General features: G+C 54.1%; 2 protein-coding genes across 24 annotated transcripts; both read left to right on the plus strand.

Annotated features, from left to right (window-relative positions):
- Window positions 1–2,090: 2,090 nt before the first annotated feature.
- Window positions 2,091–18,850, plus strand: MAP1S (microtubule associated protein 1S). Its single transcript, XM_032412384.1, has 7 exons — window positions 2,091–2,226; window positions 3,549–3,650; window positions 5,087–5,169; window positions 6,215–6,355; window positions 6,959–9,311; window positions 17,637–17,872; window positions 18,596–18,850. Exons 1-7 carry the CDS (start codon window positions 2,091–2,093, stop codon window positions 18,749–18,751), a joined length of 3,207 nt encoding a protein of 1,068 aa, XP_032268275.1. The 3' UTR covers window positions 18,752–18,850.
- Window positions 18,851–31,807: 12,957 nt separating this feature from the next.
- FCHO1 (FCH and mu domain containing endocytic adaptor 1) lies at window positions 31,808–59,163 on the plus strand. 23 transcript variants are annotated; one of them, XM_032412391.1, is made up of 32 exons: window positions 31,808–31,912; window positions 32,321–32,471; window positions 33,373–33,465; window positions 34,973–35,077; window positions 36,668–36,787; window positions 36,930–37,033; window positions 37,479–37,549; window positions 41,710–41,801; window positions 42,792–42,866; window positions 43,711–43,852; window positions 45,811–45,963; window positions 46,208–46,312; window positions 47,577–47,675; window positions 47,768–47,864; window positions 49,284–49,328; window positions 49,443–49,521; window positions 50,020–50,044; window positions 50,372–50,429; window positions 50,877–51,055; window positions 51,140–51,164; window positions 51,564–51,615; window positions 52,162–52,253; window positions 52,607–52,882; window positions 54,711–54,823; window positions 54,936–55,023; window positions 55,179–55,287; window positions 55,982–56,137; window positions 56,460–56,592; window positions 57,043–57,242; window positions 57,882–57,937; window positions 58,304–58,468; window positions 58,907–59,163. In XM_032412391.1, exons 7-32 carry the CDS (start codon window positions 37,523–37,525, stop codon window positions 58,927–58,929), a joined length of 2,664 nt encoding a protein of 887 aa, XP_032268282.1. In that variant the 5' UTR covers window positions 31,808–31,912; window positions 32,321–32,471; window positions 33,373–33,465; window positions 34,973–35,077; window positions 36,668–36,787; window positions 36,930–37,033; window positions 37,479–37,522; the 3' UTR covers window positions 58,930–59,163. The 23 variants fall into 23 exon arrangements, with proteins under 23 accessions (XP_032268282.1, XP_032268280.1, XP_032268287.1 ...); XM_032412389.1 differs by lacking the exon at window positions 33,373–33,465; XM_032412396.1 differs by lacking the exon at window positions 33,373–33,465 and having other exon boundaries at window positions 36,668–36,712; window positions 36,927–37,033.
- The last annotated feature ends 9,442 nt before the right edge of the window (window positions 59,164–68,605 follow it).

Genomic DNA, 68,605 nt, shown 5'->3' on the forward strand with positions numbered 1-68,605 from the left:
GGGCAGGAGGAAGAGCATAGATTTCAGTCAGAAGGTCCCAGATTCAAGTCCTAACTCAATCAATAAGTACACATGAAGGAATAAATGAATGGTGGACAAATGGGCTTTTCACCCCCATTCCACAAGCCTTTATCATGCATTTCCGGGATACTCAGCCTTGTCTTGCAAAAGGTCAGGGCTTCAGAGAGGTCTCTGCCTGGCCCAACCTCCAACCGAGCTCCCAGCCTGACAGGTGAGCTAGAGCCTGACATAGACACTCCCACTCCTATTATTGCTCATAGCACTAATGGAAGAAATCACCGGCAGCCAGGACACAGGGGAGGGAGCTAAGAAGGAGGGACTGGGATAGAGGAAGAATGCCAGGGCCAAAAAGAGAGAGGAAGTGGAGTACTAGAACGTTAGACAGCACGTGGCCAGCGACTGTTCTACCCTGACCAGGGAGGAAGTTGGGCTGAACAACCCTAGATAATGAAGGGCAGCAGGAGGCCGATCATGTTTCTCAGGGCTTTTCATTTCTGTCTTGTATACCTCCAGAGATGGAGACCTCACTCCCAAGAGGGACAGCCGAGCCCTTCCTGAGCACAGGCAATTGTCAAAAAGTTTGATGCAACTTAATTTTTAAAATAGTGGCCACCATAGTTTGAAGGATTGAATGAGGGACGCCTGGGTGGCTCAGTTGGTTAAGCAGCTGCCTTCGGCTCAGTTCATGATCCCAGGGTCCTGGGATGGAGCCCCGCTTGGAGGTAGGGGGAGTCCCTGCTCAGTGGGGAGTCTGCTTCTCCCTCTCCCTCTGCTCCTCCCTCTGCTGGTGCGCAAGCGCACGCGAGCTCTCTCTCAAATAAATAAATAAAATCTTTTTTCTTAAAGATTTTATTTATTGGGCGCCTGGGTGGCTCAGTTGGTTCAGCGACTATCTTCGGCTCAGGTCATGATCCTGGAGTCCCGGGATCGAGTCCCGCATCAGGATCCCTGCTCGGCCGGGAGTCTGCTTCTCCCTCTGACCCTCCCCCCTCTCATGTGCTCTCTCTCTCTCTCTCATTCTCAAATAAATAAATAAATAAAATCTTTAAAAAAAAGATTTTATTTATTTATTTGACAGAGAGAGACATAGCGAGAGAGGGGAACACAAGCAGAGGGAGTGGGAGAGGGAGAAGCAGGCTCCCCATGGAGCAGGGAGCCCGATGTGGGGCTCGAAGTGGGGCTCGATCCCAGGACCCTGGGATCATGACCTGAGCCGCAGGCAGACGCTTAACGACTGAGCCACCCAGGCGCCCCATAAATAAAATCGTTTTAAAAAAGGGTTGAATGAGATTGTTTGGGGAAGGAGGGGTACCCATGTGAGACAGGCAGTCAGTGCCTGCCACAGGCTGGATCTAGAATCAGACTCACTTGGGTTCAGCTCTGTTCTACCACTTAAGGAGCTGATGACTTCATTTCTCCAAGCCTCTGTTTCTTCCCCTCTGAAATGACCATAATAACATTACCTACCTCACAGATTTATTCAATGAGTTAATGGAGTAAAATGTCTGGCACATAGGTGCAAGCGTGTTACCCTGCTCCAGGACCCAGAGTGCTCCAGAATGTACTTTCCTACCTTTAAAACTTTACACGTGCTCTAACGTCTGCTTCATATGCTCTTGCCCCACCACTCATACCTGGCAAACTCCTACACATCCCTTAAAGCCCTAGGTCTAAGATACCTTTCTCTTCTCTGTTCAAGCCCTGACCCAGGGAGCTAGAAGCATGTGGACCTGGTTCTGACTGGGCCTACTGTGATGTGATGAGTTCCCGGAGAGCACGTGGTAGGCATGCAGCCAAAGCTTGTTGAATGAATGGATAGATGGATGGATGGATGGATGGACGGACGGACGAGGGAATGATCTTTTGGGAGGGGGTGGCCAAAGTGGAGAGCCAAGAATCTGCCAACGACTTCGGTGCTCCCGTCCCCACCTCCCAAGACCAGAAAGGGCCGAAGGGGCAAGACAAGGGGCGAGGGGGCTTCCGGGCGGGGTCTTCACTTCTTCCGGTTCGGCCCCTTTAAGGGGCGGGGCCAGCGGGGTGGGCGCTCGGACCGTCAGTGCGGCGCGAAGATGGCGGCGGCGGCGGCGGCGGCAGCGGCGGCGGGCCCCGGGGCGCCCCAGGCGCCGAGCTCGTTGCTGCTCGTGGTGGGCGGCGAGTGCGGGTGCTCGGGGCTGCTTGCCTATGTGTTGGAGGAGCTCGAACGAGGTCGGGCCGGCCTGGGGGCGCGGGGTGCGGGAGGCGGGCGCGGCCGCGCGTCTCGGCCCGAGGGCCGGGGGGTGGGGCGGCCGGGTTGGGGGCGGGGAGAGGGTGGGGGGCGGCGGGATCCTGGGGCCAGGAGGCTCGGTCTTCCTCATCGTTAGGCGCACGGCTCGGGCTGAAGCCTTGGGTGCCCGCGGAGGAGGCGGCGCCCGGGCCTGGGTTGGGCTGCCCCGCCCCGACCGGGGTGCAGCTCAGGGACGGGACACGAGCCTGGGCTTTGGGACCCGCGTGATTGGGCAACACAGACGACGGCTCCGCTTCCCGCCTGCCGGGGGGAGGGTGGGGTCGCCTCGAATTCCCCGGTCTTAGCAGCCTAGACGTCCTGGAAGAAGGAGCAGGGGTGGGGAGGCTGGGCCTGGAGCCCCGGGGCCCACTTTCCGTTGCTCCACAGGGAGCTTGCTAATTGGGGTGTGGGCGGGCGCGGCCTGCCCAGGGGATTTGGCATCTGGGGAGGTGCGTCATAGGTGCACCTGCAAGGTTCACCTGCAGCCACTTGGCACGGTGGCCCGGCGGGTGTGGTGCACCCCACACCGTGTTTGGAGGTCATTCATTCCCCCCCTCCCCCCCATCAGATGGGCAGGGCCTGCGGTCTGGCGCCTGTAAAAATGGGAAGGCAGCGCACACTTCTATTCTTGTGCTTGGGAATGTCGTCGTCTGTGCCTGGTTCTCCTGGCCCCCTCCCCGCTGCCCCACGCGCAGGGATAGTGTGGGGACCACAGGCAGGTTCAGCTCTGCTCTCACAGGGCCAACAGTCTGGTAGGGGGATGGACCCAAAGTGGGCGAGGAGATGGGACAAGTTTTAAACTCACCTGCTGTCAGAAGTGCTCAGAAGGATGCAAAGGGCTGAGGACCTGAGGTTAGAGAGTCAGAGGGAAGGGCATCCTGAGAATGGGAGCCTCTGGCGCAAAGGCCAAGAGGTGGGAGCGTGTTTGGCCCTGGCTGGGTGGAGGAGCTGTGAGACCACTGGTGGGGGTGGGGGAGACGATGGAGGGGTCGAGATGACTGTTTAGGAGGTGGGAGCTTTCTTGTTGGTGTTGAGTCTTCTCTGTGAAATGCCGAGTTACGCTTTGGGTTCCTTGACGCGGATGCAGAGAGATCCAAGGGCACTTTGGGTGGTTCTGAGTCTCCAGGCTGTTGCACTGGGGGCAGGTTGAGGGGAGGGGCTGGGATTGCTCCTACTGCCAGATGCTAGTTACTGAACTATTCTGGGAACAGAGGAGCCCAGCTGATTCCCTGCCTCACTCCTCCTGCCCCCCTTCCCCCCACAGGCATCCGGTCTTGGGACATTGACCCTGGCATTTGCAGCCTTGATGAGCAGCTCAAGGTTTTCGTGTCCCGGCACTCCGCCACCTTCTCCAGCATCGTGAAAGGTGAGACTGGAGACCCTGCATGCCTCAGCTGTTCCCCTTCCACTCATTCATTGGGCAAGTGTTCTCTGAGTGCCCGCTACATGCCAGGCATGGGGGGTCAGGTATCGCTGTAAACAGCAGTAATCATATAGCTGCGATCTACAGTGTGTGGAGCAGGGGCGGGCCCTGACCCGGTGCTAACTCCCTTGGTCATCAACTCTACACGAGACAGGAACTCGTGTTTTTGTTCCCATTTTGCAGATGAGGCAGCTGAGGGGTGGGGGACAGGGCGACCTCCAAGAGTGGGTTCTTTGGATGAGAGGCATCTGGGACTGGTGTGTCAAGTGGAGGGAAGGGCCCAGGCAAAGTGAGAAGATATTTGGAAAGTGAGGGGCTGCTGAGTGGGCCTGAAGGGTGGAGTGTGGGCCCTGTGTGGCAGGGACTGTGCCTGGCTCGTGGCTGTGAGCCCCGTACAGGGCTGGGTGCACAGTAGGTGCTCAGTAGATGGGGAGCTGGGAAAGGAGCAAGATCAAGGAAGGGTTCGGGATGCCTGGGTGACCCACCGCACAGAACAGCTGCTGGGCGGGTTCCAGGTGTCACCCGCAGCCCCTCTTGCCTCAGCCAGCCTGTTGAGTCAGCCCTGGGCTGCTGCAGGAGGGGAAGGAAGTGTCCTTTGCCTCATTGTCCTAGCCGTTCCTGGTGGCTTCCTGACCCCTCACAGGATTGAGGGGGCAGGGGCTGGAAATCCCGTCTGCTCTGTGTGACGGTAGCAGCTACTTCCTCTCTGTATGCCTTAGTTTCCCCACCGGAATGAGGCCATATCCGTACATGATAATAAGCATGTGATAAACTGATAAAAGGTTGATGAGTGCCAAAAGGTCCCCAGCCTCAGGCCTGGGGCTTCATTTTTGAAACATCTGGGCTCTGGGGGGCAGACCAGGGTTCAGATTCCAGAATCACCCCCACTCCCTTCTTTGTGGCCCAGGAGGCCTCCCTGCCCCCATGCTCCCCTCATTCTGGCCTCACCTACCCCTTCCTGATCCTCATACAGTCCTGCCTCAGAGTCCTTTCCCATGTCTGACCTCTTCTTGGTGTACCTTGTTGGTCCTCTCTGGGCTCAGGCTTCTTGCCTATAAAATGGGGGTGACAGTGGCATCCGCCGTAGGGCTGACTGCTGTGAATTGGGGCCTGTGAGCCGTGGAGGCCTGTTGTCACTGCTCTTTCCAGTGTGAGGCCTGCCAAGGCAGGTTTCCTGTTCTTGCCTCATCCTGACCTGCAGCTCCACCATGTGCCTGTTGATCCTCAGATAACCCCTGGCTGGGGTTCCCGGGAAGCAGAGTCCTGGAGGGGCTTGTGGCTGCCTGGAGTCACATAGGGAGGCAGGGTTCGACACTGGGACAGCCCGGCCCCATGCACATGGCCCAGCCCCAAACTCACTGCACCTGATTCCCCTACAGGCCAGCGGAGCCTTCACCACCGCGGAGACACCCTGGAGACCCTGGTCCTCCTGAACCCATCAGACAAGTCCCTATGTGACGAGGTAGGGAATAGTCCTCTCCTGGAGGGAGCAGGCTGCTGGGACCGGCGCCCTCCCAAGCCTTGCCTTCCTGCATCCCTGGCTTTGTGGTGTTTGAAATCCTCTTGACACTCACTAGCATCGCCCCCTCCTTCAGGAGGCCTCCCCAGATGGCCTTGGCTGCAGCTTATTCCCTCCTCAGGGGTGATGGTGGGAGCGGGTAAAGTCTGGAAAGACTGGAGTTTGGGAGGAAGGAATGGAGCAGGGAATGTCTGGAGGCAGGAAGGTGGGACTTGACTGGTGTTTGCGTCTTGTGCCTCCCTCCTGACTGGGCCCCAGGAGCTGTCTGAATTGACTTTTTTTTTTTTTTTTTAAGATTTTATTTATTCATTTGAGACACAGAGATACAGAGAGAGAGGGAGAGCATGAGCAGTGGGGGGAGACAGAGGGAGAGGGAGAAGCAGGCTCCCCGCTGAGCCAGGAGCCTGACGTGGGGCTTGATCCCAGGACCCTGGAATCATGACCTGAGCCTAAGGCAGACGCTTAACCATCTGAGCCACCCAGGCGCCCCTGAATTGACTTCTTAATACTTGTAGCTTGTGGACATCTGTGTTTTTCTCGCAGTTATCCATGGGAAAGATGAACAAGATAGGGTCCCAGGACACCCCTCTAGAGACCTTTGTACAGGTTGATTCCTCTGATCAAAACTGCTCCATTTTGTTTCCTCGGGGAGCTCTGAAGGTGATAGAGCCAGACACAGATACTCTCCTCCCCATGGCATTGAGGTTGGGCCAGAGAGACAAGTGGGCTGGAGGGAGTCCAGAAAAGTGAGCTTCTAGGAAGAGGAGGCACTGGAGCCTGGCTTTAGGTTGAGCAGCAGGAGTTTGTCTGGGGTGGGGTGCAGGGCTCAGGGCCCAGAGGGTATCTTTCCAGCCTCCTGTTGAGTAGTGGGCTGGGGACAGGGGTGGGGTGGTTATATGTAGATTTGGGGTTGGAGGCCATTCCAAGGGGGGGGTGCAGGCTTTGTCACTGCACAGAGTAGGGGCTTTAACCGTCTCCCCTTCCCCAGCTCCGGAATCTTCTGCTTGACCCTGCCCCTCACAAGCTGCTGGTGCTGGCTGGGCCCTGCTTGGAAGAGACAGGGGAGCTGCTACTCCAGACAGGGGGCTTCTCGCCCCGCCACTTCCTCCAGGTCCTAGGGGACAGAGAGGTAAGTCCCCTCCTCTTCATCCTGCTTCCCCTGGCTCTGAATCTTGGCTTGTCCGCATCAGGCTGTGTGGCCCTAGTGACCTGCCCCCCACCACGTCCCATCGCCTCTTCTGTGGAACGGTCCCTTTTGTTGTTGGGGCTCAGTTCCCTTGCCCACTGCAGTGTGTGGTTTGAGTCTAGGCCTGTAGATCAGCAGACCTCCCAGAGACTTCAAGTGGCACCCCAGGTTCTAGGTCCCAGCGGGGTAGGGTCCTTTCTAGAGTCCTTAGTCTGGGTGGGGCAAATGAGCAAAACTCTGGTAAACCACCTTTTCACATTTATGAGAGTGATGGAGTGATGGGTGAGACAAGAACCAGATGCAGAGGTAGGGGACGTGGAAGGTCTTCTCTGGAGGGAGCTGTGCTGTAGGAAGAGAACAGCAAGTGCAAAGGCCCTGGGGCAGGGAGAGTAAGAGAAAGGGTGGGGGAGGGAAGCAGGTGGTGAGGCAGGACCGTATGTCTCTGTGGACCATGGGGAGGGCTGGGTTTTGTCCTAAGGGTGCCGGGGCGTGGGCAAGGGATTCTCCCAGGCCCTGGAGGCTTCTAACCATTACCCCCTTCTGCAGATCCGGGATCTCCTGGCATCCACACCCCCACCTGCAGACCTGCCCAAGCTCACCATCACCTGCCCGACCTTCGGCGACTGGGCCCAGCTGGCGCCTGAAGTGCTCGGCCTCCACAGCGCGCTCCGGCTGCAGTGGAACCCGCCCGTGCAGCTGCCGGCGTCCGAGGGCCTGCGCGAGTTCCTGGAGTATGTGGCCGAGTCGCTGGAGCCGCCGTCTCCCTTTGAGCTGCTCGAGCCGCCGGCGTCCGTGGGCTTCCTCAGGCTCGCCCGGCCCTGCTGCTACATCTTCCCCGGCGGCCTCGGCGACGCCGCCTTCTTCGCCGTCAATGGTTTCACCGTGCTGGTCAATGGTGGTTCCAACCCCAAGTCGAGCTTTTGGAAGCTGGTGCGGCACCTGGACCGGGTGGACGCCGTGCTGGTGACCCACGCGGGCGCCGACAGCCTCCCGGGCCTCAACAGTCTACTGCGGCGCAAGCTGGCAGAGCGCGAGGAGGCGGCGGCCGGCGGGGGGTCTGGGGACGACCGGCTTCGCAGGCTCATCTCCCCCAACCTGGGGGTCGTGTTCCTCAATGCCCGTGTTGCCGCCTCGCGTCTGGTGAGCGGCGAGGACGAGGCGGAGCTGGCCCTGAGCCTCCTGGCCCGGCTGGGCATCACACCGCTGACTCTGAACCGCGGGCCACTCCCGGCCGAGCCCACCGTGCTCTTCCAGAAGATGGGCGTGGGCCGGCTGGACATGTATGTGCTGCACCCGCCCACGGCCGGGGCCGACCGCCCGCTGGCCTCCGTGTGCGCCCTGCTGGTGTGGCACCCCGCGGGCCCCACGGAGAAGGTGGTGCGCGTGCTCTTCCCTGGCTGCACCCCGCCCGCCCGCCTCCTGGACGGCCTGGTCCGCCTACAGCACTTGGGCTTCTTGCGGGAGCCCGTGGTGACCCCCCAGGACTTGGTGGGGCCTCGACGAGCCGAGAGCAAGGAAAGCGTGGGCTCCCGGGACAGCTTAAGAAGAGAAGGCCGGACAACAGCACCCAGCAGGCCGGCCCAGGAGCGCCCCGGGGTGGCCCGGAAGGACCCGCCTCGGGTTGAGGCCCCCCGCAGGGCTGAGAAAGAAGCCAGGGTCCCCCGGGAGGTGAAGAAGGACCCCAAGCCAAGCATCCCTCGGACCCAGCCCCGGGAGGTACGCCGGGCGGCGTCTGCTTCAGTGAGTGTGAAGAAAGCGGGTGCCCCGGCCGCCCCCAGGCCCCGCAGAGCACCCAATACCCCCCGGCCAGGGGTCCCGCCGGCGGAGAATGGGCCCCGCAGCCCCCCTACCTTCCGGTGTGGAGAGGCCAGCCCCTCAGCAGAGACCTGTAGTTCCCCAGCCCCCCAGCTGGTGGCCACACCCAGCCAGGAGAGCAGCCTGGAGCTGGGGCTGAGCCCGGCCGGTGAGGACAGCAGCGCCTTGGAGGAGAAGGCGCTGGAACTGCTTTTGGATGCCAGCACCCCTCGGCCACGCACACCCTCGCCTACTGGAGCCCAGCAGGGCCCGGCTGAGGACAGTGGGCGGCTGTCGCTGAGCCCGCTGCGCGGCGGGGAGGCTGGGCCAGATGCCTCCCCCACAGTGACCACGCCCTCGCTGCCCGCTGAGGTGGGCTCCCCGCACTCCACGGAGGTAGACGAGTCCCTGTCCGTCTCCTTCGAGCAGGTGCTGCCGCCGCCACCTGCCGCCACAGGCGAGGCGGGGCTGAGCCTCCCGCTTCGTGGCCCCCGGGTCCGGCGCTCGGCCTCCCCGCACGATGTGGACCTCTGCCTGGTGTCACCCTGCGAGTTCGAGCACCGAAAGGCTGTGCCCATGGCCCCGGCGCCTGCATCCCCCGGCAGCTCCGATAGCAGTGCTCGGTCCCAGGAGCGGGCCGGCGCTCCACGGGCTGAGGAGACGCCACCCACGTCCGTCAGCGAGTCCCTGCCCACCCTGTCTGACTCAGACCCCCTGCCTGCCGCCCCCGGCCCTGCGGACTCAGACGAGGACATGGAGGGCTTTGGGGTCCCTCGCCGCGACCCCCTGCCCGAGGCCCTCAAGTTCCCCCCACCGCTGCCCACCCCACCCAGCATCTGCATGGTGGACCCCGAGATGCTGCCCCCTGAGCAGGCCCGGCTGACAGAGGGCCTCAGCCGTACCCGGAGGTCCCTGGCTCGCCCAAACCCCAGCACAGCCGCCTCCAAAGCCACTCCGGCGACCACTGCCAAAACCAGGGGACTGGCTGGAGGAGACCGGGCCAGTCGGCCGCTCAGCACCCGGAGTGAGCCCGGTGACAAGGGAGGTCGGGTGCCCCTGTCCAGAAAGTCCTCAGTCCCCAAGACGACCGCTCGGGGCCCCTCTGGTAAGTACCCAGGAGCTGGAGTCCTGCGGTGGGTTACTGGCCCAAGTCTTTGTTCCCTACTTGCTGTGTGGCCTCAGCCACACCTGCCACCCTCTCTGGGCCTCAGTTTCTCATATAAAATGGAAGTTCTGGTTCACCATTCAGGCACTTGTAATTCCGAGGCATTCAAGCAGTGCTGTCGGGGGAAACGTAAAGTGAGCATATCTGTTCTCCTGAGCTTGCTGTGGTCACAGTGTGTAAGAAGAAACAGGTGAAATTAATTTTATTTTATTTATTTATTTTTAAAGATTTTATTTATTTATATGACAGAGAGAGACACAGTGAGAGAGGGAACACAAGCAGGGGGAGTGGGAGAGGGAGAAGCAGGCCTCCCACGGAGCAGGGAGCCCGATGCAGGGCTCGATCCCAGGACCCTGGGATCATGACCTGAGCCGAAGGCAGACGCTCAATGACTGAGCCACCCAGGCGCCACGGTGAAATTAATTTTAATAGTATATTTAACCCCTTTGTGCGGAGGTTTCCAAGCCCACCACCACCAGGTTGGATGCTGGGCTGGGAGGACTAGGTATACTGTCCTCCTTGTGGCTGAACTGTATTAGAGCAAAAACATGGAACAGAATCAGCGAGGGCAAGAGGCTTGGGGTGCGGGGGGGCGGGGCGGGGAGTCCCTAGAGGGAATCCAGGCACAGGCTTCTAGAGCTGCCTCCCAGCGTAGTCACACCATGTGCCTTAATGCCAGAGCGGCGAACCGCGATGACCCATGGGAGGTGGTGCCTCCCAGGGAGGCTCATTAGAGACTGGAGTGCCAGGGTTTCTAGTGGGGGCTGGGCACGTTGGCCCCCTCTGCCTGACATGCACCCAAATTCCGGGATTCTCAGAGAGGGGGAAGCAGGGCTTCAGCAGGAGCCGCAGCACTGCAGGACCTGGGGGGGGGGGGGCGGGGGGCAGCGAGCCACCCTTGCGCAGGCAGTGGGGACCTTTCTGAGATCTAAGTCCCCCAGACTCCAGCCAGGGGCCACCCTGTAAGCCGACTCTCAGGCTAGCAGTCTCGGGTATGCCGTGGTAACTTTTCTCCCGGTTTCCCTTAGTTGTGATGAAATGTACACGACATGACGTCACCGTAGCCGTTCCTAAGCACGCAGTTCAGCATTAAGCACACTCGTGTTGTGCAACCATCACCGCCGGATCCCTGTCCAGGGTTCCTTTTATCTTGCAAAACTGAAACTTTGTCCCCATTAAACACTAACTCCCATTCCTCCTCTCCCAGTCCCTAGCACCCACCATTCCACTCTCTGTTTCTAGGACCCTGATGATGCTAGGGCCCTGTGTAAGTAAAATCCTACTGTATTTGTGTTATTTCACTTAGTAGAATGTCTCCATGGTTCATCCATGCTGTAGCCCAGGTCATAATTTTCTCCCCCCCCACTTTTTTTTTAAGAATTTCCTTCCTTTTTAAGGTTGAATAATACTCCGTTATGTGGATGCACCGTATTTTGCTTATCCATTCACCCGTTGATGGACACTTGAGTTGTTTCCACCTTTTGACTACTGTTGAATCACGTTGCTGTGAACACGGTTTGACAAATATCTTTTGGAGATCTTGCTTTCAACTCTTTTGGGTATATTCCCAGAAGAAGGATTGCTGGATCAGATGGTAATTCTATTTTTGATTTTTTTTCGAGGAACTGCCATACTGTTCCACAGCGGCTGCACCCTGTCCTCCCACCAACAGTGCAAAAAGGTTCCAATTTCTCCACATCCTCGCCAACACTGTTATCTGATTTTTTTTTTTTGATAGTGGCCACGTGATGGGTGTGAGGTGGTATCTCATGGTGGTTTTGATTTGCATTTCCCTAATTAGTGAGCATCTTTTCATGTACTGTTGGCTATTTATATATCTTTTTTTTTTTTTTTTTAAGATTTTATTTGTGAGAGAATGAGAGACTGAGAGCATGAGAGGGAGGAGGGTCAGAGGGAGAAGCAGACTCCCCGCTGAGCAGGGAGCCCGATGTGGGACTCGATCCCGGGACTCCAGGATCATGACCCGAGCCGAAGGCAGTCGCTTAACCAACTGAGCCACCCAGGCGCCCCTGTTTATATATCTTTTTTGGAGAAATGTCTATTCAGGTCTTTGCCCCTTTTTGAATCCGGTTGTCTTTTTGTTGTTGGGTTATGAGAGTTCTGTATATATTCCAGATAGTAATCCTTTATCAGATACATGATTTGCGAATATTTTCTCTCATTCTGTGTGTTGCCTTTTTATTTTGTTGATAGTGTTCTTTGCACAAAAGTTTGTAATTTTCACAAAGTCCTGTTTGCCTTTTTTTTTTTTTTCCTGTGCTTTTGGTGTCCTATCCAAAAAATCATTGCCAGATCCAATGTCGTGAAGCTTTTGTTTTGTTCTAAGAGTTTTTGTTTTTTTGTTTTTTTTAGATTTTTATTTATTTATTTGAGAGAGAGAGAATGAGAGACAGAGAGCATGAGAGGGGGGAGGGTCAGAGGGAGAAGCAGACTCCCTGCTGAGCAGGGAGCCCGATGCGGGACTCGATCCCGGGACTCCAGGATCATGACCTGAGCTGAAGGCAGTCGCTTAACCAACTGAGCCACCCAGGTGCCCTGTTCTAAGAGTTTTATGGTTTTAGCTCTTATATTTTGCTCCTTGATGAATTGAGTTAATTTTTGCCTGTGGTGCTAAATAAGGGCTCAACTTCATTCTTTTGCATGTGGACATCCAGTTTTCCTAGCATCAGTCTTGGCATCCTTGCCAAACAACATTTTACCACATATGTGAGTGTTTTATTTCTGGGCTCTCTATTCCCTTGGCCTGTTACATATCTATCTTTATGTCAGTACCACTCTGTCCTGATTAGTATCCCTTTGTCGTGAGTTTACAAATCAGGAAGCGTGAGGCCTCCCAACTTTGTTCTTCAGTATTGTCTTGCCTTCCGGAATCCTTTGAGATTCCATATGAATTTTAGGATAGATTCTTCTCTTTCTGCAAAAAGCCATCCCTGGCACTTTGACCGTGACAGCATTGAATCTCTAGGTCGTTTCAGGTAGTGCCAACAGCTCAGTGGATATTTAGTCCTCCAGTCCACAAATATGGGATGTCTTTCTGTGAATTTCTGTGTCTTTTTTCATTTATTTAAGAAGTGTTTTGTAGTTCTCATGTGTTTTATTTTCTTGGTTAAGTTAATTTCTAAGTTATTTGTTTTGATGCTATTGTAAATGGAATTGTTTTCTAATTTCCTTTTCAAGTTGTTCACTATTAGCATACAGGAGCATAACTGATTTGTGTGTGTTTATTTTGTATCCAGCTACTTTGCTGGATTTGTTTATTCTAGCAGATGGTGTGTGTGTATGTGCACGTGCGTGTTACTTGAGTTTTCTACACTAAGAGCATATCCTCTGTGATCAGAGATAACTTTTAATTTTTTCTTTTCCAATCCAGTGCCTTTTCGTTTTCTTGCCTGATTGCCCTGGCTAGCACTTCCAGTACTGTGTTGACTAGAAGTGGCAAAAGCCAACATTTCTTGCCCTGTCCCTGCTCTTAGGAAAAAAGCTTATAGTCTTTCACCATCAAGTGCGATGTGAGCTGTGGGTTTCTCATGTATGGCTTGTATTACGTTGAGGCAGTTTCTTGCTACTCCTAATTTGTTGAGGGTTTTGGGGTTTTTTTGTAAGATTTTATTTATTATTTATTTGACAGAGAGAGAGAGAGAGCGAGAACAGGAACACAAGCAGGGGGAGTGGAAGAGGGAGAAGCAGGCCTCCCGCTGAGCAGGGAGCCCGATGTGGGGCTCAATCCCAAGACCCTGGGATCATGACCTGAGCCAAAGGCAGATGCTTAACCGACTGAGCTACACAGGCGCCCGGAGGGGTTTTTTTTTTTTTTTAATCTTTTTATTTAGAGGGTTTTTATCATGAAAGAGTGTTGAATTTTGTCTAATGCCTTTTCTGTAACAATTGAAATGATTATGTTTTTTTTATCCTTCATTCTGTTAATGTGTATTGTGTTGATTTTTCTCTTTTTTTAAGATTTTATTTTTAGGGACGCCTGGGTGGCTCAGTCGGTTAAGCGTCTGCCTTCGGCTCAGGTCGTGATCCCAGGGTCCTGGGATCGAGTCCCGCATCGGGCTCCCTGCTCCGCGGGGAGCCTGCTTCTCCCTCTGCCTCTGTCTCTCTCTCTCTCTCTGTCTCTCATGAATAAATAAATAAAATCTTTAAAAAAAAAAAAAAAAAAAAAAAGATTTTATTTTTAAGGGGTGCCTGGGTGGTTCAGTCAGTTAAGCATCTGCCTTTGGCTCAGGTCATGATCCCAGAGTCCTGGGATCAAGCCCTGCATTGGGCTCCCTGCTTAGCAAGGAGCCTGCTTCTCCCTCTCCCTCTACTGCTCCCCCACTGCTGTGCTCTCTCACTCTTACCCTCTCTCAAATAAATAAATAAGTAAAATCTTTAAAAAAAAAAAAAAAGATTTTATTTTTAAGTAATCTGTACACCCAATGTGGGCCTATATTGATTTTTTTTTTTTTTTTGTATGTTGAACCATACATCCCAGGGATAAATCCCACTTGATCATAGTGTCTGATCCTTTTCCTATGCTGCTGAATTTGGCTTGCTAATATTTGTTGAAGATTTTTGCATCAAGGTTCATAAGGGATATTGGTTTGTAGTTTTCTTCTTAGTGTCTTTGTCTGACCTTGGCATCAGGGCAACACTGGCCTCAGAATGAGTTAGGATGTGTTCCCTGCTCTTCAGTGTTTTTGGAAAAGTTTGAGAAGGATCAATGTTAGTTCTTCTTTAAATGTTTGGTGGAGGGGCGCCTGGGTGGCTCAGTCGTTAAGCGTCTGCCTTCGGCTCAGGTCATGATCCCGGGGTCCTGGGATCGAGCCCCGCGTCGGGCTCCCTGCTCAGCGGGAGGCCTGCTTCTCCCTCTCCCACTCCCCCTGCTTGTGTTCCCTCTCTCGCCGTGTTCCTCTGTCAGATAAATAAATAAAATCTTTAAAATAAATAAATAAAATAAATGTTTGGTGGAAACTTAGTGAAGCTGGGGAGGGTTTTAATTACTGATTCAGTCTCCTTACTAACAATGAATCTGTGCAGCTTTTCTGTTTCTTTGTGATTTGGTCTTGGTAGATTTTGTGTTTCTAGGAATCTGTGTATTTTTTCTAGGTCATCTAGTTTGTTGGTCGTACAGCTGTTCACAGTACTCTCATAGTGCTTTCTATGTCTGTAGAGTCGGTAGTAGTGTCCCCACTCTTACTTCTGAGCTTAGTAATTTGAGTCTTCTCTTTTTTTTCTCAGTCTAGCTAAAGGGCTGTCAAGTTTGTTAATCTCTTTGAAGAACCAACGTGAGGTTTTATTGATTATCTTTTGTGTTTTTCTAGTCTCAATTTTTAAAACCTCTGCTCTTTATTATTTCCTTTTTTCTGCTAGCTTTGGATTTCCTTTTGTTCTTTTTCTAGCTCCTTGGGTTGAAGGGTTGTCACGTTGAGATGTTCTTTTTTTAATATAAAATATTTATAGTTATAAACTTTCCCTTTATCTCTGCTTTCTCTCAAAGAGATTCTTTGTCTTTCAGCAGTCGGATTATAATGGGTCTCACTGTGGATCTCTTTGAGGTCATCCCACTTGGAATTTGTTGAGCTTTTTGGACGTTCATACTAACACCTTTCATCAAATATGGAAAGTTTGGGGCCATTGTTTCTTCAAATAGTCATTCTGCCCTTTTCTCTCCTGGGACTCCGTGTGTGTGTTGGTCCTTTTGTCCTACAAGTCCCTTAAGCCGCTGTTCACTTTCTTCAGTCATCTCTCCGTGTTCCTCAGACTTGATAATTGCCATCATCCTATCATCAGAAATCGCTGTTCAGATCATGAATTCCTCTGGTGAATTTTCATTTCAGTTATTGTACTTTTCAGGTGCAGAATTTCTTTTGGGTTTATTTCTATGTTTTCTACATCCTTAGTGACATTTCTGTTTTGTTCATGCAGCGTTCTCTTGCACGTCTGTCTTTCTGTGAGCATCTTTAAGACCGTTGTCTTACAGTTTTTGTCCAGTAAGCCCACCGTCAGGCCTTTCTGGTTTCTGTTGATTTTTTTTTTCTTTTTTTCCTTTGAATAAGCTGTACTTTTCCTGTTTCTTTGTATGCCTTGTGATTTTTGCTATTGTTGAAAATTGGACATTCGAATTTAATAATGTATTAACTCTGGAGATCCAAATCTCCCCCTTCCCCAGGGGAGGTTTGTGTGGCTTCTCTGGTTAATTGCTGCTTCTGTGCTGGGGGTCAGTCTGAGGTAGAAACTGAGGGTCGGGCGCCTGGGTGGCTCAGTTGGTTAAGCAACTGCCTTCGGCTCAGGTCATGATCCTGGGGTCCTGGGATCGAGCCCTGCGTTGGGCTCTCTGTTCAGCGGGGAGCCTGCTTCTCCCTCTGCCTCTGCCTGCTGCCCCCTCTATTCATGCTTGTGCTCTCGCTCTCTCTGAAATAAATATATAAATCTTTAAAAAAAAAAAAAGTCTTGGATGCCTCGCCTGTGTTTTGCAACCCCTGCTCGTCTCAGCTCGTACCTGCCACGTTGCAGTGGTTGGTGACACCGTGTAGGGCAGTGCAGGCCTACAAGTACCAGGGGGCTGGTGGGAGAGCATCGATGATGGTTAGCAGTGATCATAACTTGAGCTCGTTCCCTGAGTGCTTGCTCACTTGTTCTAGGCGCCTGGGTGGCCCTGACCGTGGCTCTGGCTTCTCTCGCCCATGGCCTGTCGTTGGTTCCTAGCCTCAGTGCCCACCTGAGCTGCCACTTCTTATCCTTCTTGGGCACATTCCAAGGGAGGCACCTGATGGGCCCCTGTGAGCTTTGGCAGGTGCTACCCAGGCCTGTGGGGCGGGGCTGGCACCCGGAGGCTGGGAGTCATCCGAGGCCCTTTCTGCCAGGGCATTTGGCCACTTGGGGTCTCCTTCTCCTACTGCCTCGGACAGACTGCCCCTCTGTGCTGGTGTCAGCAAACTCTGCCTCCGAAGAGCCAGAAGATAAACGTTTTCAGCTTTGCAGGCCCGATGGCCTCTGTCCCAAGGACTCAACTCTGCACTGTGGCGGAACAGCAGCTTAGCATGTAACCAAATGGGCATTCTGGCAAAAGTGCATTTACAAAAGCAGACCGGGCTGCCGGCCCCTGCTACCCCTGTCCTCCTGCCCTGAGGCTTCTGCCCACGCCCCCCTCATCTTCCCTTCGCTGTTCCGCCTCTGCGGCTCCTGTCTCCCTTGCGCCTTCCATAGCCACGGTGGCTTTCTCTTCCTGAGTCTTAAGATCCTCACCACCGCTGTTCCCAGCTATGAGTGAAGGATGCCACTTGCCAGGCACCTGGGTGGCTCAGTCGTTAGGCGTCTGCCTTCGGCTCAGGTCATGATCCTGGGGTTCTGGGATCGAGTCCCACGTCAGGCTCCCTGCTCGGCGGGGGGCCTGCTTCTCCCTCTCCCACTCCCCTTTCTTGTGTTCCTGCTCTCGCTATCTCTCTCTGTCAAATAAATAAAATCTTTAAAAAAAAAAATGCCACTTGCCCAAAGCTGGGGGATTCATTCATTCGGCAGCCCTCTGGACCCACACCCTGAGCTGGGCAATGTTTATGATCATAAGATGCCAAGCATCTGGCCGGGTTTCCTGGACCTGAGATCCAGGTATGTCTTCAATCAGTTGATTATGAGACACACCTGGGACTGGTGGCCTCATCCCCTTTGCATAGGCTCTGGATTCAAGGCCATGCATGAGGCTCTGAGAGCTGTGCCACATCCTGGGTCTCCCTCTTGCAATTCTGTCCCTACCACACCCACTCTGTCTCCCCATTGCCCTTGGCGGCAGGGATTTTTGTCTCTCTCGCTTACTGCTGTGTCCCCAGTGCCTAATGCCTAGGAGGGCTCGGTAAATGCCCCATGAGTAGTTGAACAGATGGATGCTGCAAAAGCAGCAGATTGTTCTAGGTACCGGTTGCTTTGGGAGCTGAAGCTCTAAAAACCTCCTCTTCCAGGAAGCCCTCCCTGATTGCCCCTTCCTACCTTCCTTACCTCTGGCCCTGGGTATGTCTGTGTCCAGGGACTAGCCAGGGAGGGTCCAGGCCACTGAAGATATGACTGGGGTATCTGTAGCATTCACTGAATAACTGCCCACACCAGGGAGAGCTTGTCAACTATAAGATAGTGAGATCAGGCCTTCTCCTGAGGAGGGAACCACTTGGAGGGGTGTAGTCAGAGCTGGGAACCCCTTCCCGGGCCCTGGGTCTCGGCCCCTTCCTGGTCCCAGGAGCTCAGGACTGACGCTGTCCTTCTTGCCCACAGGGTCAGCTGGCAGCCGACCGGGGGGGTCAGCAGCCCCTCCCGGCTCCCCTGTCTACCTCGACCTGGCCTACCTGCCCAGCGGGAGCAGCGCCCGGCTGGTGGACGAGGAGTTCTTCCGGCGGGTGCGTGCACTCTGCTATGTCATCAGTGGCCAGGACCAGCGCAAGGAGGAGGGCATGCGGGCCGTCCTGGATGCACTGCTGGCTGGCAAGCAGCAGTGGGACCGTGACCTCCAGGTGCGTGACCACCCCAGGGCCTCAGGCAGTCGTGGCACAAGGTGGGGCCCAAACTTCTTAATACCTTCCTGTTGAATGTCGTCTTACGTGCGACCCTCACCCACCCACAGAGGCAGTGGGGCTCAGAGAGGCTAAGCTGGGTCCCCAGGGCCATGGAAACAAAGGCAAGCACAGAGGTCCCAGCAGCTCTCGGGACTCTGTTCCTGTTGTGTCTACTTCGTCTATCTGCAGCAGCCTGGGTGCGGGTGCTGGGCAGGACTGGTGTGACGGGCCAGGAGGAAGAGGCGAGCTGTCAGTGCAGCTGACAAAGGGGAGAATTGAGCATGTGGGCTGGGGTTGTCCCCAGAGGAGGCCTGGAAGCAGAGCCTTGGAGCGTGAGGCAAGTTTGGGTAGAAGCAGCAGATTCCAGGTCCCTGGCCACCCGTGCCGCGTGTGGGCCGGCTGGCGGGAGAGCAAGCCTGGCGTGTGCAGGGGAGGAGCCAGAGGGAGGCCTGCTCTCCTGTGCTGTGAGAGGCTCCCTTCCCCTGGGTGCTGTGGGGAAGAGAAGGGGCTTCGGGGATGAGCTGGCCCCCAGCCACAGACGTTCAGGCGGGAGAGAAGGGAAGCCAAGCAGACGTGCTCAGGAGAAGGGCCTGAGATGCCGGGAGTGGAGTCGGGGGCGGGGCCGGGAGGGCAGAGGGGACCCCCTCCCCCTCACCGTCAGGCCGTCTGTCCCACCCGCAGGTGACCCTGATCCCCACCTTCGATTCCGTGGCGATGCACGAGTGGTACGAGGAGACGCACGCGCGGCACCAGGCGCTGGGCATCACCGTGCTGGGCAGCAACAGCACCGTGTCCATGCAGGACGAGGCCTTCCCCGCCTGCAAGGTGGAGTTCTAGCTCCAGGCCAGCCCCCCGCCCCCGCCCCCGCCCCCCCAAGCCCAGAGTCTGCCGCTGCCTGAGACTCCCCTGCATCAGAAATAAACCAGGTACCCCACTTGGCTGTGGCCTCCGTTCCTTCTGCTGACAGGAGACTTGGCAACGTCCGGGGCTGTTGTCATCACTGTGCCGGCCCCCAGTTCGGGGGGAGGCATGCTCTGGCCTCCGTGTGGCGGATGGGAACGCCCCGGCCCGGGGGAGGGTGTGCCCCTCTGGCAGGGACCACCGGCAGCTGTGGGTGCTGCTGACCTTGAGGGGCTGATTTTCCCTGTGGGGAAGCTGGTTCCCCTGGGCAGCCGCTGGACCCCCACCACACACCGGTCCGTGACCAAGGTGAGATTTGAAGCCCAGGCCCTGGCTCCAAAGCTGGAAAACAGGTTCCTCCCCGTTTCTAGAGACGATCGATGCTCCTGGCAGGAGAGTCCCATGCTACAGAGAGGTCTTAAAGAATCGGAAACCCAATGGTCACAAAACATTAATTCCTGAAGAACCCCCTTCCTGCTCTCTCCACGTGTGGAGATGCCTAGACATAACATTAGAGAACGTGCCACGTGCACTGGGTGGATGGCGACCCCGAAAGCGTACGTCTGTCCTGTCACCCAATGTCCGGGAATGTCACCGAGTAGAGAGATGGAATTAAGTGAGGGATCTTGGGATTATCTGGATGGGCCCTAAACCCAATGACAGGTGTCCTTAGACAGAAGAGGAGACATTGAGAAAGGAAGGCCGCGTGGGGATAGAGGCAGAGATTAGGGCGATGGGGCCACAAGCCGAGGAGCACTGGAGCCTCCAGAAGCTGGGAGGGGTGAAGAGTGGTCCTCCCCTAGAACTTTCTGAAGGAACCAACCGTGCTGGCACCTTGATTTCAGAGTTCAGCCTCCAGAAGTGCGTGAGAGTGAGCTGTTGTTTGGGGTACTTTGTGACGGTGGCCCCAGAGGAACTGGTCGGCACACGGCTCCCTTCCCTGGCTGCGGTGGCCCGAATCACCGCGTGTAGCTGCGGAGGGCCTCCTGCTGAGGACTCGGGAGTTTCTCGCAGCTCTGGAGGCTGGAAGTCAGGGTGCCGGCAGGGCCAGGGTCTGGTGAGGAGGCTTCCTGGCTTGCACATGGCTGCCTTCTGGCCGGGTGCTCACGTGGAGTGGGAGGGGCGTGGGGGCACATTCTGTGACCCCCCCTTCTTAGGAGAGCACTGACCCCATTGCGAGCCCCCCTTTCACTACCTGCTGATCTCCCAGAGCCCCCACGTCCACAGACACCGTCACGACACCGTCACGATGGGGAGTCGGGCTTAAACACAGGAATTGAGGCGGGGGGTCTGTATGGTTAGGGCTCAGCCTGTCAGTATCCAGCGTCTGGTTGGACTGGCCCCTGTGGTTGCACGCCCTTCAGCAACACCCATCAGGAAACGGAAAAAAGGAAAGGTTTCTTACCGACAAGACCTGGAGCTCCCACAGCACCCCCAGGGCGGGCCACACAGTGAGGGGGTGGGGGGGTTCCCTGGCTGGGCCTCTGCTTTTATTGGGGTCCAGGATGGGGACGTGGGGTTCCCAGGGCTCATTGCTTATGGTAAAACTAAAACATAGGAGCGGGAATTTAAAGCGCCAGAAAGGAAAAAACAAGTGACCCCAAGGGCCAGTTCTCAAAAGCAACCAAGAGCTCTCAAACAAGGGAGCCTGGGGGGCGGGGCGGGGGGGGGCGGCGGAGAGCTGGCTGTTTATCAAGCGGTGAGGCTGGCAAATAGGTTTATTCCAGATAGCTATCTTTGAAGTGGATGCCTGGGCAATCAAAGCTTAAGTCAGGCACTTCTATTACAAGAAGAAAAAGAAAACACCCAGGGAGGCACACAGTTCAGTCCAGAGCTGTCGGAGGCAGCAGGCAGGGAGATGGCTACAAAGGGTTGGCGTGGGGGACCTGACTGCTTCCTGTGGGAGCCACCGAACTGGTGTCCCGCTGTCTTCATGTGGGATGTTGGGGCTTGACGGGGCCAGGCCGTCGGGAAGTGCAGATGGACATCAGGAGAGCCCGCCTGGGAGCCACAGGGATGGGACCCACCGGGGCGCTGTGGGTGAGGCCGGGGCCCAGCTCAGCACACACCGGCCCTGGGAACGGGGGAGCGGCAGTCTGGGGGAGCTGCTCAGCACCTGGCACCTGGATCTGTGACCCTGCGCCCACTTGGTTGTCGCTGCACCCGCCTCCCACCGCTCACAGGGAAGGGGAGCACTGGTGTCACGCCGGGCAGGATGTGTGATGTGGGGACAGCCAGGCCCCCCACTTCTGCTGCCAGGCGTGCAGGCTGTGGCCCCTGGCCCGCTTTTTCCTGTTGCCAGGTAAGGGTGGGCTTCTCAGCCCCGGGTCTCAGGGTGGTTCACTGTGTACACGTGAGGCCACACGGCCCAAGGTTTCACTTTGGCCAAATGTCCAGTGACAGGTGCCGCCTCCCATTCTCATTTCATTTGTTTTATTACTAGGGAGGTTTTCTACAGTGTGTTTATCTGTAATGGGCTGCTTCGACTGTTCTATTACATGGGCATCTTTTTCTCATTTATACATCATAATTCTGCTTTTTAAGTACACTTTTTAGGGGACGCCTGGGTGGCTCAGTCGGTTAGGCGTCTACCTTCGGCTCAGGTCATGATCCCAGGGTCCTGGGATCGAGTCCCGCATCGGGCTCCCTGCCTCTCCCTCTGCCTGCAGCTCCCCCCGCTTGTGCGAGTGCCCGTGTGCTCTCTGTCTCTCTGACAAATAAAATCTTTAAAAAAAAAATACACTTTAAAAATTGTTTAACTGTGCTAAAAAACATACAACAAAATTTACCATCTTAACCATTAAGCTTTTTGTGGTAAGCTTTTTTACCAGATTGAGCTCTCAGTTTCACGATCCCTTTTTCTGTAAACATTATTATTTTTACGGTTTTCAAAGCACAGTTTTTAAACGTTTTTCTGTTGTGCTTTGAGAGGCCTTTCTTGCAGCCGACAGAAATTCTCCCATGGTTTTTTTTCCCCTCTGCTTATAATTTTAACTTTTATTTTTATCCATCCAGGCCTTATTTAGGGATGAAGAGAGACGGAGGGGTGGCCCGGCCCAAAGGGCCCGCTGATTCCCCCAGGCCGGGTGCAGATTTGATACGCTCCCTCCTCCCTGAATAAGACCCGTGTGTCGGCGTCTGTTCCTGCATCTGCTCTAATCCATGACCGGCTTTTCTGGTCCTCTGCTGGCTATTTTTTGGCGTAGTCCTGTGTGTCTTAATAGCTGCTCAGCAGGTTCTTTCTCCTTAATTTTATTTTTTCCCTTCATAAATTCCCAGCTGTTTTCACATGCTCATTCCTCTTGGAGTTCTAGAATCTTCACGGAGGGGGCCCAAACACATGCTGTAAGAAATGTGACAGGGGCGCCTGGCTGGCTCAGTCAGAGCATGCGGCTCTTGATCTCGGGGTCGTGAGTTTGAGCCCCATGTTGGGTGTGGAGACTAAAAATAAAATCTTAAAAAAAAAAAAAAGGTATAAACTTCTGCTTTTGACCAGATAGTAGACTAGATTCTCAAACTGATCCTCCAAGAAAAAGAGCGAAAATTACTAGGTAAAAATGAGTTAAATCTTGATTACCATGTCCGTGAGCAACCAGAGGATAAGGAGCAACCAGAGGCCAGAATGTCAGCCTAGGCAGAAGCCCCAGGAAGGAAGCAGCTTTTGTGTTAGACAAGGCGGGTTTGGTCTTGTTTTCACGGGCCTTCAATATGGTGGCTCTGTTAAGACCTCAAAGGGTGAAGTCAAAATCAAAATAAGATTTTCCCAGGAATGGAAAGGAAACTTGATTATCTCTAGCCTGGCTGTTGGGAGGAAGAGGGGGGAGAATCTAGTCTGGTGAATGGTGACCTTACTTGAGTCTACAACTCCAGTGTTACTTGGGTGGCCAGAGGCCTCCAGCGGACGAAATGGTTTAAAGCTGCCCAGGGTGGTGATGACCCTGGAGGTCTGCTGGATGAGCCTTCAACCCCAGCCTTGAAGAACTCCCCCAGTCCCATCCCAGGAACTGTGTATGAGTGGCATCAAAACTCACAACCTGTCCTCGTGGGTGGGAGCCAAGGGACACAAAAGCAGCAGAGACTTCCAGTGTTGGCATCATCAGACCCAGAATTGGTGTGTTTAATCCTGAAGTGTGAACAAAGAGCAAGACATTTGTAGAAGAGCCAAATAGAACTAAGAAATCAGCAAATGGTGGAGATTTCGAACACTGGACACAGCTAACAGTGGATTTCAGCTAGCCAGAGAGAAAACTGGTGAGCTAGAAGATGGAGTGCAGTGAATTTCCCGAACATGGGAAGAGAAGGGAGGTTAAGGGATGGAGAGAGAGCAGAGGCAAACTGAAGAGGATGAAGGTGGAGAACTTTACAGAACTGATGAGAAACACCAATTCACCAGGACTCAGAAAGCCAACCACATCCCAAGCAAGGTGTATAAAAAAACAGCTGATTCGGGGCTGAAAACTACAGTCAGCAAGGAAAGCAATAATGATGATGGAGAGCCAACTTCTCAGTCCCATGGCCTGGAACTCAGGACCCACAGGGGCACCACCTTCAAGGCTCTGAGAGAAAGCAGCAGCCCAGAGATGAGATGCTCACCCAACAGAAATATCTTTTGAGAAGGATAGAGAAGTGAAGGCCCTCACTGAACAAAATTCTAAGGGCTGTTTCAGGCAGAAAGAAAATGAACCAGGTAGGAGGGCTGACATGCAGGAGGAGACAGTGAGCAAAAAGGTGGGAAATGCAACTGAAAGAACATCACCTTCATTAGCAAGAATTGTAATGTTCAATGTGCAGGATTAAACTCTCAAATTTGACAATGGCAAAAAATAGTTGAATGGGTCAGGTTTTTAAATCTTGTATAGGCATGCCTCATTTTACTGCGTTTCTACAAAATGAAGGCAACTCTGCATTGAGCAAGTCTATCAGCACCATTTTTGCAACAGCATCTGCTCACTTTGTGTCTCTTTGTCACATTTTGGTAATTCTTGGCAATATTTCTAACTCTTACTATATTTGTTACGGTGATCTGTGATCAGTGGTTACAACTCTGAAAACTCAAATGATGTTTATCATTCTTTAGCAATAAAAAAGACAGTTTTAATTAAGGTATGTGCATTTTTTACGCTTAATAGACTACAGTATGGTGCAAATATAACTTTTACAGGCACTGTGAGACCACAAAGTTCATTTGATTGGCTTTATTGGAATATTTGCTTTATTGTGGTGATGGTCTGGAACTGAACCCACAGTATCTCTGAGGTATCGCTGTATTGTTTGAGGGGAGTGGGACATATTACTTGGTTGAGTGGTATAGAAAATATTAACTGTAAATACTGTAAATACTAGGAGAATAAAACTAGTCTATAAATTCCAAACTAGTAGGGGGCAAAAATTGGAATGAAAAAGAAATAATCCAAAATAATTCTTCCATAGCAAAGGAGGTTCAAGTAGCCCAAAATAAAATCATGGAAATACATATAATTTGCCAGCAATTACAATAAATGTAAATGGTCAAGTTAAAGGACAAAAGATAGACTGTTACCTTTTTTCAGTTCAAATGTTTAAGCTACCTACAAGAAATATCTACACGTTTATGCTTAGATGCTGAAAATTTTAAAGGATGAGAAAAAATAAACCCGACAAATACTAAAGAAAGAAAGCTGATATAATCACATTAATAAAGTTATATTTTTGTATATTTTTAGAAATAAGGAATATCAAATTAGAGTTTTTATTTTTTTTAAAGATTTTATTTGAGGGGGCACCTGGGTGGCTCAGTTGGTTAAGCGACTGCCTTCGGCTCAGGTCATGATCCTGGAGTCCCAGGATCGAGTCCCACATCAGGCTCCCTGATCAGCGGGGAGTCTGCTTCTCCCTCTGATCCTCCCCCCTCTCATGCTCTCTCTCTTTCATTCTCTCTCTCAAATAAATAAAATCTTAAAAAAAAAAAAAAGATTTTATTTGAGAGAGACAGCACAAGCAGGGGGGAGGGGAAGGGCAGAGGGAGAAGCAGACTCCCCACTGAGCATGGAGCCCCACATGGGGCTCAATCCCATGACCCTGAGATCATGACCAGAGCAGAAAGCAGCCACTTAACCGACTGAGCCACCCACGCACCCCTCAAATTAGAGCTTTTAATTCACCAAGAAGATAGAGTCTAAACTTCTTTACATCTAATAATGGAGACTCAAAATAAAGTTAAGAACTAATGGAGGATAAGTTCATCTTTTTTTTTTTTTTTTTTTACACTATTAGTAGGTTTTCTAACACTGATCTATACTTACATTCCTAGAAAGAATTCCACTTTGTATTTTTATTTTAATAAACTGGGCGGGGGGTGGGGGGGCAGTCTGGGCTTTTGCCCTTCATACTTGGTGGATCTTTCCCTGCCCTTCAGATTTCTGATGTTGCTGTGTTTTCCAACACCCTCACTCAGCTCAGCATTACAGGACTCCTACCACCTAGAACATCAGGTGGCGAGGTGGGAAGGGAACCTGGTGAATCAGGCATGGGTTCCTAAGGGCTTAACTACCAGGAAGTGACATCCCACTTCTCTTATTTCATTGACCAAAGCAGGTCACATGACTCTGCTTGATTCAGGATCTGAGAGGTACACTCCTCCATTGTACCTGGAGGGAGAAGAATCAGAAATAGTGGTGAAAATCAACTGATCACTGACAAGTGCCCCCAGCAAAGACAGTTTTGTCTTGGCCAGAGGTTGGCAAACATTTTCTGTAGAGCCAGATAGTAAATTTTTTCAGTGTTATGGGCCCTGTTCTCTCTGTTCAACAACTCAACTCTGCCGTTGGAGCTGAACACAAATGGACAAGACTGTATTCCAATAAGACTGCACAAACAGGCTGTAGGCTCAATTTGAACTCTGGGCCATTGGCTTGCCAGCTCCTGGTCTAGGGCATCTACAGCTGGAAGGACTTGGGGCCTGGTGTCTCCCCCGTCTCCTTCTCCCCTGCTTTCTCCTCTTTTCTCTCTCTCTCTCTGTGTCTACTTGCTCCCTCTCCCCCAATCCCTCCTGACAGCTGTGTGGCCCAGCCTCTGCCCGAGTGCACACTAAAAATATCCCGACAGCAGCCAAAGCACCTGGGGGCCCTGCCTCGAGCATGCGCCAGGAGCCGGATATGCGACCTTGGCCCGGGCACCCACTCTGCGCAGCCGGCTCATGGGCAGCCCCTCCCTGATACTCACCCTGAGCCTGAGCCATAGCTGCCCCCTGATTTTTCCATGTTCCTGCAACATCTATATCACACCTCCAGGCCTCTGCACCCAAGGTGTCCTCTCCCTGGGATGCCACCAGCCGGCCATGCATCAGCCAGCAAATACTGGATGCCACCCTCATGGGGCAAACTGGCAAAAAGTGGGGGGGAGGGGGTCAGACACGCAGGAGGATACAACAGGCCACGGTGCTGGGTGTGGAGGGGTAGGTAGACCCACATGCCGCTTGGGGGTGATAGAAGGCCCCATGAGGAAGCGGAGGATTAAGCCACATTGGGGGAAGAGGGAGAACACACCTGGCAGAGGGACCCAAAGAGGCCCAGGCTTGGTCTTTTAAAGGAACCAAGAGAAGACTGGTAATACTGAAGCCCCCCAAGGGGAGGCTGTGGGGTGGGGCTGGCCCTATAGCTGCCTGCCAGGACACTCCACTGAGCAGTTGGGACTTCCCCTTCAAGGGGGTGGGGGGCAGAGAGGGGGAGTGCTGGGACACTTTTCTGGGAAGATGTGGGCTTTTAGGAGGTAATGGTGGAGGAGGGAGGGGTTACCTCTCCCAGGAAGAGCAGAGCAATAAGCTCTCATCTTCCAAGCCCCACGTGCTAGGGCCCCTCCTCCAGGAAGCCCTCCCTGTTCTCCCTCTGGTTCTGGCCTACTCCCCCCCCCCAGCCCCTCCTCTGGCTCTCCCTGACTCGCTCCCATTAAAATGCCACCCTGTCCACCAGCAAGTCACTCTCCTCTGTTTCCTTCTAGTCTGTAGTCGGGGTTGCTGCCAGGACAGGACAAGGCAGGCACCCATCTACACACAGTATGTGCCTTAGCCCCGCCTGGCACATAGTATGTGCTCAGGAAATGGTGGCACTGCTGGTGACCTTGGAGATGTTACTTCACCTCTCTGTGGGCCCCTGACCCTCACCTCCCCTATCTCAGAAATAAGAAAATTGGCCTGAACCTCCAGGTGGCCTCAGGCTGTATTGGCAGTGGCTGGACCCCCAGGTTTCCTTCCCAACAGACAGTTCTGCGTCCTGTCCTCCCCACCCCCACAGCACTGTTTTAGGATCCAAGGTCAAGGCAGGTGAGCGCTTTGGCACCAGTGCACCTGATTAAGTTTTGTCTCTGACATGTCTTTGCTGTGTGACTTCGAAAGTAGCTTCTGGTCCCCAAGCCTCAGTCCCCTATCCTATAAAATAAGAATAACCGCTCCCAACCCCTTAACCCTGGCTGGGGCTTGGGGGAGGTGTGTATGGGGAGTGTAAATGCACTTGGCCCAGATGAGTGCTTCCAGGGCCCCCACGAAGCTTCCAGCCTGTTGGGGGAAGGGCTGAGCCCAACACAATGCCCTAACCCTGGGTGGGGGGGGTTGGTCAGCATTGGGCTGGAAGGAAGCCTGACCAGGGCTTCCGTGTAGGAACTAAGAGCTGAGTTACCAGTCAGATGTAGAACTGGGAGGAGAGCCCTGCAGGCAAGAGAACAGCAGGAGCAAAGGCCCTGAGGTGGGATTGATTTTGTCAGGACAGCTGTGAGCGGGCAGGGAGAGGCAAGGACAGGGTTGTAGACAGGGTCCTGCTGCACAGGCCTGGAGGACTGTGGGGAGGGCGTGGGGTCTTTACTGAGGGTGCTGAGCCCTAGAGGAGGGTTTAGAGCTGGAGAGGAAGGTGCCCTGTCCCTGTCTGAAACCCTCACTATGGGCACAGGTAAACATCCTGGAGCAGCCATACGTGTACGCTGGAATGGAACAATTAAGCAATGGGGGGGTGGAGGGTGGGAGCCAGGTTTCTCATTATTGGAGTGGGAGGTTATAGACAGGCAAGGGGAGACTAGAAGAATCCATTTGCTAATGGATGAGATGCGGAGACATCTGCATGAATTCATGTGTAACTTAATACAGACGCGGACAGTTACACATGGAGATAGTTAGAGGTCTGTGTCTATACACAGGTAATATACACATTTTGTGTCCTTGCTCTGTCAGCTGTGAGGGCCTAGAAGCAATGACCCCCCAGTAGGAAGCAGCACCCCTCGTGCCCAGATCTCTGTTTGTGTTAGTACAGCAGTGCCCCCATTATCTGTGGGGAAAACGTTCCAAGATCCCTGGTGGATGGGCGCCTGGGTGGCTCAGTCATTACGCGTCTGCCTTCGACTCAGGTTATGATCCCAGGGTCCCGGGATCAAGTCCCACATTGGGCTCCCTGCTGAGCAGGGAGTCTGCTTCTTCTTCTGACCCTCACCCGGCTTGTGCTCTCTCTCTCTCTCTCAAATAAATAATGAAATCTTAAAAAAAAAAAAAAGATCCCCAGTGGATGCCTGAAACCACAGATAGTACTGAACCCTGTATCTATACCATGATTTTTCCTATACATACATAGCTATGCTCAAGTACAACTTATAAATTAGGCACATTATGACAATATCATAGAAATTATGTGAATGTGGCCTATCTCTTACATTCTCGTCTTGTCCTGTACTCGCCCTTCTTGTGATGATGGGAGATGATAAAATGCCTACGTGAGGACATGAAGCAAGGTGAATGACGCAGGCTTTGTGACGTAGCGTGAGGCTGCTGTTGACCTTCTGGCCATATGTCAGATGGGCTATCATCTGCTTCTGGAGTGCGGTTGATCACAGACCACCACACTGTGCAAAAGGGGAGACTACTGTGTTCTCCAGCAAGAGGCACCCAGGGCAGCTCCTTGGAGAAAAGGTTGATTCTAGGACTGGGGCAGGAAATATAGGAGATGAGCATGAAGCATTTTGTAGGGACAAAGTAAGGAGGTGCTAAGAGGGGAAAACCATGGATGTGATGGGGGCGTGTCAAAGAGGCCCTGAGAACCAACCCAGTGAGCCTCCGATGGCCAAAGCTGAAACCGTTTGAGCAGAAAAATCAATGAAGTAGTATTGGATTTTAACCCAAAGTATAAAATAAATATCCATAAGTCCATACTGATGTGGATGATTGAATAGAGAAACAGGGAGAAGAGAGGAATTCAAAATAATTTGTGCAGGAAGGAAGCGTGACTCCCCACCCCGTAGGTGTGGGCTGCGCACGGCAACTTTTTTCTGCAGGGCACAGCACCAACGGTGGGGGGTGAAGAGTAACTTCGCAGTGGAGACACCCAACAAGGCCACCTCAGCCAGGTGATCCAGGTCAACATCACAGTGAAGAGTCACGCTGATGGCATGTCCTGTGGACTTGGTGTGATGAGCAGGGTGCTTCGCCTCTGTGATCCTCCCCAAAGTTGTCACTCCCAGGCCGACCTTGAAAAAACACCAGACAAATCACAACTGGGGGAATTTCCCACAACACACCTGACCAGTTCTCCTCTACACTGCCCAGGTCATCAAAACAAGAAAGTCCAAGAAATTGTCTTAGCCCAGAGGAGTCTCAGGAGGTGTGAGGACTATATGTAACATGGAGTCCCGAGACAGAGAAAGGATATTAGGGAAAACGGAGAAAATCTGAATAATGCATGGACTTTAGTTAATAATAATGTCCTGGGGGCGCCTGGGTGGCTCAGTGGGTTAAGCATCTGCCTTTGGCTCAGATCATGATCTCAGGGTCCTGGGATCGAGCCCCGCATCGGGCTCCCTGCTCCGCGGGAGTCTGCTTCTCCCTCTCTCTCTGCCCCTGCTCCTGTGCTCTCTCTCTCACTCTCTCAAATAAATAAATAAATAATTAAAAAAAAAATAATGTGGGGGGCGCCTGGGTGGCTCAGTCGTTAAGCGTCTGCCTTCGGCTCAGGTCATGATCCCCGGGTCCTGGGATCGAGCCCCGCATCAGGCTCCCTGCTCCGCGGGAAGCCTGCTTCTCCCTCCTCCCACTCCCCCTGCTTGTGTTCCCTCTCTCACTGTGTCTCTCTCTGTCAAATAAATAAATAAAATCTTTAAAATAATAATAATAATAATAATGTGGGACGCCTGGGCGCTCAGTCGGTTAAGCGTCTGCCTTCGGCTCAGATCATCATCCCAGGGCTCTGGAATCAAGTCCCAGAACAAGGTCCTTGCTCAGTGGGGAGCCTGCTTCTCCCTCTCCCTCTGCCTGCCACTCCCCCTGCTTGCGCTCTCTCTCTCTCTGCCAAATAAATAAATAAAAATCCTTTAAAAAATAAATAAAATAGGGACGCCTGGGCGGCTCAGTGGGTTAAACAGCTGCCTTCGGCTCAGGTCATGATCCCAGGGTCCTGGGATCGAGTCCCACGTCAGGCTCTCTGCTCAGCAGGGAGCCTGCTTCTCCCTCTGCCTGCCTCTCCTCCTGCTTGTGCTCTCTCTCTCTCTGACAAATAAATAAATAAAATCTTTAAAAAAATAACAAATAAATAAATAAATAGAATAAAAATAAAATAATGTCCCGGTATCGGTTCACTAATTGTGACAAATGTACCATATTAATGTAAGGTGTTAATAATAGGGGAAGTTAGGTGTAGGATACATAGGGACTCTACTGTCTTCATAATAATTCTGTAAATCAAAAACAGCTCTAAGGGGCGCCTGGGTGGCTCAGTTGGTTAAGCGACTGCCTTCGGCTCAGGTCATGATCCTGGAGTCCTGGGATCGAGTCCCACATCGGGCTCCCTGCTCAGCAGGGAGTCTGCTTCTCTTTCTGACCCTCCCCCCCTCATGTGCTCTCTCTCAAATAAATAAATAAAATCTTTTTTAAAAAATAAAAAAACAAAACAAAACCAGTAGCTGCCATGGGAGCAGGGACTGTTCTGGGCAGGGGTGGAAACCACAAGAGGCCCAAGTAGGGAGCCAAGGCAGCCTCCAGGCCTGGCCCCAGGCCACTGGGGGATACAGGAAAATGGACGAAGTGGGGTGTTTCAGAGACACGACGCCAGCAGGACGAACGTGGAGGACGGGAAGAGAAGACTGTGGGACTCCAGGGGCACTGGCCCGTGCTCCCGGGCTGCCCTTATTGAACAATGGACGCCGGTGGGGAAGCAGGCCTGGGGGCCGGAGAGGTCACCCCAGTGTTCCAATGGAGGGTTGAGTGGCAGGAGCATTGTATAAATCTCATTTTATGGGGGCCCAGGTGAGGGAGACAGAAGCCTTTCTGATTTGTGACAAGACAGCATTCTTGGGGATAGTCCTTCCCAGTCCTGGGGCCAGATCCCGAGACTGCCCTCAAGGATGCGGACTTGCGGGGCCCCTGGGTGGCTCAGTTGGTTGGGTGACTGCCTTCGGCTCAGGTCATGATCCCGGAGTCCTGGGATCGAGCCCCGCATCGGGCTCCCCCCTGCTCAGTGGGGAGCCTGCTTCTCCCTCTCCCTCTGCCTGCCGCTCCCCCTGCTTGTGCTCTCTCTCTCTGTCAAATAAATAAATAAATAATCTTTGAAAAAAAAAAAAAAAGGATGCGGACTTGCTGTGTGGCCTCCTGGCAAGTTCTTGTCTTCGCGGAGTCTGTTTCTCCAACTATAAAATGGGAATCAATAACGTCCCGCCCACAAGTTTGTGGGGGACAGCACATGAGCCCAGTTCAGTGCCTGGCACACGGTGGGACCTCAATAAACTGTGATCACCCCTGCCCCCACCCCTTGGGTCTCAGGTAGCGGGAGAGGAGCCTGTTGCTTTAACTTATGCAAATACACTGCGGGTGGTGGAAGGGGGGTAATAAAAAGGAGCCTCGTCTCTGGATCAGCCAATCAGCTCGCGGGACTGACGGAGCTGGCCGCCTAAATGGCCCAATGGCAGGCCGCGCGGACTCCAAACCCGCCCCTGACTCCGGGTGCCGTCTTGTGGGTGGGGACTCTCAACGCCACGCCCCGGGGGCGGAGCCAGGCGGCTGCCGCGCCGCAGCCGCGGAGGTAGGGGCGGGGCCGGCTCGGGTGTCAGAGACCGAGCCGCAGGTGGCGGCGGGCGCGGGGCTCGGCCGGAGCTCGGGAGGTGAGTGCTGTCCCCGGGACCCCCCGAATCCCCTGGCCCGCGCAGCCCCTCGTGCGCACCGCGCCCAGTAGCCCCGGAGGCCACTGGGGGCAAAGGCGCGGCCGGGCATGAGGGATGGCTAACTGGGGGTCGGGGGCTGCGCGGTGGGCCCCCCCCGCCTCTCCGTGGCCATCCTCGGGAGTCTGTGGAGGGAGATAGGGACCCCTCTCCAAGTCCCCCGTCTCCTGGCCTAGAACCGGAGCGTGCAGGAGGGTGGCTATGACGTGAGACCCCTCCCCAAATCCCTTTATTCTAAGCCTGGATCTGGGTGTAGGTTCCAGAGCTGCAAAGATGGGGGTGCCGCTCTCCCTCCAGCCTGGGACCCAGGACAACCGAAGTGGAGACCACTCTCAATTTCCCTCTTCCCAGCTCTGGTCTGCAGACCCCTGAGGACCGAGATGGAAGAAACCCCTTCCCTTTTTCTCCACTGTGAACCCTGATAGGCCTGGAGGAGGAAGCTGGGGGTCCCCGGGCCCCTGCTGTAGACTGCTCTATCCACGTCTCCTACCGCAAGGAAGAGGTGGGGGGCGTTTCACCGGCATCCTCTGCAGGGACCCCCAAAGTGGGAATTCTGGGGAGGGGGCGAGTGTGGGGCCCCTTGCCTAGCAGGGACTGGCCAGGCCAGGCCTGAAAGGGCCTGAAGCATGGACTTGGGGGTGGTCTCTGCCTCAGTGGGGGGTGGGCAGCAGCATCTGTTCTCGGGGATTAAAATAAATCGAGGTAAATTAGGATCTTGCCGGAGGCTGACTGCGAGTGGGGTGCGGAGGAGGGCTGTGGGGTGGGCGGCCCCTCCATCTGCCTCGAATCTGGGAGTTGCCTGCCCCAGCCGCAGTGGGGACCAGGAGGCAGCTTTGATGGACCTGCCTCCCTGGTGACCTTGGGCAGGTGACAGCACCTCTGTGAGCCTTGGTTTTCTCCTTCGAAAATGGGGATGAGGGCTTCAGAAGCCGAATTCTACAGATTCCAAAACCCACATGCCAAACGATAACTCCCCCCTTCGCTTAAGGTGTCAGTGGTTTGGGGGTGAGAGGGCAGTGGGTTTGGAGACCACCTGACATGACTTGCTGGCCTCCGAGCCTCAGTTTACTGCACTGCAAAATGGATTCGTGGTCACTCTGGCCTTGCTGGAAAGGCTATTCTCCCAGCCAGTAAAACACATACCAAGCTGCAATGGTTGCAATGGGGGCTCCACCACCCTGGTCTTACCGGTGGGACTGCCTGGGGCACACCCTGACCCATATATTGTCACCCACGCCAGGGGCGAGCCAGTTCCTGGGTGGGGTTGTGGGTAGGAGGAGGTAGAAGCCACCAGGCCAGCCTGTCCCCTGACTGCGGTGGGCACAGGGGTGAGCTCGGGGCTGGGAGTCGTCCAACACCCCCAGGTTCAAACTGATTCTCCCCGTGTGTGGCTTTGCCCCCAGGGCCTTGGTGTATTCTTCTATGGAATGGGCTGGATCCCCCTCGGAAGATCAGAGGAGACGTGGGAAGATGGGAGCCCTGTAAATACAGACATGGTCATTATAATACTAATTACAATATTAGTGATCATAAATGGGGTCACAGCTGACCAGGAGCAGGGAGGAGAGAGAGGAGTCGGCCAGGGTGTTGCCAGCTGGGTCTCTAGAGCCGGGCAGTTAGGTACACAGTAGGTGCTCAATAGGTGTTTGCCAGATAGATGACAAAGAGGGAGGAGACTAGAGGGGGAGGACCAAAAAATTCCTGAGCTTGACAGCCTGGTCGCTGTGTGACATGGGGCCCGTGCCTCAGTTTCCCCATTGGGGTGATGGCCAAGATGAGACACTGCCTCGAAGTGCCACTGTGAGAATCAAGCCAGATTGTGTAAAGGTCACTGGTGGCTGGGCCTAGAAGGGAGGAGGCTCATGACAGGACGGGTCATTGAAACAGCATGGCCAAGAGGCTGGCGAGTCACTGGGAAGGAGCAGAAAAATCTCAAACTGGCCCCACTGTGCACAAACCGGAGTCTGGGGGGAGCACAATGTCAGGGACTGTTCCCTAGGTCCCTGGAGGCACCGAGGTCAGGGTAGGCCCAAGGTCACAGCACGAGGTCAGGGGCTCTGGACAGGTGGCTTGGAGCCAGCCTTCTTTGCTGACTCCATCCTGTCGTGTTCTGTCTGCTCCTGGGCCTGCTCACGTGCTCCACCCAGTGCAGAGCTGTAGGTTTTTGGGATTTGGTGCCGGGGAAGCAGGATCTGCACGCAGCAGCGCCTGGGGCTGTTGTCAGGCACCCCGTGGAGGACTCTTCTCTGCTTTGGGCAGCCAGAGGATGGGGGGCATCCTGGCCAGCGGACAGCCTGCTGTGTGACCTTGGGCAAGTCCCTGTCCATCTTTGTGCTCTGCCCTGGTGCTCTGGAGGCCGAGAGTCCTGGGTTCGAGCAAAGCCATTTTCTCCATCAGATACAGAGACTCCTGCGTCTTGGACACAATACTTTCAGAGGCCCATGACGAGGTTTTAACTTCTTTCAAAATCAGAGGGGAAAAAGATGAGCTTTGGGGGTCAAGGAATACATTTTAATACATAATATTAATATCGTCATCTCTGTGCCAATGCAATTTGTAACATATAGTTTAAATTCTTCTTCTTTTTTTTTTTTATTAGAGGAAGGGGCCTGTGACAGTTTTCATGCGGCCTTGGGTTTGATTCTCAGCTGCACAGACAGGAGCCTGGACGCTCTCCTCTCTGAGCCTTGGTTCCACCTCTGTGAAGCGGGAATCATCGGTCCCCCCCCCCCCCCCCCCCGGGGTGGTGAGATGTGGAAAAGCTTAGCCCGGCACAGACGCAATGTGTGGCCTGCAATTATTTCACCATTGTGGTCATGATTATTATTTGCTGGGTAATAACAGCCCCAGGCTGGGAGCCCCAGGTTCAGGTGCCTCAGTTTACCCATCCATGGCTGGCCCCGTTCCAGGGAAGTCCCAGGGGTGCTGGCCTGGTGGGGGAGGTGAGGTGGCAGCTGGGCGGTAGGCGGGGCAGGGTGAGCTTCCTGTCCCCCACGCACACAGGCCTCCACTTGGTTGGTGCTGACGGAAGTGGCAGGAGCCGCGTGGCCATCTCCTGGTGCCCACCCTGTCTGTCAGGGGCCCCAGCCCCACTCGCTGCCCTGTCCGGTGAGTTCGAGCCCTGTCTGGAGGCCCCCGTTGCCCTTCCTCACCCCTCTCAGGAACAGAAGGGGGGGCCCCCCGCTCTGCCTGGCCTGGGGTTTCCGAGAGAAGAAGCAGGTGTCATTTCCTGGGCCGGGCAGGAACCTGCGGTGGGGGGGGGTGGGGGGGGGCTTCGCTCTGCCCCCCTGCCCTCCATTACAGTGGTGGGGCAGTAGAGGGGACCTGGAGACCCAGAACCACATGTGGTAGTGCGAAACAGGGGTTCTTTGGCAGACATGCCAGAGACAAAATCACAGTGACCCCGGGACAGTGAGTTACTTCTCTGTACCTCAGTTTCCTCATCTGTAAAGGTGGGACTGGGCCCCATGGTGTGGCTGTGAAGGTTGAATGAGCCGGTACCTGTTGGAGGGTTGGGTGCAGCGCGACACACATACTGGCCTTCAGTATATTGTGGGGGGAGGGGCCATCTAACCGGAGTTGTGAAAACAGTAGTGAGATCCTCGGTTTCTGGGGAACTTGGGCCCAGTGGCTCCTCAGATCCTCTAAGAAGCATCTTATAGCAGAACTTTCTCTACCTGTGCTGTCCAATATGGCAGCCACCAGCCCCATGTGGCTACTGAGCCCTGGGGCAAGGTTGGCCCAACTGAGGAGCTGGGGGGTTAATGGTATTTAATTTTACTTAGTTTAAAATTAAGTCACCACATGAGATTAGTGGTTCCCTTATCAGTCAGCACAGCTTTAAGGGATTTGGAGATTCTCAGGGCCTAAATCCTGGCCAGAAATGAAGACATGAGATGGGAATTGAGGGCTTTTCCCCCTTGGGATGTCAGCCCAGCATGCCCCCCCACACACACCAGACTGGGTTTCCTCAGGGACAGTGCCAGTGACAGTTTTCTTAGGGGCGCCAGCATTACCCAGTACAGGGTGGTCGTTGGGAATATTTGTGGCATCGAATAATTTTTTTGCCCGGTGAACTCCTATTCATGCTTCAACCCCCCAACTACCCTGCCCCCTCCTTCGGTCAAGGCTCCCACAGTCCCTTCTTCTATTTGGCCCAGCCCTGAGCCTGCAGGACTGGTGTGTCTACATCCAGCTCTATACCCCTAGACTGGGGGCTCCTCAGGGACCAGACTCAGGACTGAATAATCTCACAGTCCCTGGCATTGTCCTTGCTACGTGGGCACATGGTGGTTGCTGGGTAACTTACAGAAGTCAAGGAACCTGGGGCCAGAGGATAATGGTTCAAATTAAACTCACTTTCAAGATTAGGTAAACTGAGGCTCAGTGAAGGCAGCCTTGTCCGAGGTCCTTGCTTGGTCCTTTCCTTGTGAGGCCCGAGGAGCTTTCCCATTTGTGGTCACAAGCCCTGTCCCAGCTGCCCCTGTGCCTCTTGGGCTCCCAGCTGCTGCTGAGCTGCCCGAGGGGTCATGAATTATGGATGAGGTCTGCGGGCTCCTGTGACAAGACCAGCCTCGAGAACGTGCCAAGGACACCAAGTGTCCCTCCTTTGCCAGGCGGCTTGGCCCAGCCCCTTCTGCAGGGAGGCCTGGACTCCCCCAGTAAGACCCCTTCTAGGCATTCCTTCTTGTTTTTCAGATGGGGAAACTGAGGCACAGAGCTGGATAGTGACTCAAACACCAGGTGACCACTGGCTTCTGGGAGTCAGGGTTGGGACTCATGGGGACACCACTGCCAGCTGGGTCATCGTGGTGAGGGGTGAGCTCTCCATTCCAGGAGTGTGCATGGGGTGGGAACTGTTGTAGAGGGATTTGGGAGACCCCAAGGGATCCTTGGGGACACTTCAGGGACCCCGACCCCCATGTGGCCGATCACAGTCCCAGTGTCCATCTCTCAGCAGACCCTTTCCCACGGGAGCTGCCCAGTGTGGAGCTGAGTGCTCAGGTCTTGATTCAGCTGGCCCAGGGTGCAAATCTACTCTCATTTCCTGGCTCTGTGACCTTGGCAAGTGGCTTCCCCTCTATGGGGGTAGGGGGGAGCCTTGGTTTTCCCATCTGTGAAATGGCCCTGAGATTTTCTGCTTAGGCTGGAGCTCATCCAGTACTCTGCCCCCCCCAGTGAACTCTTATTTGTGCTTGAAAGCCCCAACTCCCATGCCCCTTCCTCTAGACTAGGCTCCCCAGCCCCTATCCCTCTATCCAGTCCAGCTCTGACCCCACAGGACTTGGGGCATCCATATCCAGATCTGGCCTCCTAGAACGGGGGCTACTTGGGGGCCAGGCCTGGGGATGAATCATCTCAGGGGCCCTGGCATGCTCCCAGCCTTGGGGCTTTTGGTTCCTCCATCCTCTCTCTTCCTCCTCCACGGGGAGGACAATTGGAATTTCCCCTCCTTAGGCCCAAGCTGGCCATGGCTTTACAGCTCAGATTTGCTTCTCTCTTTGGACAGGCACTAAACAGGAGCCTGCGGGGGTCTCCACAGAGGGCATCAGGATGTCGTATTTTGGGGAACATTTTTGGGTAAGACCCACTTTTATTTTGATGGGGGCTCCTGGAAGGGCTGTGGGGCCTTTTATGGAGATGGGGGGACTTGGCAGCTTATGGGCAGAGCCTTGGATAGGTGGAGGGTCTGCGACTCATAGAAGTTAAAGTGGGAGGAGTCAGGCTGGGTTTGAATCTACACCCTCCGACTTCATGGGCTTTGTGACCTTGGGCAAGTCACAGCTTGAACAACAGGGAGACTAAGGCCCAGAGTAGTATTCTTTTATCTCAAATTGCCTGGTGAGAAAATGCAGCGTCGGGCCTTGAACCCCGGGGCCAGACTGAACTTCCAGGATCCAGGGTCATTTCAGCCAGGGAATTTCCACATCTTTCCGATCCTGGAGAGTTGGGGGGTTTCTTGACTTGGCCCCTAGTGGCACCCTCACCCCTCTGCCTTCCGGGTTGGGGACCACCCTCACCCCTCTGCCTTCTGGGTTGGGGACCCAAGAGGGCTGAGACAAATTTGTTTTCATTCATTCATTCATTCATTCCCTCCCTCCCTCCCTCCCTGCCACCACCACTCCACACCCAACCAACTGTGGAAGGTGCTGAGGCCCCCAAGAGGCTTCATCCTGGTTCTGACCCCAAGGAGCTCGCAATCTGGGAGACATAGAGCCAGCCAGAAATCTTCAGCCCTTCAGGGTCAGGGCTGGGCCCAGCCTTGGGGGAAACCAGAGGAGAGGTCAGGACATGGAGCCATGTTTCCTGTGGGCTTTGAGGGCTGAGATTTTCTAAGATGTAAGAAGGGTATTCCAGGCAGGGGGAACAGCCTGAGCGAAAGCCCAGAAGTGTGACACGGGTGACCAGTTGAGGGCACAAGGATGCCTCTTACAGGCCCATGCTAATAGGGAGCCACAGAAGATGTATGAACAGAAGAGTCTAGGAAGGACCAGGGCTGAAAGCCCCTTCCCCAGTAGGGCCCTGAGCTTGCTGAGAGGAAGCCTGTTGCTAGGCAACTGGTTGCCCCTGGCAACAGGCCCGTTCCCTCCCTTTCTCCCTCCCCAGCTGGGGCTCCTCTTACTGCCACTTGTTTTCTTAAAGGGGCCTCACCCCCCTTGCCACCTGCAGGGAGGGGGTGTGGGGAGAGGGCAGAGGGGGGATGGGGCCTGACCTCCACCTTCTGCCCAAGGGTCAGATTCCCTGGATTTGTCTCTGAATGGCTATGTGACCCCAGCAAGGCGCTGCTCCTCTCTGAGCCCCTTTTGGTGCCTCGATATAAGGGGGTTAACTGTTTGATGATCAGTCGTTGCCCACGTTTTGGAACCCTGACAACAGCACCTACATTTATTTTAAAGTCTGTTTAATGGCATGAGGCACCTACATTTATTTTAAATTCTTTTTAATTGCATGAGGCACGCAAGCTTGCTGCAGAAAATTCAGATCAGCAGAGAAAATAGAAACCACCCCCGAGGCACTCCCCACCCAAAGATAGCCTGGTACAGAGTGGATAAGGGCTTTGAGTTCAGCATTTGATTTGGGCTCTGCTGGGAGCCCTTGGGCAAGTGATTTTGTGTCTGCAAGCCTCAGTTTTCCCATCTGGGAAAGGGGATGAAATTCCTGCCTCCCTAGGTCTCAGGGAGTACCCTGGGATGTCTGTCACTGGCAATGTTTCTTTTAATCAATTGTTTGTATCGGTGGCTCTTAGCTGGGTGGCACTGGTGCCCTGGCTGGCCTGAAGGAGGCTCCAGTTAGGGGAGAATAAGCCAGATAGGGATGCCCCAGTCCCGCTGGGCCAAGGCAGCCTGGAGGCATTGAGGGCACTGGGGAGCCATGGGCAAAGTATGAGCAGGAGAGGGATACGATCAAGCTGTGTTAGAAAGATCTCTCTGGGGTTGGCAGAGGGGCGAGACTGGAGTCCAGAGGTTCTGATAAGAGACACAGGCCCAAGACAGTCCCTCCTAGGACCCTCACTGCCAGCACAGCCTGGGAGAGGCAAATACCACTGGGGGCCTTGCCAGGTCTGGGAAGCGGGCCAGTGGTTGGCTCCAAGTCAGCCCCAGATGCTGGCCGGGGTGGCCGTGCCTGGTGCAGCCTTATCCGAGGATCCCCTGGGTGGGGCAGGCGGGGACTGCTGGGCCTGTTTGCTGAGCCCTCACCGCTGCGCAGGAAGCCCTGGGTTCAGCACCGTCCCAGCCTCATCTCACCAAGACCCTTGGGAGGTGGGTGCTGTCATTGTCCCCATTTGTCAGATGAGAAGACTGAGGCCCAGAGAGGTGAAGTCACGAGCTCAGAGTGACCCAGTGCATAAAAGGAGGCTCTGACGCATATTCCTGGGAAACTGGAGGGAGCAACGTTGAAAATTCAGGGAAGTGAGGGTCTGAGAAGGTTCCTGAAGGGGGTGGGCCTGGAAATGATCCTTGAGAGGTAGAAGGATTTGGATGGGTGGAAAGAGATGCAGCCTGCTGAGCCGGGTTGCAGGAACAGCCCAGGCAAAGGTGCGGTGGTAGGAAGGCAGAGCCTGTCTTTGCACTGCTAACCATTTTACTGGCGAGGCCAAGAAGACGCTGGGGGATAAGGTTGGAAAGACAATTTTGAGCTAAGGGCTTTGCATTTAAGCAGCTGGTGGGAAATAGGGAGCTATCAACAATTCTAGAATGAGGAGCGACCATTGGGAGATTTGAGCATCAGACTGTGTTGGGTCTGCCCGTCTTGGCCTCAGTTTCTCCATTTATGCAGCAAGAGGGGTTATCTGGTTGTGACTTCTGGCTTCAGCCTTCCGGTTTCCAGGTAAGTGGGAGGGTAAACTCGCCAGGCTGGAGGAGATTGAGGAAACCACTATTAACGCAGGACCTGCTTCCAAAGGGATCACTTCAGTGATTTGTGTTGGGAGTTAAATAATGCCAGATCGCTCCACAAGCTTCTTCTTTCGGCCCTACTCACAAGGCCCTGTTTGGTGCTAAAATGTCTCTAGTTCCTCAGACCCCAGCTGATTTCCCTTTTTGATGAGCAGCTCAGTGTTCGGACATGATGCCCTTCACATGTCACAGGATCTGGCTGGGATAAAAACAGTTATTGCCTTATTTTTTCCTATTCCTTTCATCATGGCATGGGGTCACAGGGCTCCCAGCTAGAATAATGGTAAAATTTGCCTCTTTAAGTCAATGTATTTGGAGAAAAAAACGGGCAAACTTAACGCAAAATGTTAACTAATACCACAAATTAGAAAAAACTAGGGTTGCCTTTGGGGATTTGGGGAACCCTGATGTGGATCACCTTGGTGTTTACTTCATCCTCATACGCAAGGTGGATGCTTCCCTGTCCCATCTTATCAAGGAGCCACTAAAAGTTCAGAGAGGGACAGTGCCTTGCCCAGATCACACAGCACAGCCCTGGCATCCCCCACCATGGTGACCCCAGAACTGGGAGGAAAGAGGCACCCGGGTAGAGGCACTGTTCCCACCAGCCCCAGATGACAGCAGAATAACTCATTTGTTCATTTATTCAACAAACTCAAATGCCCTTTTTGGCCCCACCCTGTACTGGACATTGCTGGGTCCTGAGAGAGGCATCAGACCCAGACTGTGCTCTGGGGTCTCAGAAAGGGTGTTTCCATGTTGAAGGGAACAGAAAACAGCGACTTACCCAACAGGGGTTATATTGGCTCACAAAGGTGAAACATTGTAGGGAAATGGGGCTTTCAGGCTTGGTTTGATCCAGTAACTCGACTCAACATACTTTTTATTCAGACTCCGTCAGGTTCAACTTCTTTCCAAATCTCAAGGTTTCCACTTGGCTTCCAATATTTCCTGTGCCCACATAATTACTCATTATGGAAAGGCACAGACAGAAAAACAGGGGAAGAGATTGATGAGACAGAAACAGAGGCAGAGAGACATAGAGAGACAGAGAAAGACGGAGACACAAAGAGACAGAGACAACAAGCGTTAAGAGAACATCTTCCCCTCAGCCATGGGACAAAACCTCCAGGCTGCTCTCTGATTGGGCCAACGTAAGGCCCATGAACCAATCGTTGTGACCTAGGGGATAGGCCACAGGCTGATTGGCTCAGGCCTGAAGCAATCACTGCTGCCAAGGGGTTGGGCTTCGGCTGGTTGGCTCCTCTGGCCACGCCCCCGTTGCTAGGCAACCGTGATGTCTCCTCCACCCCTTTACTCAGTCTCCGCCCCCATCCCCTGCAGGGTGAGAAGAACCATGGCTTCGAGGTTCTGTACCACGGCGTGAAGCAGGGGCCCATCTCCACCAAGGAGCTGGCCGACTTCATCCGGGAGAGGTGAGGTCCCCACGCCCCGCCCACCCCTGGCCACGCCCCACAGTCCACGCAGCCTCCTCTACCTCGTGGCCCCGCCCTGGCCCCTCCCCACCTCTCCCCTGCGCATCCCACTACGGCCACGCCACACTCAACCTGCTGGAATGTCCTCGAAACCAGCGGTTCTCAACACAGTCAGCCCCTATGCCCGCCTGTCAACCATTCCCAGGTTTCTGACGCCTCCTCCTGAAGAGATGATGATATGACCTACTTACAAGGGGAATTTTGAAAACTCAGTCTCATGCCCTGAGTATGATAAAACACATGCATGATGAAGTAACCTACGTTTCGGCGTGTAAATGCTCCGACATCCATATCCCAGAAGACATAAATTCAAATTGCAATACAGCCTTCTGCTCCCCAGCCGTTCACTAGCTGAACGCCCATTAAATCTGAGCGGAGTTCAAAAGATTATAACCAGGTTTTTCTCTCTGGCTGTATCGTGAGACCCGTCCAAGCTGCACAGGACAGGGGCGTTCTTTACTTTGAGGGCCTTCAGCTCCTGAATCCATCCGCGATTGCCTGTGGTGCCCTGTGGGTGCCACCCCCTCCGTGGGTAGCTGGTTGTAACTGGGCGCATTGCTGCCCCGAACAAAAATCGAAGTTCTGTCAATCTGGGCAAAAATGTGAGTGGATATTAAGTAGGCGTTTAACAGTGTCTGTCCAGAGGGAAAAAGGAAATAGGAGTTCGCCTCCTGCAATTAAACGAGACAAGGCGTATCAAGCATTTATAGAATGTGCTCCAATTGTTTTTGAGCCGGTGCTACTACGGCTGTTCCTACCAGTCTTGTTTTTAAAACGTATTACTTACCTGCGCCCGTCATTTTCCAAGATGCCTCTCCCGGGCTGGGGACTCTACCATCCTCCTTGAGATGGGGAGACTGAGGCCCAGGGGGATGGAGCGTCTCCCAAGGATGCCCAGAACCTTCTGCATCTTTCCTCTGTTCTACTCAGGGCCACCATCGAGGAGACCTACTCAAAGGCGATGGCGAAACTTTCCAAGCTGGCCAGCAATGGGACCCCCGTGGGGTGAGTGCGCTGGAGCAGAGGCGGGGGGTCCCCAAGGCGGAAGGGTCCTGGGGTATCAGGAGTCTACTCTTGGGTGGACATCTCTTCACACAAGTGATATGTCGACTAGGGAGTCAACCAGCCCCTCCCTTAAGGGGCTAATTGGACCGAGGAATGTAATTCATTCATTCACTTACTACCTCAATCATTCATTCAACACATATTTACTGAGTACCTGTTGTGTGCCGGGCACCATTCTAGGTACTCGAGACCCAGCAGCAATCAAGACGAAATAAAGCCCCCAGTCACCTTCATGCCATGGTCATGCCATGTTACCTGTGGGGTGTGTGGCAAAACAGATGTTAACAGCAAAGACGAACAAAAGTCCTTTCCTGGGGTGGAAGCCTCTAGGAAGGGGATGAAATAGAAGCGTGAGAGGTCAGGTGCTTCCTCTGGCATGGGTTCCATGAGCTGAGACCTTAATAATGAGATGGCGCCAGCTACAGGGGTATCTGGGTCGGAGACGCTGGGAGGCAGCTCAGCCAGTGCAAAGGCCCTGAGGCAACCATGGATTCGGTATGTTCAAGGAAGAGCAAAGAGACTGGCATGGCTGCAGGGCCTGGGTGCCCTTGAGTATCAGCTAGGGCCTGGGTTTACATTCCAGCTCTGATATTCATTTCCTAAGGGGCCTTGGGTGAACTCTGGAACCTCCTATGCCTCCGTTTCCCCATCTGTCCCAGGCCTGCCTTGTAGTTGTGGTGCAGGTGCTTAGCAGGGCCCAGCACACAGTAGGTGCCTGCTGTCTGAGGGGATCCCGGGGGAGGGGGGGTGGGCCTGCTGGACCCTGGGTGTGACCTGTTTCCAGGACCTTCGCCCCGCTCTGGGAGGTCTTCCGCGTCTCCTCAGACAAGCTGGCGCTCTGCCACCTGGAGCTAACGCGAAAGCTGCAGGACCTCATCAAGGACGTGCTCCGCTACGGTGAGGAGCAGCTCAAGATGCACAAGAAGGTGTGTGTTGGTGGGCACTACGCAGCCAGGGGGAGGGGGCACGGCAGTGGCTGGAAAGATCCCAGAACTTCTGGGGCCTTTGAACCCCCCGCTCCCGGTGTGTGCCTCTGAGAATCCTGTCAGTTCCACAACACCAAACCCAGGCTCCCACCCACCTGAGCACTGTCCAGTTTCGGACTCAGAACTCTGGACCAGGGCTCTGCACACTATGGGCTACGGACCAAATCCAGACTGGTGCTGTAGAGCCTGAGAGATAAGATGGTTTTTACATTTTTAAATGGTTGGGGGGGAGGGGATCAAAAGGAGAAGAAGATTTCATGACAGGTGAAAATTATGACCCTTGGATTTCAGTGCTAATAAATAAAGTTTGATTGGCCCCAGAGCCATACCCATTCCTGTTTGTTTTTTTTTTAAAGATTTATTTATTTATTTGAGAGAGCTAGAATGAGAGAGAGAGAGTACATGAGAGGGGGGAGGGTTAGAGGGAGAAGCAGGCTCCTTGCTGAGCAGGGAGCCCGATGCGGGACTCGATCCAGGGACTCCAGGATCATGACCTGAGCCGAAGGCATTCGCTTAACCGACTGAGCCACCCAGGCGCCCCCCCATTCCTGTTTAAAAAGGGAGTTGGGGGGCGCCTGGGTGGCTCAGTCGGTTAAGTGTCTGCCTTCGGCTCAGGTCATGATCCCAGAGTCCTGGGATCGAGTCCCGCATCGGGCTCCCTGCTCAGCGGGGAGTCTGCTTCTCCCTCTGCCCCTCCCCCTGCTCGTTCTCTTTCTCTCTCAAATAAAGAAAATCTTTAAAAAAATAAAAATAAAAAGGGAGTTGTTAGTAGTTAATACTGTACACTTAAAAATGGCTAAGATGGTAAGGGGGCCTGGGTGGCTCAGTCAGTTAAGCATCTGACTCTTGATCTCAGCTCAGGTCTTGATCTCAGGGTCAAGAGTTTGAGCCCCGTGTTGGGCTCCACACTGGGTGTGGAGCCTATTTAAAAAAAAACGGCTAAGATGGTAGATTTCCTGTTATGTGTGTTTTACCATGTTTTTTTTTTCTTAAACTGGGGGACAAAGGGGCACCTGGGTGGCTCAGTCAGTTATACGTCTGACTCTTGATCTCAGCTCAGGTCTTGATCTCAGGATCATGAGTTCGAGCCCCGCGCTGGGCTCCATGCTAGGCGTGGAGCCTATTAAAAAAAAAAAAAAAAATGGCTAAGATGGTAGATTTTCTGTTATGTGTGTTTTACCAAGAGTTTTTTTGTTTTTGTTTTTGTTTTTTGAAGAGAGGGAGAGGGGGTTGGAGGGGCAGAAGGAGAGAGAGAATTTTAAGCAGGCTCACACCCAGTGCAGAGCCCCACATGGGACTCGATCTTACAACCCTGAGATCATAACCTGAACCCAAATCAAGAGTCAGATGCTTAATTGACTGAGCCACCCAGGCGCCCCACCCTGATTTTTTTTAACTGGGGGACAAGGGGGGGTGCCCAATGTGAAGCCTACTAAAAAAAAACTGGGGGACAAGGAAGTTTTCTGTGGGTTGATACAGAATAATCTTGGGAATAGATTATTAAGCCAAAAAAGCTGTGAGTTAAACAGAGATTATGCCTATTTGTCATTTAAAAAAAATGGGCTAGAACAAACGCATTTGTTGGTCTATGTGCCGATTATTTCTGGAGACCTATCAACTCCGAGGCAGAGGCCTGGGAGGCTGGGGATCAGACAGTGGGAGGTTTTTTCCTGAGCTCCCCCCTTAAAACTTCCTGCAATAGGAATCCTGTGTAAATATTCCCTCTTTAAAAAGTTAAAATTTTTGAAATTAATAGAATACTCGTAAAAGGTACTCCATGGGACCGGGAACCCCACAGAGTGTTTGGGAAGCTGGGAATTTCACGTTGTGCCCCTGTGTCCTGCACCTGGGCGGGGGCTTCACATGCGACCCACACTCCCCCTTCCCCACCCCTGCAGTGCAAAGAGGAAGCCGTGGGCACCCTGGACGCTGTGCAGGTCCTCGCAGGCGTCAGCCAGCTCCTGCCCAAGTCCCGCGAGAACTACCTGAACCGCTGCATGGACCAGGAGCGGCTGCGGAGGGAGAGCACCAGCCAGAAGGAGATGGACAAGGTGGGCCCCCAGTCGTAGGGCCCCAGCTGCCGTGAGCCCTCGCAGGTCCAAGCAATGCACCGAGGGCCAGCAGGGCTGCCTGATGGGAGTATGAAAACATATCCCAGAGCACTGGTCATCAAACCTTCTGTGGTCATCACACCCTGGGCACCCCAAGAAGTTTACCTGCTGGAAGATGAGCCCCCAGGGGAAGAAATGCCCCGTGTGTCCCCTCCCGCCCCCATCCCCTCCCTGTGCCTCGTAGGCAGAGACGAAGACGAAGAAGGCAGCAGAGAACCTGCGGCGCTCGGTGGAGAAGTACAACTCGGCCCGCTCTGACTTTGAGCAGAAGATGCTGGACTCGGCTCTGGTAAGAACCAGGCATTGGGACCTGGGAGACCCACACAGTCCTTGGCCCAGGATCTACGGGCCTCGGAAGTCCAGAATCTCTGAAACCCTCGACTCCCCAGAGCCTTAGAATCACAGGTTTCAAGCCATGGGATTCTAGAGCCAGTTAGCTATTGGGATTGTTGTTGGCATTATTATTTCAAAAGCCAAAGCCTTTTTGTGCCTCAAAATGGGAACAGAGTTAGTACCTGCCTCGTAGAGTTTTTGTGGAGATTAAATGAGTCCCTACATGGGAAGTTTTCAGACTAGTACCAGGTGCATAGAAACCACTCTAGGTGGTATTATTATTTCTATTATTATTTAAAGATATATTTATTTATTTATTTATTTATTTATTTATTTATTTGAGGCGGGGAGGGACAAAGGGAGAAGGAGGGAGAGAATCTCAAGCCAACTCCACACTCAGCGAGGAGCCCGACGCAAGGCTCGATCTCACAACGCTGAGATCATGACCTGAGCCGAACTCAAGAATCTGCTGCTGAACTGACTGAGCGACCCAGGCGCCCCTATTTCTATTATTATTGACAAGGTTTTTGAACAGGGCAAGGCAGGGGCTAGAAGCCGGGAGTCTACTAGCAGCTCATGGTGGCTGAAAGACCTGGGTTCTGCTCCAACCTCCATTCTTCACCAGCTATGTAACCTCTTTATGAGACACTGTACTTCTCTGGGACTCTGTCTACCCAAATGTATAAAAAAGCAGATTGGAATCTCAGGATTCGGAATCAGATTTTTTTCCTGACTTTGCAAGTGATAGAAAGTTGCAAATGATAGAAACCTTCATTCAAACTGACAAGGAAGATTGATTTATAGGCTCAGGGAACTGACAAGTTTGAGGGGAGAGCTTCAGGCATGGCTGGATCCAGGTACTCAAATGTTGGCAGGAAGTTGTGCCTCTCTGCTTTTTGAGTCTGTTTTTCTCCCTGGGGGCTTCACTCTCAAGTAGAGATGCCCTCCTGGGTGTGTGTATGGGTGTGTGTGTGTGTGTGTGTACAGCAAATTTGGTCACCAGCAGCCCCATATGAATCCCACCAACTCACTGACTCAGGGTATAAAAGTGTCTCATTTCCCATAGTTTTAGCAAAAGTCCCAGGGAAGACACTCTTTGGGTCTTCCCCACACCAGTCACTGAGGCCAGGGGGCTAGAACACTCTGACTGGTCAGGCTGGATCACCTGGCCACTCCTTGTGACCTCCACCTTCCCATTTTCCTCTCCCTTCCCGGCTCAGCGCTTCCAAGCCATGGAGGAGACCCACCTGCGGCACATGAAGGCACTGTTAGGCTCCTATGCCCACTCGGTGGAGGACACCCATGTGCAGATTGGGCAGGTGAGTGGCGCCAGGGGTGGGAAGCAAAGCAAAGGGTTCCAGGCAAGGGGCCCTGGCTGTACCCACTTACACACTTCATTCACCTGGCCCAGGTGCATGAGGAGTTTAAGCAGAACATAGAGAACGTCAGCGTGGAGATGCTCCTGAGAAAGTTTGCAGAGAGCAAGGGCACAGGCCGGGAGAAGCCTGGTGAGTTGGGACATCAGTGGGGGTCAGACTCAGGGGCCTCAGCTGCGGGGAAAGAACAAGACTCAGGGCGCCTGGGTGGCTCAGATGGTTAAGCGTCTGCCTTCGGCTCAGGTCATGATCCTGGGGTCCTGGGATTGAGCCCCGTGGCAGTCTCCCTGCTCGGTGGGGAGCCTGCTTCTTCCTCTCCCTCTGCTGTTCCCCCTGCTTGTTTTCCCTCTCTCTCTCTCTCTCTGTGTCAAATAAATAAATTAAATCTTAGAAAGAAAAAAAAAAAAAGAACAATATTCAAGAGGCAGGGCACTGAACCTCCCTGCACCTTGGTGTCCTCATGAGAAAAATGGGCTGATGACAAATCTAATTCCGCAGCCCACACAGGAAAAGGATTTGATGTCCCACCTTTTTTTTTTTTTTAAGTAATCTCTACACCCAACGAGGGGCTCCAACTCATGACCCCAAGATCAAGAGTCATGTCCTCTTCCAACTCAGCCAGCCTGGGGTCCTTTGGTGCCCCATCTTAAATGTGAATCTCTTACAACCAGATACTAGAGAGGCCTTGAATGCCAGACCCAACTGTTCATACTTTACCCTGAGGGCCTAAGGGAGCCATTGAGGATTATTGAGCAAAGGACCAATTTGAAAAAAATGTCCAGATGAGGGGTCGGGGAAGGGTTGAGAACAAAACTTTTGGGGTCAGATCTGAGTCTGGGTCTTTTCTTCATTGCTGGCTATGTGACCTTGGATGTTTGTCTTGACTTCTGTGAGTCTCAGTTTCTTCATCTATAAAGTGGGGATGATGATAATCCCCACCTAATGAAGTTATGAACGTTCAGTAATTTGATGCAGGTAAAGGGCAAAGTGTGTGCCTAGCATACAGTAGGCATTCAATAAATGCTGGTATACAGTTTATGTCCCCAGGTCAACCACTAACAACTGTCCTTAATCCCTCCTGTCTCTATAACTCAGCCCTGGCTCAGGCCATATCTTCTGGTGTATGGCCCCAGTCTTGCTCTAAACTGGCCACAGATCTGTCCTACCCTGCTCCTGCTCATGTACCCTCCATGGTTCCCCATCACCTTTGAAGAGAGTCCCAGCTCCTCATCTTGGCACTTGAGGTTCAGCCCACCGCACAGACTCATGGTCCATCCCCTGACCCACTCAAGTACCTGTGAGAAATGCTGGAAGTAAAAAAAGTAACTCAGGCATCACCCCCTCTGGTCCATCCCAAGAGGGGACCAGAGCCCCTGGCCCATCCCCCTCATGAACATCTCTGGGGCTTGTTCAGCATCTCGGCTTGTGCACTGGACCCTGACTGGCCTTGAACTCAGACCCAGGGGCCATTGTGAGTCCAAGGGCGTGCTGCTCTCCTTCCCAGGCCCGGTCTCCCAGCCAGGCTGAGTTTCTCACTCTCTTCTATCTCAGGGCCTTTGGATTTTGAGGCGTACAGCGCGGCTGCCCTGCAGGAAGGCAAGTACGTCTGGGCCTGGATGCCCAGGCTGGACGGTGGGGATGAGTGAGGCAGATCTGAAGGGGAAGGGGGCACCCCCAGGGCTCAGCTGCACCCCCCCTATCTGTTCTCAGCAATGAAACGTTTGCGGGGAGCCAAGGCCTTTCGCCTCCCAGGACTGAGCCGGCGGGAGCGAGAGCCACCTGCAGCTGTGTGAGGAAACACCCCCTGCCCAGCCCTGGCCCAGGCTAGCCCGGGATCCCTTCCCCCTTTCCCAGGCTGTCCTATCCCAGAAGCTCGCTGCTGAGAATTCCTCTTCCAAGCTAGCCCAGGAGAACCTCTGTCCCAGGCTAGCTCAATATGCCCACTGCCCAACCTAGTCCAAAATTCTTCCTTTGCCATGGCTAGCCCTATCATTTCCCTGCTGAGGCTAGCCCCTACATTCCCTACCTTTTCAAGCCAGCCCTTCAGACTAGCTCCAGGGCTCCTTCCTCCCCTGCCAAGCTGTTTGAGAACACCCTGAGCTCAGCTAAGTCCAGACTCACGGCCCCCAGCCCCAGGCAAACCCCTGGGCCCCATCACCCGGGGGACTAGCTCAGGACAACATCGCAGCCCAGGGGCCGCCCCCAGGTGCCATGTCCAGCGTTGGGGGTTGGGGGCGTGCAGATGAGGTGGGAGAGCAGAAATGAGCATCTCTTTCTCCACCCCCAGAGATTCCCTGGAGCCCGATTCAGGGGTGAGTACCATGGGAGGGGCTGGGCCGGGCTGCAAGTGGGAGGGGTTCGATCCCACCTCGGCCCCCAAGCCTGGAAGCCAAGCCTGGAGCTCAAGGCGCTCAGTCTCATCTCAGCTGCAAACTCCTGTGGGCCACGTGGGAGGGACTGATGTCCCCACTTAGCCTCAATTTGCCCGTCAGTCTCACCACCTCAAGACAGGCAGTACTGTTATTGCCGTTGGGGCTGTTTTTAGGTCTGAGTCAGGGCCCAGAGGTGGGAGGGTGCGTGGCAGGGTGAGAGGGGGAGGTTCAGTAGCGGGGAGCCTGACTCACTGCTTGTCCCCCTAGACGTGTCCAGAGGTGGATGAAGAAGGTTTCACCGTCCGGCCTGATGCGACCCAGAACAATATCCTCCTGGTGCCCCCTGGGGGCAACTGTTGGCACAGCAAGGACAAAGCTCTGCCCGCAGTGATCCCTCCACTAATAGCGACCCTCTCTGTGTCCACCCTGCGGGGAGCTTGCGGTGTAGACGGAGCAGATTCAAATAAAGACACCTGCCCTGTGGGGTCACGGCTGAGCAAGAGGGAGCGAGGAGGAGCCCAGAGGGCTTCCTGGAGGAGGGCGCACCAGCGTTGGGGTTTAGCATCTGAATGAGAGTTTGGTAGTGAAGGCTGGGCATGCTCATGCAAAGACTTGGAGCAAAAACACGGTGGCAAGGCCGGGGGGTGGGGCAAGTGGGGAGAGATGGGCTCATGTAGGGCCTTGAAAGGTGTGAGCAGGAAGGGGCGGGTTTGAGGGCTGAGCCTAGGGAGACCCCCATGCTGGGATCTGCTTGGCCCCTTGACTGGCGCACCCACGGCGGAGCCCGCCCGCTTTTCCTCCAGTGACTCGGACTTCGATGATGAGGAACCCCGCAAGTTCTATGTGCATATCAAGCCTGCCCCTGCCCGTGCCCCGGCCTGCAGCCCCGAGGTGGCTGCTGCCCAGCTCAGGGCCACGGCCGGCAGCCTCATCCTTCCTCCTGCCCCAGGGGTGAGGCATAGGAGGGGTATTCTGGGGGGGGCCGGGGGGGCTGGCGGGACGCACCCGGCCTGATGCCACCCACTTTGTCCACAGGGCACCATGAAACGCCATTCTGCACGTGAGCAGCCTGTTAAGGGGTCTTCGGTTTGGGGAGGAGCACATGGAGGGGAGGCTGGGCCTGGAGTGTGAGTGTGGGTTTGAATCCCAGCTCTGCTGTGTGACTTGCGGCAGGCTGCTTAACCACTCTGACCCTCAGTCTCTTCTTCTATAAAATGGGGTCATTATGAGAATTAAATGAGAGCTGAAGGAAGGAGCCGAGCCGGGAAAGAAGCCAAAACCTGGAGACAGGTTGGCTCAGGCTCAAATCCCTCTCTGCCTGACTTGCTGGTCACCTTGGGCAGCTGGCTGGATAGCCCTAAGCCTTAGTCTCTTGTTCTGTGGCTGGGGGGGGGGGGGGGGGGAGAGGGGAACGGTAGGCAGGGTGACAGGAAGGCTCAAGGAGATGCATCTCTTGTAGGGGACGCTGCTGGGAAACCACAAAGGCCTCGATCTGCCCCAAGAGCCAGCAGGTAGGTCCTACAGCAGTGGGACATCCGGCCAACATTGAGTGGGGGGCCGGGGGCTGCCCCCAACTCCTCTTTCCTCCCCCGCTTCTGTCAGCCTGGCAGGGAGTTGAGGGCATGCTGTTTTTGAGGAACCATTTAGTCATTCATTCGATGAACATTTATTGAGCACCTGCTGTGTACTCGTGCTATTCTGAGTTCAGAGATGGATGACCAAGACAGGTCTTCCTTCTCAGATTTGCATTTCAGTGGCTCAGATTTTAGGAACAGCAAATAAGTTAGAGCATGTTCGATACTTCCAGGTGCTATGAAGAAACAAAGCAGGCAATGTGGGGGAAGATGCCAGTGGGCAGCTTCAGTTGAGAAGGTGGAGGCTGCTCTGGGCTGGGGGTGGGGGACTTTGAGTTGAGACTTGAAGAGAGCAGGATGTGGCCTCAGGGAGAGCCGGGGAAAACGAGAGCTCAGGACCAAGACCAGCCTGTGCAAAGGCCCTGAGGAGGGAGGAGGCATAGGAACGCTAGAAACCATCCCTCCTGTCCACCTCGTCCACAGCTGTGCAGAGAAGCTGCAGTCAGATGAGCAGTTTTCCAAGAACCTCTTTGGGCCGCCGCTAGAGTCGGCCTTTGACCACGAAGACTTCACAGGTGATGACGGTAGGGGGCTTCAGGGGCACAGGCTTGGCTGGCAGGAGGCTGGGTGGGGCCATTGCAAGGGTAGGTGGGAGGGTGGGCCAGGCTGGAGGGAGCATTTGGGGGGTCCTGTGTGGGTCACTGGTCAATGGGGTGGTGGGCGGGGCCACAGCGTGAGTGGGCGAGCCCTCTGTAGTAGTGTAGGTGACAGTGGGTGGGTGGGCGGAGCTTCCGCGGAAATGGAAGCGACCAGAGGGCGTGGCCTGATGGGTGGGCGAGGCTTTGAGTGGGCGTGGCCCGCAGGAGGAAGGACGGGGCCTCCATGTGGGCGGGGTCTGGAGCTGGCACCCCCCCCGCCCCCCCTCCAGGCTCCAGCAGCCTCGGCTTCACCTCCAGCCCCTCACCTTTCTCCTCCTCGTCGCCCGAGAATGTGGAGGACTCCGGCCTGGACTCGCCATCCCACGTGGCGCCTGGCCCCTCCCCGGATTCCTGGGTCCCCCGCCCGGGCACCCCACAGAGCCCACCTAGCTATAGGGCGCCGGCCTCCGAGTCGAGGGGGACACGGCCCCTGCCAGCGTCGGACTCGCCACAGCCCCTCGCCCCATCCCCGGGTCCCTGGGGGCTGGAGGCTGTGGCTGGAGGAGGTGAGTCCAGGAGTCAGAGTTATCAGAGCCCTGGGTGGGGACGACTGAGCACCTACTGTGGCCAGGGCCTGAATGGGGTGCTGGGGACACAGCCCAGAACCCTCACCCTTGCAGGGACAATAATGAAATGGATATTGAACAAGGTGGAGGTGGCAGGTGCCTGGTGAGGGCTCAGAAGGTTGGAACCTCCCTGAGGAGGTGACCTCTGCGCTAAGAGTTGATGGAGGTGAGGAAGGAGCCGTTTGGACACGGGGGGGCACGGTCTTTCCAGCCTAGAGCACATCCTGTACAAAGGCCCTGGGGTGGTAGCTGACAAGGCCCTCTGAGGAACCGCTCGGAGGCGGGTGAAGCTGAAACAGAGTGATGACAGGGAAAAGGAGGGAGAGGAGGGAGATGGGCCCGAGCAGGGCCTGGTAGTCTCTGGGAATGATGTGAGTTTTACCCTAGCAAGGCCTGAGCCACAGAAGGGGGGGGCTGTGAGCAGAGCAAGGGCGGCATGTGACTCAGATTATGGGCGCCCTCTGTCCACCTGGGGGTGGGAGCTGGAGACCGGGGAGGTGAGGTGAGTGAGTCTAGGGAAGAGGTGATGGGGTAACAGTGGGGAGAAGCGGGGCAGACACATTGGGTGAGAGCAGAGGGGTCGGGGTGGAGTGTAGGAGGGCAGCTGGGCATTCTTCCAGGGAGGGCCAGAAGGGGCAGGGAATATGGGGCGGAAGTAGCCGGAGTGGGGGCATGTTGAGACTGGGCCTTTAGATGTCAGGTGGCCAGTGGACCCTGAGTTTGGGGGGGAGGCCAGATTGGAGCACCCCATGGGCAGCTGTGTGAAGCAGGAGGGGAGGCCGCCCGGGAGAGGGGAGGGCCCAGGGTGAGCTGGGACAGGGCTGCAGGTCGGGAGGAAGAGGCCAGTGGGGGGGAGGGGGGCCTGAATCAGAGGGCTGTGACCCCATGAGGTCCCCAGCAGTGGCGACAGGGCTGCTTGGCACCATCCTTGATTAGAGAAAGAGCCGGTTTGGAGTTGGATCATGGAAGTTGCCAGGGATGTGAGTGTGGAGCATGTGAGGAGACTAGTCAAGTGCGGGTGTCTGAGCTTCCCTATAGAACTGGGGTTCTCCACCAGGCCGGTTCTGCCGCCTAGGGGACACTTGGCAATGTCACCACTGATCTTAGCTTGCCACTACTAGAGGGATGGGTGCTACGGACACCTGGCTGGTGGAGGCCAGGGATGCTGGTCGGCACCCCACAGTGCACAGGACGACCCCCCCAGAGATTGCTCGGGCCCCCGGTGTCAGCAGTGCTGTTGAGAAGCCCTGGGCTAGAGGGGAGCACACCTGGGGTGTGGGCGGGGGGCGAGCAGGCAGCCGTGGATGGAGCCGACGGGGCACCTGAGTGTTAGGCAGTGATCAGTGACCTTCGCGGGTGAGACTCAGACGCGGGCCAGAGTCGGAGGCTACGTCGTACTCATACTCGGAGAGGATGAAGGTCACAGAATCACTGATGTTGGATAAAAATCCTCTGCCAGTCCCCCCACGCCCCGCCCCTGGAGCCGTGCCTGCCTCCCGAGCATCCGGAGCATCCAGCGCTTGCTCACGTATCCCCAGTAACCCCTTCCTGGGCCATCAGTCCAGTGTCGGGGGGCTCAGGGCTGTGGATAGCCTCTGCAGGCCTGTCCGGCACTTTCTCTGCAGCCCCGAGACTTCAGCCCCAGGGGGTCTCCCCCGAATAAGCCCGACTCCCAGTTTTGGGGAGAAGTTCCTTCTCCGGGCAGGCCCGAGAGGCCCACGGCAGCATCTCGGCTGTAAAAGCTGTCTGTCTGTCACTCCCTCCCCAGACCCGATACCCGGGCCCGCTGACCCTGCAGCCAGAGACGGCCTGGCGGCGCCCCCCCGGAGAGCCCGCACCAGGAAGGTGTCCTGCCCCCTCACGCGCAGCAACGGCGACCTGGTAGGGGGAGGGCGCGCGGCAGGAGCGGGGCTGGGGGCGCCTCTGGTGGGGGGCGGGCAGCATCAGGGTGCTGCTCCCGGGCCGTCATAGCCTGGCCTGTCTCCCTCCCCAGTCCCGGTCTCTGAGCCCCTCCCCGCGGGGCTCCTCCACTGCCAGCACGCTTTCGGACCGGCCCGGCTTCCCGTCACAGACGGCACATGGTATGGTGGGGAGGCCCCGGGCCCCTCTCTGGGCCTCGCTCTCACCCTCTCTGGTGCTGGGTGGGTGGCTAAGTGAGGCGTTGGCAGAAAGTGGGTTCTGGAGTCTGGGACCTGTGCTCACTCTGTCTGTCCCCATTCCCTCCCGCCCCCACCAGGAATCTCCCGGGGACCCAGCCCTGTGGTCTTGGGCTCCCAGGATGCCCTGCCTGTGGCTACCGCCTTCACCGAATACGTCCATGCCTACTTTCGAGGCCACAGCCCCAGGTACGCAGTGATGGGGGGACAGTGCCAACGAGGACGGGGACAAACACGACTCTCTGGGGCCTCTGGGTCTAGGTTCCGGGAGAGACAGCCTTCAGGTGTGTTCCTTGATCTGCTTTACTGTGGAAGGGCCTCGATCTCTGAGCCAAGCAACCAGGCCCCTGTCCTGAGGGCAGTGGGAACAACGGAGGGTGTTAGAGCAAGGGCGAGGCCTCGTTGTGACCACAGGTTAGCAGCTCTTCTGAGGCTGCTCTGGGCCTCACACTGAAGGGAGCAGGACCAGAGGCCAGGCCCTTGGAAGACTGGGTTAAGGAGGAGTTGAGGGGCCAGGAATAATCTGGGGGCAGCGCCCAGCAGGGAAGACCTTAAGATCAAACCACAAATGGGAGACTATTAGGCCTGAAACCCAAGGTGAGGACAGTTCTATAACTGAATGTTTTGCTTTGAGCTTCCCGGTGGCCTAGGGGTAAAGAGAGCTAGGGAGGGGGACGTTCCTGCCTCCCTCAGCCCAGTGTGGTTTCTTCCTGGTGCCTGGATTGCTGTCCAGGCAAGGACGCAAGGAGCTGACGTTGGGAGTGAGGACGCTGGGCACGGTCAGGGCCTCGCTTCTTCTGAGGGGCTTGGGGAGCCACAAGCTGCAGTGGGGCCGGGAGAGCCCCGAGCCAACACCCAGTCTCCTCACCGCCCCCAACCCCAGCTGCCTGGCTCGAGTAACTGGGGAGCTGACCATGACCTTCCCAGCTGGCATCGTGCGTGTGTTCAGTGGGACCCCGCCCCCACCTGTCCTCAGCTTCCGCCTCGTGCACACGTCCGCCATTGAGCACTTCCAGCCCAATGCCGACCTGCTCTTCAGGTACTGGAGGACGAGTCGGGGGTCAGAGGCAGGGGTCCCAGAGGCTGGTGGGGTCCAGGATCTCCCCGCCTGTGAGTTCGGGCTCTGCCTCCTGGGATGTGCTGTGCGGCCCTGGGCAAATCACTCTCCCTTCCGGACCTCATTGTTCTTTTCTTCTCCGTGTCCCCCCACACACCCCCCACCTCCTGGGGCCCATGCTTGACTGGGCCCAAGGGGAGCCAGGGAATCCGCCTCTGCAGGAAGCCCTTGGGGTAGGTTGGACGCTGAGAGCCTTGGGAAGGTGTCACCCAAGGGTTGGGGTGATTATTCCTGGTCTCTGTAGCGACCCCTCCCAGAGCGACCCTGAGACCAAAGACTTCTGGCTCAACATGGCGGCTCTGACCGAGGCCCTGCAGCGCCAGGCCGAGCAGAATCCGGCCGCCTCCTACTACAATCTAGTGCTGCTGCGGTACCAGGTGGGCCGCGGGGAGACAGGGCAGAGGGCGCAGGGAAGGGCTTGGGGCTGGGCAGGGTGAGCGGGCCGCGGACGCGGAGGCCAGGGGTAGAGAGAGCAGAGTGAGCTGGGGGGGTAGGCAGTGGGGGGGGCAGGCCCCCATCAGTGCAGGTGGCACCATTGTATAAATTAGGAGAGGCCCCATCCCAGGAGCCTGCGCCGGCACCCTGGCCGCAACTCTGTCAGAATGAGGCGCTCTCTTGCCCTCTGCTGGAAACGTGGTGTCACACAGACTCTGATGGAAAGCATCTCTGAGGCAGAAGGAAGAGGCTCCGGCGGGGTGGTATAGGCAGTGCTGAGTCGGGTCTGAGAGACTGCGAGGCAGGGTCCGGGGGTGGGGTTGAATAGTGTGTGGCGCGGCAGGACAGGACGGCCTAAGCTGTGTCCCCTCTCCTGTTCTCGCTCCTCCTAGTTCTCCCGCCCGGGTCCGCAGTCTGTGCCCTTACAGCTGAGCGCCCACTGGCAGTGCGGGGCAACCCTCACTCAGGTCTCGGTGGAGTACAGCTACCGGCCCGGCGCCACGGCCGTGCCCACACCACTCACCAACGTCCAGATCCTGCTGCCCGTGGGGGAGCCTGTGACCAACATCCGCCTACAGCCAGCCGCCACCTGGTGAGGGCGTGCGGGAGGCCAAAGGAGGCTCGGCGGTGACCCTAGAGCCCTCCCAGACCTCTCCTTGATGCAGCAGCTAAAGGGTCCACCATAGGTCCGACCATTCAGCATGAGCATCCCTTGCTTAGACCTAAGGGTGACATTATTAGCAATAATAATATCGGACACCAAGAGCTTCCTGTGTGTCGGGCGTGGTCCACGTGCTCTATATACATGGACTGGCTCAGGGCTTCTAGCAATCCCTTGAGGTGTGGACCGCCATCATTCCCCTTTGTGGAGGGGGGACGGAGGCAGAGGGAGGCTAAGTCACTTAATCGGCCGTCACACCAGGATTTGAACCCAGCTGCCCACTCTCTGCCCTGGGCTCTTAGTCACCCCACAATGTTGCCTTTGTTTTGTACAAAAGGTAGAAACTGCCACGAAGAAGCCAGACTTGAAGGACTAAAAATGCTGCAAGGCTGTGGGGTCCTCGGGGGCCAGCTGCTCCATACCCCACGTCCATTTTGCAGATGGGGAAACTGAGGCAAGGGAGAGGACCTGGCTTGCTGGGGTCATGGAGCTGAGAGGTGACCGAGCTGGGACCCTCGGCTCCCAATGTCCTCTCTGGGAGAGACCTGACCAAGCTTTTCTTGATGCCAGGAATCTGGAGGAGAAGCGACTTCTTTGGAAGCTGCCAGATGTGTCTGAAGCAGGGGGTGAGTTATGGTTGTGCGTGAGATCGCAGGGGGTTCGGGTGGGAGGGGCTTGTTTAAAATGAGAATTGGGGATGTGCTGGGGAGAAGTGTAGACAGGGAGGAAAGCTTAAAAGGGCTTTGACAAAGCTGTGGGAGAGGACGAGGTGGGGGGGGGCAGCCATAGCAAGTACAAAGGCCCTGGGGCAGGACTCCTTTGCAATTTACACATAGCCCTGAGGGGCCAAAGGAAAAGGGGGCAGGGGCAGGGGCACAAGAGGAGGTCAGAAGAGATGGACAGAGGCCACAGATCTAAGGGTTTGGGAAGAGCCCGGGTCCCAACAGGATGGGGGCTGAGGCTGGGGCACGGCTGACCTCAGGCCTCCCCAGGCTCTGGCCACCTATCTGCCAGCTGGGAGCCATGCTCAGGCTCCAGCACACCCAGCCCTGTGGCCGCTCAGTTCACCAGCGAGGGGACCACTCTGTCGGGCGTGGACCTGGAATTGGTGGGCAGTGGCTACCGCATGTCGCTTATAAAGAGGAGGTTTGCCACAGGTACTCTCCCCCCCACCCTGCCGCTGCCCACCCCTGAGGCCAGGACCATGCCAGGCCCTGAGCTCCACCCCCTGCTTCTGCCAAGGTGCCGGGGGAGGGGGGTGGCGGGGGCATCTGGGGTGTGTTTGGGAAGCTTGGTGGGGGTTGGACCCTGGAGGCCCAGGATGGTGGGCGCGAGTGGGGAGGGTCAGTCAGGGCCGCAGTGGGAGGTCGAAGGGCCCCTGTAGGGTGTCCTTGCGAGGACCCAAGGCAGGGGGCCAGAAGCCGCACGGCCACACTGCCCCCAGCCCATTCTCCTGCCCCCGCAAGGGGCTGCTGGGGCCCATGGGGCAGTGGGAACAGTGAGTTACAGGGGTGTTTGGAGGAGGATCGGGAGATCCCAGGGTCGGGCAAGGGACGGCCCTCCCTTCCTCCCCGCTCACGGCGCCACCCCCACAGGGATGTACCTGGTGAGCTGCTGAGCCTGCAGAGGCCCCCAGCTCTGCACTGTGTCCTGGTGCTCGCTGACTGATCCCTGCCTTCCTGCCGGACCCTGGGATCCCACCCTGGCCTCCCTCGGGGCCCTGACTCCGTGGAGAGGAGCCCCACACCCAGCCTGGCTGAGCCGGAGATTCCCTCCTGCTCAAGCCAATTCCCATGCAGGTCCTTGGACTTTTAATGTTCTTTGAATAAACTTTATTTTCTAATAAAATAAATAAGCCTTTTCCTGCTCCAGGAAATTTCCTTCACGGCGCCAGAGAGGAGAGGAAGGGAAGATGGATGGGTGGGGAAGATGTAATATCCTTAATGTTCCCCGTCGTCCCCACCCTCCCCCCACCCAGCCTGTGCAAGGTGGCACCAGGGGGGAGAAAAAGCCAGCATGGACACCCCAAGCTCCATGGACATCTGAGCTCTGTGAGGAGCTGGTGGAAGGGGCAAGGACTAGAGCAACCCAGAGGGGGATTCAGACTCTTCCTAAGGAGAGGGCTTTATGCATGGGGCTCTGAAGTATGAATAAGAGTTTGCAAGATGGGGTTGGGCATCCCAAGCAAAGGAATGGGGAGTTGTGAGTTCTGAGAGGAATCCATTAGTCAATCCACAAACATTGATTGACTACCTACTGGACGCCAGGCAGCTGGGACATGGCTGTGAGCAGGACAGGGCTCTTGGAAGCCATGAAGCTATGAAGCCAAAAGGCCTGGGTGTAGAGCCCACTTGGCCACCAGGGGCTGTGTGTGACTTTGAGCAAGTGACTTAACCTCCCTGGCCTCAGCTTCCTCTTAGCTTCTGCAACCCACCTCACTTGGGGGGCTGTCGGGAGGTTGCGCCCTTTGGAGAGAACCTAATATAGAAGGAGCACCCAGCAGTGGGAAGCCAGGGTGGGGGGATGGTGCGCGTGGGCAAGGGGTGGCCTGAGTGGAGCCCAGGACAGGTGAGGTAACCAGCACACTCTGGTGGGAAGCAGGTCTGAGCTCAGTGGACAGCCCTAGATCCCGATGGACACATGAGGACCCTGAGCCCACGCAGATCCCGAGGACCAAGCCGGTGCCGGATGGAGCCGGGGAAGCAGGAAGCAGGACTTGACCTTCACTCTAATCCTCCTACTCTCCTCCAAAGACAAAAGGGCATGGGGGGGTCAGGGGAGGGGCCTGGCTGTGCCTCAGTTTCCTCATCTGCGAAATGGGGGGAAATCCTCTAGCTGGAAGACGCCTGGGGAGCATCCGCAGGCCACCCCCAGTTGGTGAATGGCATCCTCAGGTTTTCTTTTTTTAACTGAGAGGAAATTCAGTTAAAATAACAAGAAATGAACCATTGAAAGTGAACAATTCAGTGGCAGATAGCACATTCACCATGTTGCGCAGCCGCCGCCTCTATCTAGTTCCAGAACATTCCCATCACCCCAAAAGGAGACCCCTTCCCCATTAGCTGTTACTCCCCTTTTCCTCTCCCCCAGCCCCTGGCAACCACCAATCTGCTTCCTATCTCTATAGACTCACCTGTCCTGGACATTTCATATAAATGGAATCGTGCACCACGTGACCTTTTGTGTCTGGCTTCTCGTACTCACCGTGTTTTTGAGGTTCATCCATGGTGTAGCGTGTCAGTGCTTTATTCCTTGTTATGGCCCAGCAATATTCCATCGTAGGTGTCGTTAACCTTAAAATTAAACAGCCAGTTATTTTACCAGCAAAATGGATTTATTCGTGAATAGCAAAGGAACCACAATTTGGGACATGCAGGCTGCGGCCAAATCATAGGCATGTCCAATAAACAAAGGAGAGGTACATTATTTTATGGGAAGGAGGAAGTTGGGAGGGCTTATTTTGAACTAAAGTCCATTGGGGAGAAGCAGGAGTTCAGGGTGATGATGGTTTCTCATTGGCTAGGTTGCTGGGATAGTCAGTTTCTTGTAGGAGATGCCATGTCCACTGTTTCCTGTTGGGGTGTCTAGTTGATGATTCTTTCTTGTTGAGGATTCTTCTGTTGGGGCTGTAATTGACACTTATTGTAATTGACTTTGAGAGGTAGGGCTCCCCCACTCTACTTTTTGTGAGGTTTCTCTATTAATTTTCACATTTCCCCATTTGGATCAAGCTCTTTCTGCAAAGGCATCGCTGATCAAGAGTTGGGTTTTCTTGGGGCGCCTGGGCGGTTGGTTAAGCATCCAACTCTTGATTTCAGCTCAGGTCATGATCTCGGGGTCATGAGATTGAGCCCTGCATCAGGCTGTGTGCTCAGAGGGGGATCTGCTTCTCTCTCTCCTTCTGCCCTTCTCCCAACTCACCACACTCTCTCTCTCTCTCTCTCAAATAAATAAATCTGAAAACAAAAGTCAGATTTTCTTAATCCATTGACTTTGTGTCTCTTGATGTCAGGAAGTCTCTTTCCTTGGATGTCATGCCCCATAACTGCTCAAACGGCAATTCAACAGAATGGAAACCTACTGAGGTCATATTGGAGCAGCAAGGGTGGGTCTGGGGAGAACACTCAGGCACTTCCCATAGGTAGCCCATATTTATCAAGATCGTAAGCACTGGAGATCATCTCCTTATTGGGTACGTCACTTTTACAAAGGCAGCAATTACAGAAATCGAAAGTAACATAACAGGGCGCCTGGGTGGCTCAGTTGGTTAAGCGACTGCCTTCGGCTCAGGTCATGATCCTGGAGTCCCGGGATCGAGTCCCGCATCGGGCTCCCTGCTCGGCGGGGAGTCTGCTTCTCCCTCTCCCACTCCCTCCTCTTGTGCTCACTCTCTCTCTCAAATAAAAAAAAAAAAAAAAAAAAAAGAAAGTAACATAACAACTCCAAACTGTGTGACGGTTCTAAACCGGGACCCTAGATCTGAAAATCTCCAACTAAAAATATTTCTTGGCACTAATTCAGACAGGGGAGAAAAGTTCTCCCTATGGAGGCAAACCCAGAGTCACGTCTGCCTCCTGGAAGTCCCTGCTTAAAGGGGCCATGACAGCAGAATTGTAAATACTGCAGGAGTGCCCTGAAGGAATTATTTGGGGAAAATTGGGGGTATGCATTTGGGAAGATATGATGCAGGCATAAACAAGAGGCAGTAGCTAATGAACTTTTGGCAAAACAGCAACACTTCAGTTACCTCCAAAGAACTGTTTGGAAACAAATGCTCTCGAATAATACAGCCGGCAAGTTTGCAAGTTCTGACACCGTGAAGTCAGTTAAGAGTTCACATGAAAGAAAAGATTTTGGTGAATTCTGAACCTTCTAACCCCTCAGAAAAAGCAATTGAGGGGTGCCTGGGTGGCTCAGGTCATGATCCCGGAGTCCTGGGATCGAGTCCCGCATGGGGCTCCCTGCTCAGGGGGGAGTCTGCTTTTCCCTCTCACTCTCCCTCTGTGCTCTCTCTCTCGCTCTCTCTCAAATGAATAAATAAAATCTAAACAAAGAAAAAAAAAAAAGAAAAAGCAAGTGAAAACTTAATTTGTCACTGGATCAGAACGAAACCATTTCTGAAGGTCCATATTCAAAAGAAGAGGTATCCCCCCTTTCGCAAGGGCTTCAGAAATGCGGACGAGGGCACTGTCTCTCCATGAAAGAAAGAAGAAACAACAGTGAGGAAAAGGCTACAGGCCTGTTCTGGATATCTTGGGGAAGCTGCCTTGGCGGAAGTCATCTGCGTCAGTTCTGAGAAATCTTTACTTACACATCAGCGTCACCAGATGGCATGCAGACCCGGCCAGGGTTTGGTGCTTTCTTTAGATGTGTCATGTGAATCCAAGAGTCTGTTCTCTGGAGTTTGGTGGCATGAGGGTGGCTGGCGGCACCTGAGGAGGGCCTTTCCAGTGAGGTTGAAGGGAGCCTTTCCGGAGGGGTTTCCAATAGATGAAATCACCAGCATGCAAGGTGTGATGCTTAAGGTCATGGCCCCACGCCACCCCTCGCACACCAGGGAGTGCATTGTGAAAAGATTGTTCTGCTAAAGCTTTTTTTTTTTTCTTTAAGAGAGAGTGCAGGAGCAGGGGAGGAGGGTCAGAGGGAGAGAGAGAGAGAATCTCAAGGAGGATCCACGCTCAGTGCAGAGCCCAGCTCAGGCTGGATCCCATGACCCTGAGAGATCATGACCTGAGCCAAAACCAAGAGTCAGATGCTTAACCTACTGAGCCACCCAGGTGCCCCTAGCATGGTTATTTTTTCATCAAAGCAATTAGGTCTTTACAATATTGAAGTCTATCTCCTTTATCAACTGTAGGGCAAAAGAGGTAGGAGTCAAGTGCTTCGGACATCTTATGACTATCTCAAGGGGTGAGAGTCTAGGAGTTCCAAAGGGGGTGCAACTGAGATTTCAAAAGACCAATGGCCTGGCTTTCGGCCGAGGCATTTGGAGGGTCCCTACAAATTCTGTGTCCTAAATGGGGTCTTTTTTTTTTTTTTTAAGTAAGCTCTATGGCCAACGTGGGGCTTGAACTAGCAACCCTGAGATCAAGAGTCACATGCTTTACGGACGGAGCCAGCCAGGCGACCCTTAAGTTGAGCCTTAATGATGCTGTCAGTGTGCTCGACTAACCCTGAGAATTGGGGACAGTATGCCCCCATGAAAGTAAAACCAGCCCAACAGCAGTCTTGTCGAAGCCCCTGACTGGTTAAAATGGGTTCCCCGATTGCTATGAAGTCCCAGAGGAGTTCCAGGGAGAGATAATCTTTTCTAAACCAATTTAGGCCACAGAAGAGACAGTGGCCTGTCTACAAGGGAAAGCTTTTGTCCGGTGAGAAATATACAAACCATGACTAAAACATATTTACACCCATGAGACAAGGAAGCTATAGGAAATCTATTTATGCAAACAGGTTTCCCAGGACTGTACTTGGAACAGGTGAGACGAGCAAAGTAGGCACTCGTTGTGGCCTTGTTACTATTTTCCCACCAACACTGGTTCAGGGATGCTCTCATTGTGTCAGTGGACCGATGGTTTAATGCATATACACTGGTAAGTAGTCGGACTTGTAGAATTTCTGGTAGGGCCAAATTGTTATTTGGTCCAAACCAGAGTTCTCTCTTTTTATCAAACCAACAATTATTAGATTTCCAATATTGTTTTTCCTTTCCTGGGGCCAATTATTGGATGTCTCTGTTCAGTTTTTGTTTTTTTGTTTTTTTTCCAAACTATCATTTGGGAGAGCATCCCTTTGGACCATGACAGAGGTTTGGTGATTGGCTTCCTGGAGAGCAGCATTCAGGGCAGAAATATCAGCAAAGTGGTTTATTCTGGCCTCCAGGGAGTCGAGTCTGGAATACCCGGGATCTTAATAATGGCTCGAGCAACCGGCAGAAGTATGACATCTAATACATTTGATGGACGTAGGAGCGGTTTTTAATTTTATTCCTGTTGGAGGTAAGGGAACTTTGCTGGTTCCAGAACACCCCAAAGTTATGGGCTACCTCAAAGGCGTACTGACATATATATGGATATAAATGTTTGCAGTTTTGCCTTTGGCCAAAATACAAGGATGTACCCCCGAGAGACAATTTCCTCAGTGGCCTTAACTCAAAGGGCAGCGGCAGGAATGGGGGGGGGACGTCCCCAGGGTGCAGCCGTCGGCTATAATACCCCCTGGGTGGATGATGGTCCCCGCGATAAGGGAACAGAAGGCGAGCTGAGGGCAAAGCCTGAGCTGACACTCCGCGACCCCTCCCACTCCCGGGGGGATCTGTGTGACATTCCTCAGGCACTCCAGGCTGCCCTAAAACTAAGGAAAGGGAAAACAAAGGGTTAACTAACACTTTCCTCCGGAAGCTCCCAACTGTCTTCATGTTCAGGCTTTACTAGAGGGAAAAACAACCTGAGCTTGACAATGGCCAGGCCCCCAGGATCCAGAGAGTCTTCTTTAGCATATAAAAGTCCTTTTGAAAACCTCCCTGTTTCCTGACCTCCCCCAGCTCCCAAGTATATAATCAGTCACCCCTCACAGCCCCCCATGCAGCAGCCCTTTCTGCCCACGGGTCCTGTCCCCATGCTTTGATAAAATCACCTCTTTGCACCAAAGATGTCTCAAGAATTCTTTCTTGGCCGTCGGCTCCGGACCTCACCAACATTCCAGAACTGCGTCACCCATACTGTTGGATGAGCATACCAAGGGCATTCTCTTCCTTCACGCATGCAAAGAGGCAAAAATTGAAGTAGATAATTAGGCTTTTCTTTAAAGCCTCAAAGACTGTGTCACCCCCGTCTTTCCAAACAATAGGGTTAGGGCTATCATATTTTATTTTATTTTAAAGATTTATTTATTTATTTGACGAGAGAGAGAGAGAGAGAGAGAGAGAGAGCACAAGCGGGGGGAGCGGGAGAAGGAGAAGCAGGTTCCCCACTGAGCAGGAAGGTCAATGACGGGGCTCAATCCCAGGACCCCGGGATCATGACCTGAGCTGAAGGCAGCCGCTCAACCGACTGAGCCACCCAGGTGCCCCCACAAGCTATCATATTTTAATAAAGCATAGAGAGATTGAGCCCTAAGAGAGAAGACTGGAATCCAATTCTGACAATAGCCAGCCAGTCCAAGAAAGCCTCGTAACTGGCACTTAGTTTTAGGTTTTGGGAAAGTCAGGATGCCTTGAAGTCTACCTGGATCCAGAGGTAGCCCTCGTTCCCAGATCAAGTACCCTAAGTGTTGAACTTGAGTGTGGCAAAGAGCAATTTTTCCTCCGGAGACTTTATGTCCCTTTAAGGTCAAACATATTAACAGGTGGATGCTGTCTTCCTGCGAAGAGGTTTGAGAAGGGAGGCAGGGCAACAAGTCACGGGCATATTGTAACAAAGCAGAACCTGCAGAAACCCTGATGTCATCCTAAGCAGCTGCCAAGGTTGGTGCTAAGTAAGAAGCTTTCTCTGTGAAACAGTGGGGCATTTCTGTCCAGGTGCATTTCCATTCTTCCCAAGTGAAAGCAAAAAGTATCAACTGCAATTCTAAAAAGTCAATTCCAGAGAAAAATTGGCTTTCGGTGTGAAAGGATGTTGAGAACGGGGGATGGGGAGCCACGGTGTGCTGAGGGATCATGATGTGATTTGAAGTTTGGGTCCCAGGGCAAAAGGACAAGAAAGAATTCTTGAGATGTTTTTGATGAGGGAACAGAAGGCAAGTAGAGATCACAATCCTGCAAGACCTAAGTCTCCCTCCGTTTACAAATGTCCTAGTGATTTACAAGGAAGAAGCTTTCTTATCAATAGCCTAACTTCCAGAGACCCCTAACTCGGTTTCCTGAAGCCCTAACATCACCCTCCCCTCCATAAAATTGAGGGAGGCTGAGGCAGAAGGAAATGTAAATAATGTTAATAAATGTAAATAAAATTAAATTTCTTTTCAACCTGCCGCCATTGATAAGGACATGTGATAGGAGGAATGTAACCTCCAGGAAGCTCCCAACTATCTTACTGTTACTGCCTTACTAGAGGGGTAAACAACCTTAACTTGCCAATAGCAAGGCTTCTGGTATCCTGTGAGTCTTCTTTCATATATGAAAGTTCTTTCCCGAAACCTCCCTTTTTCCTTACCTCCCCCAACCCCATAGTATATAATCAGCCACCCCTCACCACCCTGGGGCCCACGGGTCCCATCCCCGGTGCTTTAATCAAATCACCTTTTTGCACCAAAGACGTCTCAAGAATTCTTTCTTGACTGTCGGCCTCGAACCCTAACATCCTTCCTACATCATTTTTGCTGCAGAAAAGGTGCTTTTGTTTTGTTTTTAAGATTTTATTTATTTATTTGACAGAGAGAGAGAGAGAGACAGAGCAGAAGCGGGAGAGTGGGAGAGGGAGAAGCAGGCTCCCAGCTGAGCAGTTAGCCCGAGATTCGGGGCTCGATCCCAGGACCCTGGGATTATGACCCGAGCCGAAGGCAGACGCTTAACGGACTGAGCCACCCAAGCGGCCCACAAAAAGGTGTTTTTATTAAAGCACGAGGACAAGACCCCGTGGGCAGAAAGAGCTGCACTGGGATTGTGAGGAGTGACGGATTCTATACTTTTAAGTCTGTGGACGCGGGGGTAGGGGGGGTGGTAGAGATAACATAAGTTTCTAAGGAATTTCTGTATGCTGAAAGCGGGGTCTACAGGACCTTGGAGGTCTGACTATTGTCAAGATAAGGTTGCTTTGGGGCACCTGGGTGGTTCGGTCGGTTAAGCATCTGACTCTTGATTTCAGCTCAGGTCATGATTTCAGGATCTTGAGATCAAGCCCCGCAAGGGGCTCCGTGCACAGCTGGAGTCTACTTGAGATTCTGGCTCCCTCTCCCTCTGCCCCTTCCCCCCTAAAATAAATAAATAAACCTTAAAAAAAAAAAAAAAGATGTCAGGGCACCTGGGTGGCTCAGTCGTTAAGTGTCTGCTCAGGTCAGCTCAGGTCATGATCCGGGGGTCCTGGGATGGAGCCCCACGTCGGGGCTCCCTGCTCAGCCAGAAGCCTGCTTCTCCCTCTCCCACTCCCCCTGCTTGTGTTCCCTCTCTCGCCGTCTCTCTCTGTCAAATAAATAAATAAAATCTTTAAAAAAAAGTCAAAGGATCATTTAGTTCACCTGGTTGGCTATTTTGATTACTACTGTCAAATGCTAGAATGAATTCCCCCCTTTCGGAAGAAAGAAATTCCAGGGTGACATTTTTCCAAGGAATCTTGGCCCAATAAATGAATAGGGGTGGAGGAAGTAGGGGAAAAAGGGTGCGTGTCTCTCAAAGGGACTAGACAGAGGAACTATGTTTAGAGCCGGGAACCCGTTGAGGTCTGTTAGAGCCTCTCCCCTCCTCACTATTGGAACTGCTTTAGTCCTCCGAGGCGGGGGCTGCTGGATACCAGTGGGGGTGAGTTCGGAGGCTGTAACCTTGGTGTCAGTAAGGACCCAGAGAGATGCACTCTCAAACTGGAGAGGGGTTTCTCTGAGCCAATTAAGAGGAAGAACCCCGCCACTGGGAATTAGAAGGGCATCGGAAAGGCCGGCTGGAGGCTGAAGGCACCTGGGGCACTTACCCTGGTAACAATCCTTTTTCTAATGTTGGCAATAATAGAAAATAGGGGAGTTGGGGTTGGGGGGCCTTCCTTTGCCGGAGTTGAAAATTGAGAATTAACGGACTTTCCTCTAGGTGACTGATCTAGGATGTGAGCGAACTGGTTTGCCAAATTAACTAAATCTGGAGTAGAGAGAGTTTCCGATTCCGTCCTGGTCTTTCTAACTAAAAGGAGAAAGTTCCTGGTTCAGCCCATTAATAAACAAAGAGTTAAATGCTACCCAGGTGTAAAAAAAAAAAATAAAAAATAAAAAAATAAATGCTACCCAGGTGGATTTAACATCTAAAGGAAGACCAGAATTTTCATTTTTTTTTTAAAGATTTTATTTATCTATTTGAGAAAGTGAGAGAGAGTATGAGCATGAGCCTGGGGAGGGTGGGGGGCAGAGGAGAGGGAGAAGCAGACTCCCCACCGAGCCAGGAAGCCAGATTTGGGTCCCAGAACCCAGAGATCATGACCTGAGTCCAAGGCAGACACTTAACCCACTGAGCCACCCAGGTGCCCCCAGAATTTTCATTAAAGACAATTTGAAATTGATTCTAATGGTCATGAACCAGTTTACCAGGCTTTTGTGTGCAAGCCTGAACTTTGTTCCAAAAGCTACCAGAATTGCTCAGTGGAGATTTCCAGCGAGTG

Source organism: Phoca vitulina, unplaced genomic scaffold (genome assembly GCF_004348235.1).
Source record: "Phoca vitulina isolate PV1807 unplaced genomic scaffold, GSC_HSeal_1.0 scaffold13, whole genome shotgun sequence".
NCBI lineage: Eukaryota > Metazoa > Chordata > Mammalia > Carnivora > Phocidae > Phoca > Phoca vitulina.

Bases quoted from the DNA above. Each gene is read 5' to 3' on its own strand.
- FCHO1 (XM_032412385.1), top strand. From the start codon at position 39,352: ATGAGCAGGAGAGGGATACGATCAAGCTGTGTTAGAAAGATCTCTCTG. The intron at 47,865-49,283 runs GTGAGTTGGGAC...CTTCTATCTCAG, and splicing joins CACAGGCCGGGAGAAGCCTG to GGCCTTTGGATTTTGAGGCG. The intron at 50,430-50,876 runs ATATCCTCCTGG...TGACTGGCGCAC, and splicing joins GCCTGATGCGACCCAGAACA to CCACGGCGGAGCCCGCCCGC.
- MAP1S (XM_032412384.1), top strand. From the start codon at position 2,091: ATGGCGGCGGCGGCGGCGGCGGCAGCGGCGGCGGGCCCCGGGGCGCCC. The intron at 3,651-5,086 runs GTGAGACTGGAG...ATTCCCCTACAG, and splicing joins CTTCTCCAGCATCGTGAAAG to GCCAGCGGAGCCTTCACCAC. The intron at 9,312-17,636 runs GTAAGTACCCAG...TCTTGCCCACAG, and splicing joins GACCGCTCGGGGCCCCTCTG to GGTCAGCTGGCAGCCGACCG.